The sequence below is a fragment of the Impatiens glandulifera genome, chromosome 1 (assembly GCF_907164915.1).
Source record: "Impatiens glandulifera chromosome 1, dImpGla2.1, whole genome shotgun sequence".
In the NCBI taxonomy this organism is placed as follows: domain Eukaryota; kingdom Viridiplantae; phylum Streptophyta; class Magnoliopsida; order Ericales; family Balsaminaceae; genus Impatiens; species Impatiens glandulifera.
In genome coordinates this window covers 106,140,282-106,212,370 of record NC_061862.1, presented here as the reverse complement: position 1 = coordinate 106,212,370, position 72,089 = coordinate 106,140,282, and the positions used below count along the sequence as shown (strand labels likewise).

At 30.5% G+C, this 72,089-nt stretch overlaps 3 protein-coding genes and 1 long non-coding RNA gene across 7 annotated transcripts; 1 reads left to right on the top strand and 3 right to left on the bottom strand.

Moving 5' to 3' along the window:
- Nucleotides 1-19,811: 19,811 nt before the first annotated feature.
- LOC124919506 (glucan endo-1,3-beta-glucosidase 11-like) lies at nt 19,812-23,206 on the bottom strand. Of its 4 annotated transcripts, none has more exons than XM_047459755.1 (3): nt 21,997-23,206; nt 20,098-20,275; nt 19,812-20,005 (listed from the first exon to the last, which is right to left on the bottom strand). In XM_047459755.1, exons 1-2 carry the CDS (start codon nt 23,116-23,118, stop codon nt 20,201-20,203), a joined length of 1,197 nt encoding a protein of 398 aa, XP_047315711.1. In that variant the 5' UTR covers nt 23,119-23,206; the 3' UTR covers nt 19,812-20,005; nt 20,098-20,200. The 4 variants fall into 4 exon arrangements, with proteins under 4 accessions (XP_047315711.1, XP_047315710.1, XP_047315709.1 ...); XM_047459754.1 differs by having other exon boundaries at nt 19,812-19,981; XM_047459753.1 differs by having other exon boundaries at nt 19,812-20,007; nt 20,101-20,275.
- Nucleotides 23,207-24,905: 1,699 nt separating this feature from the next.
- Nucleotides 24,906-28,857, bottom strand: LOC124919504 (granule-bound starch synthase 1, chloroplastic/amyloplastic). The gene is made up of 14 exons (XM_047459751.1): nt 28,708-28,857; nt 28,240-28,591; nt 28,089-28,169; nt 27,915-28,013; nt 27,750-27,839; nt 27,605-27,668; nt 26,742-26,842; nt 26,556-26,665; nt 26,244-26,487; nt 25,988-26,167; nt 25,721-25,912; nt 25,542-25,631; nt 25,331-25,459; nt 24,906-25,259 (listed from the first exon to the last, which is right to left on the bottom strand). Exons 2-14 carry the CDS (start codon nt 28,573-28,575, stop codon nt 25,143-25,145), a joined length of 1,833 nt encoding a protein of 610 aa, XP_047315707.1. The 5' UTR covers nt 28,576-28,591; nt 28,708-28,857; the 3' UTR covers nt 24,906-25,142.
- Nucleotides 28,858-37,735: 8,878 nt separating this feature from the next.
- LOC124922739 lies at nt 37,736-39,126 on the bottom strand. Its single transcript, XR_007097866.1, has 2 exons — nt 38,819-39,126; nt 37,736-38,080 (listed from the first exon to the last, which is right to left on the bottom strand). It is a non-coding gene; the product is annotated as an uncharacterized LOC124922739 (long non-coding RNA).
- A 6,237-nt stretch (nt 39,127-45,363) lies between these two features.
- On the top strand, nt 45,364-45,846 carry LOC124922738. Its single transcript, XM_047463449.1, has one exon. The coding sequence runs from the start codon at nt 45,404-45,406 to the stop codon at nt 45,668-45,670; it is 267 nt and encodes an 88-aa protein (XP_047319405.1). The 5' UTR covers nt 45,364-45,403; the 3' UTR covers nt 45,671-45,846.
- Nucleotides 45,847-72,089: the final 26,243 nt, after the last annotated feature.

Below are 72,089 nucleotides of genomic sequence, written 5' to 3'. Positions count from 1 at the left end.
AGCTCCTTGCTTGGTTTGTTTTAGTATTCTCAAATTGGTATCAAATTGTTCTGGATAGGTGGATCGAGCACACCTCCAAAACAACAACTTCAAATCTTCACCCATATTTCCCACTCTAGCCCAATTAGTATACCAATGACGACAAAAAAATCTATGCTCCGCATTTGGTAACAATTCTGCAACAGCTCTTATAAGTCCCTAATAAATGAAAAATAAATAAAAGATCAAATACAATTCAAAGTAAAATTCACTGAATTGAATTGGACAAAAATCATACCTTTTGCATGTCTGATATTATGCTAATGTTATCTTTTTCTTGTAAATGAAGTTCCTCAATGAGAAGCTTAAAAAACCATTCCCAACTTGCCCGACTCTCTCCTTCCACCACAGCCCATGCTATCGGAAACATGTGATCATTTTCATCTCGACCAACGGCAGCAAGTAGTTCACATTTGCATGTTGTTTTCAAAAAACAACCATCAACCCCAATTATTGGTCTACAACCGTTAATCCAACCACTTTTACATGTCTCAAAACACACATACATTCTATGAAATCGTGTTTCACCGGTGGTTTCATCTTTGATGGTTTTGAGAATAAATGTATCACTATTCTTTGATTGCAGTTCTTCCAAATAGTTCTATAACTCCCTAAAGTATTTCTTGACGTCGCATTCAATTTCAGCCAAAACTAATTTTTTGGCTTTATTCATCAATGAACAACTGACATCACAATTCAAATCCTCCCTACAAAGTTGTTGTAGTGTTTTTGCAGAAATGTCTCTTTGGGTTAAAATTCTATTACGGAATTTCATTGCAACATACTTTGCAAAGACCAAAGTGTTCCTGTTATCAGAATAACAACGGTGTTCAGGACGATAGTTCTTTACAATCTATTTTTTTCTGAATTATCCATACTTGCAAAAAAAATACCATGAACATCCTTCTTTACTACATTTTACCATAATTCTATAAGAGTCTTGTTTTATCCACTTTAAGCTCACTCTGCTATCACAAGAATAATCTATTATAGCATCCTTTATCATTTGTTTTGATTCAAACACCATGCCTACAACGAACCTTCCTGCACCATCAACAAAAGAGTTGAATTTTAAATGATTAGTTTGTTGTCTCTTTACTTGATGAGATACTACATCATCATCAAGCCCTAATAATCACTTTCTTCACTACCACTCCACAAATACATGCCTGGGTCGCTTTCATCAAAATATTCAGAAACTTCATCTTCATCATCTATATCTTTCTCATCCACCTCAATTACATCATCAGAATCTGACTCAACTTGATTTTCAATTTCCTCTTCTTATTCAAAAGTCATGTCATCTTCTTCATCATCACCTTGATATTCACTTTCAATCTCAAAATTGTCCTTAGAATTACACTAAATTGGGACATCTTCAACACTTGTCTCAATTTCAACATCTTCTTCGAAATACTCTTCTTCATTCTCCACCTCTTCAATCTCTGTCTCTTCAATACATAGTGGTACAAGTGCACAACTAGGTTGAACTTCATCAATTAAAGAATCATCTTTTAATTCAAGATGAATATCTACCTCAAGACACGTCTAAAAAATCTTCAATAAATGTAGCAAATGTTGATCATTGTTAAAAGGCATCAAATGTGCATTTGGTGAACGATACCAGAATTGAAATTGTTCTTTATTTCTATATCCCAAAGATACCACAAAATCCATCACATCCCATAAACAAAATTGATCAACATCCTTAATTGGCATTAGATGTTCTTTTCCATAGTGCAACAGTCGAACAAATCTACAAAATAAAGTAAAATAAAATAATAATGTAAATATTAAGCTAAAAATGTTAAAAGTCATGTAAATGAATTGTATATGTTAAAATGTATTACCGTTTTGGAATTTGTGAAAGTTTATCTGGACCAACAATTGTATTTTTACAAGGGTTGTCTTTAGAGCTTTCACCACTAAAATTCTTCATTTTTCTAATATAAAACAAATTAATTGTATGAGAAAAATACAACAATTTATCAATATCTGAATCAAATCAAATTATAAGGACGAACATAAGAACACAACTCTTATTCTTTATCTCACAAATCAAAGTATAAGCTATGGACTGAGGCATAGATTGTCACCCCTAAAAACCCTAAAAACCCTGCTCCCATAAAACCAAATTCTATTTCAATCCAATTGCTTAAATATCTTAAGAATAAAACCAAAGAAACCACATTCTAATAACAGTTAAAAAGTAGTAAAAACACATGTTTAAGAACAACTATAAAGACATGATTTCAAAACAGCCTAATGATTTCAAAACAGCTTAATGATTTCAAAACATGCTTCAACTTTTCAGATCATAAGTATTCTTGTATAATTTATATGGGAACAGGTTATGGGATAAATTTTCATCAGTTAATGCCCTTTCAGAATAAATAACAAGGAAATGGTTGCATATCCTCAAACAAACAATGAGTTCTTAAGAATTTAATATAAACCTAATCAACAATGAACCAGACCTCTTAAGTTCTTCCTGCTGAAAAGACTCCCTCTCTTAAAATAGTGTTTTAAATAAATATCATCTAAGCTGAAAAGGGCAAAATGATTTTTACTCAAACAATTTGTAAAACCTAAAATACGAATCGATCGTTGTAAATCTTAAAACACGTCTTCAATATTGCCAAATCAAACCCTAAATCGATAGAGGGAGACGCATGAAGAATACTAACATTCGTTGTCGGAATAGTTAGTCGTAATATTTCATGGAAGATTCACACAATTCACTGATTGAACGGATTAGTTAGTGAAGAAGATGAAGAAAGAAAAGCCGGCCAAGAAAGAAATGAAGAACAATAAAAACATAGTAGAGATGAAGAGAGAGAAATACTAATAAGAATGAGATTTTTTCTTTTTGTGTGAGTGTGGGTGCAAGTTACAGCTAGCATATTTTTTTTTATTAAAAATGTCATGTCATATTAAATTAACGGGCATAACCTCTGTTTATTAAAAAGCCACAAATGGGCCAAACTTTGATAGTTCGAGCCTTATATGGCTCAAATCAAAGTTCGAGCCTCATATGGTAAAAATGCTCAAAGATCGAGCCCCAATAGGTAATTGGGCCATTTTTTTTTTTTTGCTAAACCTAACCCTAAATCAAAAACTCTAAACCTTAAAACATAAACCTTAAACCCTAATTAATATCTCTCCTACCTACTTACCTAACGTTAGTCAAATGTTGTGAAAGGATAAAATTCATCATAATAATTTTGTGTTCATTCTTGTAATTTTATTATATCACATTATTTTTTATTCAAAAAATATTATTATAATATTTCAATAAAATATTTTTTTTTAATTTTTGAGTTATATGTAAAAATTTATTTTTAATTTTTAAGTTGATTTTATTGAAAAGAAATATGAGTAATAAAAAAAATACAAAATATAATTTATTAACCAGAGAATAAATTAATTAATATTAAAGAAAAGAAAAAAAAATATAATATGGAAATAGAGAAATTAATTAATAAAAATAAATAAATTAATTAAATAGTGATGAGAGAAATAAATTAATTAATTCGTTAAAAAGAAAAAGATAAAAATTAATAGAGATAAATTAATTAACAAGAGGTAGAGAATATTCTGTGTTTAAAATGAATATTTGGACTTTCGTCCGTCCCGCTTTACCTATCATTAGTCAGATATATATAATTTAAAAATAAATTGTGCAAAAATTATATAATTTAAAAAAATATATATTAAATTTTAATTTATGTATTATATAATAAAAATATATCTATAATTTTTAAAAAATAGAAATTAACCAATAATTTAATTCATATTTTGCTGTGACAATATTTTTTTTAACTGAGAAAATTATTAATTTTATTCAAAATTTTAAATTGTTTCATCCACACTAAACAATATCCTAAACTCTCTCCATGTTATTAGACCTAATTTTCTAATTTCTTAAGATTTCTCTATCTTTATAAATTTCCAAAGAGAAAGACAAAAAAAAATATGAAAGAGATGAAGAAACTGGAACTAGGAGGGATTCGTTTCTTCAAATGGAACCAAATAGTTTACCATGATTTAAACTTCATACCGAGCATTCTGATTTTCCACGTTCATACCTCCATCGGAAATTTCTATCCCATTCATACATGGGAAATCTACATCAAAAACGCCGTTGAATTCTTCACGGACGTAGACTTTGCAAAAGAGTGTCTCATTGTCACCGCCGCAGATTCTGGCTTGTTCAATGATGAAACCCTAACTGACTTGTTCAATTATGAAGCCATAACTGTCTTCATAGAGAAAGTCTTCACTTCTCTCTTTGCTTGCTTCAAGTTTGACCTAAATTCTTTTCCCAACGAGGAAAACCAAGTTCCTGTTATTGTAATAGATTTGTGTTCGAGCGAGGCAAAACAAGACAATCAGGTTCTTTTTATTGACGATGATCCGCCATTTTATGTTGCAAAAATTGTAGATATTTGTTCGGTATTGGCTGATTTTTTAAACAATAATGGGATCATTTCGTCGAAACAGAATAATAAAGAGAATAAATTTGGGCTTACTCATATTCAACCCATGTTAAAGGAAAAGGTATTTAGGGATGTTAATTGTGAGGAAGTTGATATATGTTCCATGTGTTTTGAGATGTATAAAAGTGGAGATATGATCGTTCTTACACCTTGCTCGCATAAATTTCATCGTGATTGTGTTTTCAAATGGATGATAATAGGGGATTGTTGCCCCTTGTGTAGGTTAGATTGCAAGAGAAAAGTTGATTTTTAGATATAGTTTAGAGTAAAAACAATAGAGATTAATTCATATGTATTTAATTCATATGTATATAATTATTATTATTATTATTTCTGTTTTATTTATTATAAATTATTATTTGTGGGAAAATAATTATGTTTGTAGATATGGCACTCATACATATTCACAATCAATTTTAAACATGTGATTTATATGAAAAAAGAACTTTAAAAAAATAAATATTTGCTAATATTTAATAGTATTAATTTTATAATATTATATATTTTTAATTTTTTAAATACAAAATATATTTAAAAATAAAGTAAAATTCATACTCTCAATCAACTAGACAAAATCATTATTCTCATTAAAACTTATAAAAGAATATTCCATTTTTTAAGGTGCTATAAAGAGTCATTGGCTTAAAAAAATGTAAGAATAAAGATAAAATATTTCAGCCAATTAAATTGTGACATATTATTCTTTCTTTTAAATTCTCTTCCCTATTATTTCTCTATTTTTAAATTTGAAAAATAAATATAAAATAATAATTTATTTAAAAAATTAAAGTTATTTTAAGATGTGGTTGGATTATTCAAATAACAAGTTATTTAAAAAATAAAGATGAAAAATAAAGATGAAGGTAATGATTTTTTTAATAAAAAAACTTAAAGGGTAAAATGTATTGATATATACTGATAAAATTAAAAAAATTAAAATAAATGATATTTTAGTATTTCAGGTAATAAATTGTGTAATAGAAAAGAAGAAAAAGATAATGATACTATGTTTTATTGTATTATTGTTATTTAAATATTTCAAAAAAAATAATAATTTGTTTAAAAAATCTATATAGAATATATTTCTATAAATTATGATCTTTTTCTTCATAATTATATATACATATATACGGCTTCTTGCACTATTTCGCTTTATGAGAATTGATTACTGTTAAATAATTAATAGAATTATTTATTTAAAATTAATTATAATTATTTTCAATGTTAATTTCAATTTTTATTTAATATATAAATATTAAATATATTATTCTTATAATCAAAATAACAATTTAGTTTAAATCTGACTTACTAATTCAAACTAAAGATCTTAAATACAGAATAACAAAAATAATATTTATCTATTAAATAAAAATTGACTTTAAAAATAAACAAATATTAACAATTGACTAAAATTAATTAATAAAATATTATATTTGATAAGATAAAATAATATATACATTTTTTATAATAAAATAAGAATAACAAATTTGAAACCTAAAACAATCATTCTTTTTTCATCATTCTTTTTTCAGTAATAACTAAACATACATTCAATTTGTAACAACTAAACATATCATTATTTCTTTTAATAATAAGAAATTGATGCACCAATATGGTGAAAAATGTAATCCATAATAAATAGTTTGATTTTATAGAATTGATAAAATAAACTAGAACTATTTGTTTGATTGAGTTCTTAAAAAAAATTTGAAATAATATTATTGATTGAAAAAGTAATTTTTACAATAATTTATCTATTTATAATAGTATTGAGAAATAACTAAAGAGAAAATATATGAATTAGTTATTATATTTAGCCTAAAGAGAAAATATATGAATTAGTTATTATATTTAGCCTAATTAATATTAGATTAATAAATAATTTTTTATTTATTTAATATTTCACCATTCCTTTCAAGCGAAAATGTGAGGCACAAAAGCTTGCTACATAAAAGAGCAAATCAAATCGATGAGAAGAAAGACCTTTGGTGAAGATTTCATCCACTTGATCTTCATTAGGAATATACTGGATAAGTAGTTGTTTACGAGCAACTTTTTCTCGAACAAAGTAAACATCAATTTCAATATTTTTGTGCGAGCATGAAATATTGGGTTTGCTGATAAGAATGTGGCACCAATATTATCACACCATAGAACCAGGGAAGAAGAAGAAAGTGAAACTCGAAGTTCACTAAGTAGAGATTGAATCCAACAAAGATCAATAGTTGTATATTCAAGAGCACGATATTTAGATTCAGTATTAGAGCGAATTTCTTAGAAATGAGGTTGTCACCTAGAAAAATACAAAATCCAGTTGTTGAACGACGATCATCGAGACATCCTGCTCAGTCAGCATCAGAGTAGGCAACAAGAGTGAATTGTGAATTTGGACGAAGAAAGATCTCATGACGAGAAGTATGACGAAAATATTGAAGAATACGTTTAACCGCTCCTCAATGAGAAGATGTGAGAGTTTGCATGAATTGACAAGCTCGATTGACAGCAAAAGCTAACTCAGGACGAGTTAGTGTAATATATTGTAGAGCCCCTACTATACTACGATAGAGAAACGGATCAGATAAAGGATCACCATCATGTTTAGAAAGGGATGAGCCAGTAGAGACGGGAGTGTGTAATGGCTTTGCTTGAAGCATATCAGCCCGAGTGAGAATATCGTCAATATACTTGGATTGAGAAAGAAATAAGCCATCTTTGGTACGAGTAGCTTCAATTCCAATAAAGTAATGTAATTGACCTAAATCTTTAACAGGGAATAATTTATTTAATTGAAATATAATTTTTATTAGAAACGATTTAGAGTTTCCTATGAGAATAATATCGTCCACATATACTAAAAAGTATGATGTTATTTGAGGTGCATGATACGTGAAGAGAGCCGTGTCAGATTTTGATTATGTGAAATCAAGAGTTAGTAGAGCAGTCCGAAGAGTAGCATACCAGGCACTAGGAGACTATTTAAGATCGTATATTGCTTTATGAAGTTTGCATATATGATTAGGAAAATCTGGATGGACAAAACCGGGTGGTTGTGCCATGTAAATTTCTTCTTTTAGAGACCCATGAAGAAATGCATTGCTAATATAAAGTTGATGAATAAACCATTGATAAGATATTTCCAAAGAAAGAATAACACGAATAGTAGTGGGTTTTTCCACAGGACTGAATGACTCTTCATAATCTGATGAGTTGAAGATTTAGGTGTATTAACTGTTGTGATAATTGGTTGTGTTGAAAAAACAGTAATAGTATTAGAAGAATATGATATAGTGTTTGGTGATGTTGTGGAGGTCGAAGAGGGTGATGATGGAGACGGTGAAGTGATATGATATAATAAAGGAAAAGCGAGTTCGTCAAAAGTGACAAGTCGAGAGATAAATATTCAACCAGACAAAATGTGAAGACACTTATAACCTTTATGAGATGAGCTGTAACCAAGGAAACTACATTCAGTAGTATGAAAATCAAGTTTGTGTTGATTGTACGGCTGTGTGAGTGGATAACAAGAACACCCAAATGTCTTCAAAAAACCATATTCAGGAGAAGAGTTAAATATAGTCTAGAATGGTGAACGTTGATGTAATTTCGGAGTAGGAAGACGATTGATAAGATATGTGGTTGTTTTAAAAGCTTCACTCCAATAATATAGTGGCATAGATGCATGAGACAATAAAGTGAGACCAATTCCATAATATGACAATTTTTTCTTTCAACAATACTGTTTTTCTCACTAGTATGTGGAAAAGACAAACGATGTAAAATATCATGATTATCCGTTAATGATTTTAAATTTCTATATTCTCCTCCCCCAATCAGTTTGCTATTTTAATTTTACGACTAAATAAATTTTCAACAAGTCGAAGAAAGTTGATAAACGTATTCAAAACATCCGACTTTTTCTTTAGCGGACATATCCATGTGAATTTGCTAAAATCATCCACAAAATGTATGAAATAACGAAAACCAGTAGACAAAAATTCAGGAGCAGGTCCCCAAACATTTGAATGAATTAGGTCTAAAGGAGCCATAGATGTAGATTTTGAGGCCGAAAAAGGTAGTTTATGTGCTTTCCCATATTGACATGATCCACAAAAAGAAATAGTATTACTACCTGAAACTGGTAATTTAAAGTGTGATATAACTAAAGATTTAGTAGCGCTAGAAGGATGTCCAAGTCGTGAATGCCAAATTTAAGCCGGAGATCGAATACCAATAAATACTTGTTTATTAGAACATGTTGAAAACGAACTTTCAGTAGGTTCAATGCAATAAAGTCCGTCCTTGAGTAATCCCTTAAGAATCACTATCTTCGTTTCTCGGTCTTTAATAAGACAAACATTTGGGTGGAATTCAAAACATACATTATTATCTAATGAAAATTTTGCGACACTCATCAAATTTTTAGTAATATCCGGGACGTGTAAGATATTACGTAAGTAGAGAAATTTTTGTTGATTTAAAATTTTAGTGGTACCAATATTATAAATATTCAGAGACATATCGTTTCCGACTTTGATAGTTTGAGTACCTGTATAAGGAGCATGTAAGTGTAGATTATTAAGATCGGAAGTAATATGGTGGGTAGCACCTGAATCTGGATACCAAGTGGGATCTACAATAGTAGACAATGTAACTAACATTGTTGTAGAATTTGTAGAAGGATTAAAACGAGGGCACTCGAGAGCACTATGTCCTTGTAAATTACATATTTGACAAGATTGATTATAATAACAACTTTCGGAGTGATGACCAATTTTATGACAAAAATTACATTGCGGACGATTATTATCTTGGTTCTGTCTTTGGTTCTTTCCGCCTCCATGCCTATAAATATAAGCAACATTCGCCGAAATGTTTGAGCGCAAAATATTTTCATAATGGAATTTTCTTTTCTTGAATATGAGTCGCTATTCAGGATTTAGAAAGATGTTTGTCATCTCATTAAACGATAGATCTTGTCCGGAAGTTAGAGCACATATCATCGGCTCGAACTCGTCTCCAAGCCCGTTGAGTAGAGTTAGTTGTAGATCTTGATCAGAAACATATTGTCCGGCAGCGATAAGTGAATCTGACAGGTTTTTGATGTGTTGAATGAAGTTAAGAAGAGAGTCACTACTTTTGTGTGTGTTTAGGAGTTGACTCCGTAACTCAAATAATCGGCTCTTTGATTGAGAAACATAGATTTTCTCTAGGGTTTTCCGAAGTTCTTGTGCCGAAGATGATTTTGAAACTTGTTGACGAATCTCGTCGGTCAATGTTGAAAATAGTCATGCAAGTACCCTTTGATCTTGGATACGCCATTGTTTAAACTTTGAATTCTTGATTTGAATTGTATTATTTTGACCATATGTTTCTTAAAGAAATTTGGGAGGAGTTTCAAGATTTCATTTTACTATATCCATAAAATCATAACCTATCATGATTGGAGTAACTTGTGATTTCCAATAGATATAGTTATGTTTATCAAGCTTTACACTTCCATAAATTATTGGTAGAACTGAGAAGTGGTATTATTCTTCCATTGAAATCGTTTTCGGGAGTTTTCCCTTATAAGCTCTGATACCAAGTTTGATTTCTAGAATTGATAAAATAAATAAGAATTATTTGATTGAGTTCTTAAAAAAAGATTGAAATAATATTATTGATGGAATGAGTAATCTTTACAATAGTTTATCTACTTATAATAATAATAATAATAGAGAAATAATTAAATTGAGAAAGTATATGAATTAATTATTATATTTATCCTAATTAATATGAGATAAATAAATATTTTTTCTTATTTATTTAATACTTTATCATAAATAGATATGCAAATGTATTAATAATGCTACATATTCACTTAATATTCACTTAATGCAACAAATACTACTGTCCCAATAAAAAGAAAAACAGATTAAATGTGATAAATTGAGTTAAAAACAATGGTTCCGAGTCATCTGCAAAACAAAATACAAACCTGCAGCCTGGTCTTTATCAGAATCATTATAAAAATGGTGAGTAGTTTCGAGTCATTTGCAAAACAAAATACAAACCTGCAGCCTGGTCTTTATCAGAATTATTATAAAGATGGTGAGTGACAATTTATATGTTGCATGAAAATTTTGGAAGAAGAAATACCTTTTTTTTCAGGCTTCTTCCTTCCAAATTAGTTTACAAAAAGCCAAATATTAGCTCAGTTGAAAAGAGGAGAAGATTAATATTGCTAATTTAGAAGAAACTTAATGCAATAAATCCGGCTATACTCATCATCATCTCAACTTTTGTCAAGTGTAGATTTCCCTAAAATAACAATCATAGGATTAATAACATATCAAATTCATTTCATGAGATAACCAAAAAAATAAGTTTACATTATTTGAAAGTGACATAACTGTTTTTTTCCATTGAAAGCTAAATAGAATGAAGGAGAAAGTCATGGAACTACCACTTCTCTATTTGTTATTAAGTTTAATGTTAGGTGTTTTTAGATTTTTATTGATTTTTTTTTTAAAAAATATGCAACAATCTTGCATGAAGTTTATTTCACTTATATTTAAAATATAAATAAAAGTTAAGCAAGCACATTTGAGTGTAGGACCAATCCTGAGTAAGCCCAGTAAACCCACGGGTTAAGACAGCACACTCCTGGGGATAGTCCATTTAATAATAATAAAAAATTTAGTTAAGTTTATTAGATTTTTAACATAATAGTGTTTATCCTATTGGTTTGGTTTAAGATGAAGAATAACATTTTACACCACCCTCAAATTCATATAATCATTCTCTAAATCTCTTAAATATGCACCCACATATACCAACATTATTATCATTTTAATTTTTATAACATAAACTCTAAAATTTGTATCAAGTGAGACTTAATCTTATTTTAGTAATTTTTAATTAATTATTTAGAAATTTTGATTAAAATATTTTTAAAATATAATATATATATATATATATATATATATATATATATATATATATATATTATAAAATGGAAAATTTTCAGTTTTAGTATCTACTCTTAACTCACTTAGACATATGTACAATAAAGGGTCATTTAAACATAAATACTATAAACAAAATTAGCTCATTTAGCATCTTTTAATAATTATAGTTAATTTTTATTTTTAAATTTATATATTTATTCATTAATTATTAATATATTTTTTCTATCCTTCTTTTTCATTAATTAAACCATATAATTTATTTTATTTTTATATTAGTTTTTTTTTTTATTTATCTTTTTTTTTTTATCAGTTTTTATTTTTCATAATTTTAAATTCTCATTTTTGAAAAAAAAAACTGAAAAACTTATTTATGAATTTTATGTTTTACTTTAATATTTTTTTAAAAATTTATTTATTATTATTTTAATATAAACAAAAATGAAATTAATAATTTTTTATTTAATTTTTATTTGTAAGAAAATTGTTTTTGTCTAATATTTGATTATTACCCTGTTAGTGCTTGTTGAATGACTTGCTATTATTATTCAAATCTAAATTATTAATTTATTTATTTTTATGTTGTGTTGAAGGATTTCTTTATTGTTGAAATGATAAGTCTTTTTATATTCATTCATTTAGACAAAATAATTTTAAAATAATTAATAATCAATGTTAATATAAAAAAAATATAAAATTAAAATAATTAATGATAAATTCTCATATATATATATATATATATATATATATAATAAAATTAAAATAATCAATAATAAATTTATGAAAAAGATAAAAATGAAAAATTTATTTATTAATGAAAAAAAAAGAAAATATATTAATATTTAATTAATAAATATATAAATTAAAAAAGACTAAATGAATCAATTTTTTATAGTAACATGTTTGAATGACGTTTTATTAGTACATATCTCTATCTCTAACTCTAAGTGAGCTAGTTGTACTGGTACACAGGTCTAAGTGAGCTTTTTTTTTTCTTATAAAATAATTAATACAAATAAAATTATATATATATAATTTATTTTAAAAATTTTAATTTAAAAAAAAATAATAATATATCTTATAAATATGGAGAAAAGTAAAAATATTTTAATTTAAATAAAAATATATTGAATATTAATTTAAAAATATGGAGAGCGAAAAATATTTAATATAATGAGAACAAATAATTAAATTAAATTATTTTATTTTTATTTAAATATATTGTAAATTAATTTTTAAATAGATTTATATATATATATATTTAATTTATATATTATAAAATAGAATTATTAATATATATAATTATTTATTTATTAGAAAAACAAGTATAAAATATAATTAAAAGAAGAATCAGATTCATTTTGAAAGTATTATATTATATTATATTATATTATATTATATTATATTATATTATATTATATTATATTATATTATATATATATATATATATATATTAGATATTATTAATAATAAAAAATATTATTTATTTATAAAATAAAATCATTTATTATTAAAGTTTAATTATGGAATTAAAATTTTTTAAAAACTTATTTATATATGAAATAAAATAATATATAATTAAATGAGTTAATTATGGAGTTAAGATTTTAAAAAATATATTATTTATTTATAAATTTAAACAATCTATAATTAAAATTTTAATTAAAGAAAGGAATTTTTTTAATTCCAATAGTTTGTTCAAGGATTTCCAAACACACCACATGGAATATGATACATTAATATAGTTCAATTCAATTTTTCTTCCATATTTACATTATTATTATGATTATTATTATTATTATTAGAAGTAGATATTACTCAATTTACTAATTTAGTTTTTCTATAATTTAAAAAGGCAGGCCTCACTTTAATTCTTCCTATAGTTATCTGAATGAATTTGTTTTCTTTAATTTATTATTATTAAATACTTTAGTACTATATTATATAACAAATTTAAATATATTTATATTTTTTAAGTTTTGAAATATATATATATATATATATATATATAATTTAAAATAAATTGTGCAAAAATTATATAATTTTAAAAAAAAATTATTAAATTTTAATTTATGTATTATATAATAAAATTATATCTATAATTTTCTAAAAAATAGAAATTAACCAATAATTTAATTCAGATTTTTCTGTGACAATATTTTTTTAAAATTGAGATAATTATTAATTATTCAAAATTTTAATTTATTTTATTTGAACCCTACTTAACAATATCCTAAACTCTCTCCTTGTTATTAGACCTAATTTTCCACCTTAAAATTTCTCTATCTTTATAAATTCCTAAAGAGAAAGAGAAAAAGGAAATATGAATGAGATGAAGAAACTGGAACTGGGAGGGATTCGTTTCTTCAAATGGAACCAAATACTTTACCATGATTTAAACTTCATACCGAGCATTCTGATTTTCCACCTTCATACCTCCAGCGGAAATTTCTATCCCTTTCATACATGGGAAATCTACATCAAAGACACTGTTGAGTTCTTCACGGACCTAGACTTTGCAAAAGAGTTTCTCAATCTCTTGTTCAATGATGAAACCCTAACCGACTTGTTCAATTATGAAACCATTACTGTCTTCATAGATAAAGTCTTAACTTCTATCTTTGCTTGCTTCAAGTTCGACTCAAATTCTTTTCCCAACAAGGACCACCAAGTTCCTGTTATTGTAATTGAACTGTGTTCGAGCGAGGCAAAACCAGATAATCAAGTTCTTTTTATTGACGAAGATCGGCCATTTTATGTTGCAAAAGTTGTAGATATTTGTTCGGTATTGATTGGTTTTTTACGCAATAATGGGATCAGTTCGTCGAAACAGAATAATAAAGAGAATAAATGGTTTACTCATATTAAACCGATGTTAAAGGAAAGGGTATTTAGTGATGTTAATTGTGAGGAGGACGATATATGTTCAATATGTTTTGAGATGTATAAAAGTGGAGATATGATCGTTATTACACCTTGCTCGCACAAATTTCATCGTGATTGCGTTTTCAAGTGGATGGTAATAGGGGATTGTTGCCCCTTGTGTAGATTAGATTGCAAGAGAAAAGTTAATTTTTAGATCTAATCTAGAGTAAAAATAATAGAGATTAATTCATATGTAAAATCATATTATTATTATTTGATTAAAATGCATATTATAATTTCTGTTTTATTTATTATAAATTATTATTTGTGAGGAAAGTAATTATGTTCGTAGATATGGCATATTCAATTACTCATAATCAATTTTAAACATGTGATTATAGATATAAAAAAAAAAAAAAAACTTTAGAAAATAAATATTTACATGGTGAATCTGTGATTAAAAGCTAATCTCTTTTTAATAGTTTATTTAATAATATTATATATTTTTAATTTTAATTTTTTTTTATAAATACAAATATATTTTTAAATAAAGTAAAACTCATACATACTCCCGTTAAACTATTTTTGTATAAAAGAATATGCCATTTTTTAAGGTGTCTATAAATATAATTGGTTATTCCTCATTTCTCTATTTTTAAATTTGAAAAATAAATAAGAAATAATAATTTGTTTAAGAAATTAAATTTATTTTAAGTTATGAGATCGAGTTATTCAATAACCGAGTTATTTAGAAAAAAATTGATAATGATTTGAGGAGTTCAAATTTTTTATCATTATTATTAATAGTTTGAATGCTGATTGGTATGAATTTTTTTTTTTTTTTTAAATCATTCAATTTTATCTAAATGGGGAGGAATGACTCCCATAATGTTCATTCTCTTATGTTTTCTCATAAAATATTAAGGGCTAGTTTGATTCAGCTTATTATGAGATTTTGAGGTATGTTTGATATGATTTCAGCTTATTTAATAGTTAATTTTGAGTATATTTGATTCAGCTTATAGTTTATTTATTTTTTATATTTATAATATTAATAATTAATATTATATATATATATATAATGTTATATATATTTATTAATTTAATTTTAAATATTATTAAATAATTTAAATTAAAAATAGTATATATTTGAAAATAAATTATATTAATATTTATAAAAAAAAATTAATATATAATTTTAAATATTAATAAATGACTTAAATTAAAAATTAATATATTTTAAAATAAATTATATGAATAAAGAAAGTAATTTATTATTATTATATATATTTTTTACCTTTCAATCCTTCCTCTCCTACCTAATATTTCAATTGTCAATTTATTTTTAAGCTCTCTCACCCTATTTGTATTATCTAATTAATTAAGGTTAGGTTGATTTTTGAAACTATAATTATTATAAAAAAAAATCATAGTATATTTATATTTTATATTTTACTTTATTATTTTATATATTAAGATACATATATTATAAATAAAAATATATTAAATGTATATTTATTTATTATAATAATTTTATATAAATATATAAAAATATAATAAATATATGGAGTAGATTAGAGAGAATAAATAAAATAATTAGAAAGAGATTAAATAGATTAGAGAGAAGGAATAAAATAATTAGAAAATAATGAAATATATAAGAGAGAATGAATAAAAAAATATTTTAAAATGATGAGATTATAATCTTAAACTGTTAAGGAGAGATAGAGAAAATTGAGTTTAAACGCAAATCGTGTTTGATTATAATTTTTTGTGTGAGTTTATTACACAAAATTAGTATTAACTCCGAATCAAACTAGGCCTAAGTTTATTTTTTTCTTTTATAATTATAATAGACGGTCTTTTATAATTAAAATAATAATAAATTTTTAATTTTTATTGAAAGAATTTAGTTCAATTAGTTAAATAATATCAAGAAATTATTTTAAATAAAATATAATTAATAAAATAAAATTTTAATAATAATTACACTAACTAATAATAATATAATTATTTTTATATAATTAATTTTAAATATTATATATTAATAATACAATTATAATAAATTAATTAAAATATAAAAATATAAAATTAATATTTAAAAAATATTAGAAAAATTAAATATAAAATATTATTAAAAAATTATAAATGTAATCATGAAAATTTGACATGTCCAAATTTATAATTTTAAAATAATATTTTAATTTTTATATTTAAAATAATATAAAATATCAAAATTAAATTAAGATTAATTATTGTGATAATTAAACTCTAATTAGAAAAATTAATTAAAAATAATTTGAGATTAAAATATTATATTTATTTTACCCAAATTAAATTAAAAAGGGGTTGAAATAATTTAATAATAATTTTAGACATAAATTATGTGTAATTTATAGCTTAAAATAATTAAATAAATACCCCAAAATACCTAAAATAAAATAAATAAACATAATTTTTATTATGTTATCAAAAATATTTCTGTGTATAAATTTGGTGGGAAAAAAATGAAAGAAAGAGTTAAAAATTCAATTTCAAATAACCATTTTATTAGAAATAAAAACTGATGATCTAGTGTGGTTGAAATTAAATAAATCGACTGCAGCATAAATTTCATCCATTAGATCAGTGTTGGATTTTCATCCAACGCCCAAGAACACGCCGCGTAGCTAGTTGTAACTAAAGCAATGCACGCCCGAGTCCACACAGAATCAGCTAACGGGACACTAACCCCATTAACCTAGACGCCTGAACGCTAGACAGACCATTAATGAAACGCAACTGCACGGTTCATATTAAATGAAACGACGTCGTTTTAATTGCCTTTTCCGATAATACGGGGCGAACGCTAGAGAGACGCGCTCGACGCCGGCGATCCTTTCAGAAACCTTATCTCCGCCATTATTCATCCTTATCCCTCTAAAATCCACCCATATTCATGTATTTCCCTCGTCATCATTTCCCTTGAGGATTTAAGTCAAAACTTATCCTAGAACAAGGCATGTGAGGACAAAACAAAAACGAAGAAGAAGTTTAGAAACAAAATTGAATATGAATTCGACTTCGAAACCGACTAGCTTAGGTATAAATACTCCCTATGTATTCTTCTTTTAATACATCAAACGAAATCCAATAATTACAGCCTGCTCCAAGAATTTCATCAAAGTTCCGGCAATTTTTTTTTGAATAAAACTGTTCCGTTGTTCTAAGCTTTGATCCAAATTTTGGAAAAGCTTCATACATATTATAAGAATGTTCTTCATTCTCAAGTAAGCTTATAGACCATCTGTAATTTAAGTTGTGATTCAAAATTGAATTTTTTTAATTTTGATTGGGTTGATCTTGTTTATGGCTCAATTTTGTGCTTTTTATAGTCAAAATCGATCCTTAGATGATTTCCAAATTTTTTGTCGAAAGTGATTTCATCAATTCAACCCCAATTAAAAAAACTCAAATTTGATTTGAAAATCAATAAAATTTGAATTTCGCATTCTTAAGCTTTTGATCTTAAATTTTGATTCAAATAGTTGCCAAACATGTTTGTAAACATGTTAGGATGTGTTTCAAATCATATTACATACATCCCGATCATGTTTGATCGAACTAAAATTTTTAAAAATAAAGATTTAAATTTAAATTTTAAAATTTGTTACAGAGCTTGTTTGATGTTCTTGTTTTGGTCGTGTTCGATTATAAACCTCATTTGGAAGCTGTTGAAACAAGAATTAGGCCATGAGATGGCCTAATTCGAAAGTTCTCAAATTTTGCCATAAAAATCGTTTTGAAAAATCAATGATTTAGGGTTCGATTGATCGATTTTAGGATTAGGGATTATGATCCCTACATTCAGTTGAGTTGATAACAACTTACAAATCACGTTTTCGTGATATGTATCAAAAGTTGCAAACTTGCAACTTTTATACTAAATGAAGAACACTCCACTTTCTTGGACCGAGTCTTGTAGGACCGAGGACCGAGAGATAGGACTGAGAATCATCGGTCTTGACCAAAACCAAGGATCGAGAAAATTGACCTAGGACCGAGACCAACGACCGGTGTTCTTGAGTTGGACTGAGCCCTAGGACTAATGTTCTTGAGATAGGACCGAGAAATACGACCGAGGATTTTCACCTCGGACCGAGAAATCTGACCAGGGACCAAGACTCCCAGGTCTTAGGACCGAGAGGTCCAAACCTAGATCGAGAGCCCTTTACACCTAGATAGGCAATTTTAGCCAAGGTCCGATAGCCCTTGGCACCCTGACCTAAGGACTTCAGTCCTCCGATTGAGTATCTCGAACCCTAATTGAGAGCTTCCTCGGTCTAGCTTGAGTCTCTCTTGTCCTAGACCGACAAAACAAACCCAACCCTTATGATTACGGTCCGCTTGTTTGGTTCCACTTTTTAAAACCTAAAATTATTTTGTAATTTTAGAACCCCAATCCATTTTTAAAATATCTCGAAAGGTCAAAAATTAATTTTAAAATATTTCCGAGATATTTCTCAAACAAATATTTTGATTAAGGCTCATTTTAAATTTAATTTTAAAATTCTAACACCTTTTTTTGATATTTTTCAGGTCCTTTACCCAATCTTTTAAACGTAATTGCAGATACGCACATTTAAATAATTTTGTACAATTATTATTTAATCCAAACTTATCCTTACTTAGGAGCCTCAGACTACTAATTAAATAAAATAAATCTTATAAATAAATCTTTTGCTAGCTAGACTTTTAAAAAATAAAAGTGTTTTCAACGGGTGCAAAGTACATAGCGCGAAAATCTTTTTCTGAGCGTAACTAAATAAGGAACCCTTGATGAAAAACTCTAGTATAACGTACGTTTGTACACGTACATTTTATTGATTTTTCTAAAATGAATTGAAGACTCTGTTTTCAAATAAATATTTTTTCTTAAATTAATTATGTTTAAATAATTTAAACTAAATTTCAAGTACCAATCTTCAAATTATTAAAGTTTGAACCAAATTAATTATTTTTACATAATTAATTTTAAAAATTGTCACGCACTGTCAAACTCTTTTTAAAAATAATGTTTTAATTTTATAAAGATGTTTGACATACAAATCAATGTTGAAACAGTCGAACATCGAGCCACCCCGGGACCCATATTGTCACGCGTCTACGACACATGCTAAGCTAGCTACGTACTAGATATTTTCCGGAGTTACAATACCATGTTATAATATAATATTTATCTATTAAATAAAAATTGACTTTAAAAATAAACAAATATTAACAATTGTCTAAAAATAATTATTAAAATATTATATTTGATAATATATTATAATATATTTTTGAAAAAATAAAATAAGAATAACAAATTTGAAGCCTAAAACAATATTTTTGTTCTCCTTTAATTCCAACAATAAAATAAAAACATACATTCATTTTGTAACAACTGAACATACATTTATGATAAGAAATTGATGCACCAATATGGTGAAAAATGTAAACCATGAATTAATTAATTACTAATAAATAGATCTCCAAATGTATTAATAATACTACATATTCACTTAAATGCAACAAATACTACTGTCCCAATAAAAAGAAAGAAAAACAGATTAAATGGGCTAAATTGAGTTCAAAATAACAGTTCCGAGTCATCTACAAAACAAAATACAAACCAGCCTGATCTTTATCAGAATCGTGAATAAAATGGTGAGTGGCAATTTCTATGTTCGAATGAGATCTCGCAGGAAAAGTTTTGGAAGAAGAAATACCTTTTTTTTTTCAGGCTTCTTCCTTCATGCAATTCCTTCCAAATTAGTTTACAAAAAAGCCAAATATTAGCTCAGATGATGAGAGAAGAACATTATTGCCAATTTAGAAGAAACTTAATGTAATAAATCCGGCTATACTCATCATCATCATCTCAACTTTTGTCAAGTGTAGATTTCCCTGAAATAACAATTATAGGATTAATAACATATCAAATTCATTTCATGAGTTAACCAATAAAATAAAATAAGTTTACATTATTTGAAAGTGACATAACTAATTGTTTTTCATTGAAAGCTAAACAGAATGAAGGAGAAAGTCATGGACCTACCACTTTCTATTTGTTATGGGTTGTTTGATATTTGGAGTTTTTAGATTTTTATTGATTTAATTTTTTTTACACAAGAAAGTATTATATATCTTATCAGCCACTTGTTGCTTTTACTGTGTTTACAGAGAATCCAGTACAAAATCCCACTATTTCAACTGTGTTTATATAAAAAGGACAGGCTATGGCTAGTCACCATAATTATTTAAGAATTGAAAAAAAAAAAAAAACTATTCATGCATAAATATTATTGTGAATTATTTAATTTTCCTACACCTCCACTAAACATCATCATTGAGCTGTCACATGATGCTTACCTGGCCTTCTGTACCGTTCTAAATAAATTCATCAATCAACTAATTTTCCATCTATAAAGTCTAAAATAATAAATTTGATTGAAAGCAACAAGGATTATTAATTTTAAAATTATTGACAAAAATTCAAAATTTCTATATATTTAATACAATTCAATCATTGAGATATGAATTTTATTGTTTTTTATTTAAGAATTTTATTTAAAAATAATAATTCACTTCTTTCTCTTAGTTATTACTATTTTAATTATCAAATTATTTATTTTATCAATTAAAATATTTTATTTATTTTTATAAAATTTAAATAAAAAAAATTAATTAATTAAACTAACCTAATTTATTTCATCAAATTTTGTATGGACAAAATCCAAAAAAACTTTGAATAATCATGAGAGGTTTTAAGAAAATAATTTTTTTAAAACAATTTAATATTTTCATATTTATATTAATAAATTAAATAATTTATTAATAAAAATATTTATTTAATTATTAATTTATTCTCAATTATATTATAAAATAAAATATTAAAATATCTACAATCTAAAAAAACATATATACTTATATCCTTAAGCCTTGTGTGATTCAGGGTTATTTGAAAAAAAAACTAGTTCATTGTTAAAAAATTGTTTGATGTAGTTTATGAAAAACCAATTTATTTAAGCTTGTTTACCCAATTATCTTCTTCAGATTTTAAGTTATAAAAAATTAATATAAAAAAAAAATAATAATTTGAAATGATTGACTTCAATAAAAAGGTGAATGGGATAGTCATTTATTTGAAAAGGAAATCCAAATAAACCAGCCCACATAATTTTATTTTTGTCCAAATAAGATTATTTGAAAATAATAACCAAGCAAATCCTAATGATGTGTATATCATGAAATTATATTCAAATAACTAACAGATTATTGAATCATCAACTAAACTAACCAATTAGTCTAAATTTAAAGTTACTAATTAGGGTTTGTTTGTTTTTCATTTTGAACCTATAAGGATAAAAGCTAGTGGACCGACCTCTAACATTTTTCCCTTTTTAGATTCTCTCTAGAGAAAAACCATATCCAAACAAGGCACTATAATAAATAATTAGGTATGGGTAAGGTATTGGGTAGGCGTCTATATTTTGTATCCGTTACAGCTGCAATCGAGAAAGCAATACACGTGTCAACATCTTAAGCTTTCTCAAAATTGCAAGCCCTAGAATACTAAAAACACTAACATACACTGAATAAAAAGGCGTACGTTAGAGTAAACTTACCGATGTATAGTAATCTGGTATAGGTATACCGCCGGCGCCGGTGTCGACCGGAGGCACGGTACTTATAGGTGATGGAACACCGACAGTAGTATTTCCGGCAGGCTTTGAACTGGATAATCCTAATGAGTACGCCGGCGTACCGTCTGGTTTGAACAGACCGTAATTCCGCTCCGACGTAGGACCATTCTTCAAGTTCTCATTAAACAATGCGAACAAATAGATATTCAGATCACAATTCGGTCTCAACGGCGTCCCTTTCTTCTGAGAAATGAGTTTAATCAGATTACTATTATATTTCTTCGCATTCTCCGGCGATGCTCCGGCTTCATTTTCATCTCCTTTCGACGGCCATCCAGTCTCGGAGATCTGTACCGTTTGATTATTATAACCAATCGATGATAAAGCCCAATGTACAGCGTCAATCTGTGCGTAAAACATGTTATCATAATGTAGATTCGTGACAGGATCTACAATTCCTGAGTTTTGCTGAAACAGGACGTAATCGATTGAGATCTGTTTCGAATTATCCTTGTAAGCGAAGTACGGATACGCATTGATTAAAAAGGGGGAACATGTTTTGGAGAGAAATTCCACGATCTGTGTCATGGATCCGGTTAGATCTCGTCGGAAAACGGCAGATGAAGGTGGATAAGAAGTTTCTAGAACTGCGAGTGAGTGTGCGGTGGTGACGGTTACCTTTTGGTCGAGGTGTAGACAGACTAGAGCTGCGTGAAGACTCTGCATTGTCGGTAGGAGATGAGCGCTTAGAGAGGTGTCATTGAAGGTTAAAACCTCGTTTCCGACAGTTATACATGTGATTTTTGTAGCTGGAAGGTACGCTTGAACATTTGTTTTCACCCAAGCTAGGGCTTGATCTGGATCTCGCATTGTAGATAAGTATTCATTACCAAGTCCGACGATGAATTCAACGCCGGTGTTAGCAAAGGCTTTGAGTACTTGAGGATCGGCGTCATAGAGCTTGACTTTGTTAGCTCCGATGGAGTGGACGAGAGGTACGACATTCTCCGGTGAGGGTAGGTTATCGGCAATCCGGCCGTAATTGATACCGATTGCAACGGTTATTGAAGGAAAGAGAAAAAAGAAGAAGATTCTGGAGTCCATACGGAAGAAAAGAAGTGAGAAATGCTGTAAGTCGGAAATGGAGGAGAGGGAAGAAGAAGAAAAACCAGAGATGAGTAAGTAAGAGTTCAGTGTGTGCGTGTGTGGACTGAAGCAACGGGAGGAAGGAGGATGAGGATGACGTCATCACTCACCTCTTTTATTGAGTTTGTCTGTTTCTGCTTTTTAGTTTTGGACTCGAATCCCCTGTAATTTCAACTTTTGTTTTGAAAAGTCATTTATAAAATTAATTCACTTTTATTAATAATTACTTGTGTTAAAGTAGTATTTATTACTGAAAGAAAAATTATAGGTAATGTCAATAAATCAAAATAGAATCATAATCAATTATTTGAAATTTTATTTTCTAAAAATAGTTTAAGAAATATATATTTATTATTTAAAATATTAGTATAAGATTTAGTTTAATAAAAAAATCAATTTATCAATAATATAATATATTAATTGAAATAATATATATTACATCTATAAAATTAGAAATAGGTGATTTATGTTTTATTTTTATTTGTAGATGATTCATATATATTAAAAAAATAATAAAATTTATTTAAGTAAAAAAACAAATCATGTCATTGAAAAAAAATATAAAAATACATTGTTCAATAAATTATAGAATTAATAGGTTTCTTAATGGTGGGACATCACCTACAAAAGTACATTATATCAAATTTTAATTTAATAATTACATTATTTAACAATTTAATTTAATAATTACATTATTTCACATATGCATACCAAACGCCACTCTACTTCAGTTGCCCACTCTACTTCAGTTGCCCATTCTACTTCAGTTAGAATTTCTTCTCGATGTAAGATTTTTGTCTTGTTAGACTTGATTGAGCTGGTTTATCAAAGAATTTCTTATTTAAAAAAAACATATTGTTAATTTGTTTATGATAAACCATGAGACAACAATATAATTCATGATTTGTTATTTTTTATTTGGATATTTAGTTAAATATTTTTATCTAATTAATAAAAATTAACTCTGATATGACACATTCAACTTCAAAATTACTTACATTCAATTGTTAGACTTTCTCATAATATAGTAGAAGGGTGTACATGTTGGCCCAGAGTTTTGGGCTACCCTAACCTCAAGTAGAAAAAATAGCAATATTTTTTTTTTTTTTTTTGCCTTAAGTATAATTTAAAAAATTAATAAAAATATAACTTTCAAAGAGATTTGAATCCATGACTAACTAATAGATTACATTCTTATCTTCAACCACTATAATATAACGTTTTTTTTTTTGTTTAAAAGTATAACAAATTTAATAAAATATTTTATTATTTTAATAAATTGACTGCCCTAACCTAAGGACTTGCCCTGTTTGTACACCTTAAATTGAATTGGAGATTGTGATTGCACGTCATGTTAGCTTTCAATATAAAAAAAACAAATAAAAGTCTTAGAACAATTTTTATGAAAATAATTTATTTTTTATTGTTACAATGAAGTTATGAAAATTGTCAAATACGTTAATTTAATCATTTGAATGAGTAAGATTAAGAAAGTGATACTTGACTAGATATTGAATTACATTTAAAAAAAAAAATCCATTTACAATCATAACTAACTTAAAATCAAGTTCTTTATGATTAAAATGTAAATAAAGTAATGAATTTAAGTAAGAAAACATAAAAGAAAAAAGAAAAAAATTATGTGGAGGATAAGTAAAATATAATCCATGAAAGAATGAAGTAGAAAGCAAGACAAGAATAAAGAAATACAATAGCTAGTAGTATAGACTACAGATTGTTTAGTCATAACTAATATTAAGAACTTACCTTGAGCAACAAACATTCCATTTCAGATCTTTTCAACACATACAAAGAAAATTAATTTAATTTCCAAAAGTTATTCTAATTCTCTTCTTAAAGAGCACACATTCTAGATCTATTACATAATTCAGTCTTTATATCCAAATCATTTTTATAAAATAAAACTAATACAGATCAACTTTATTAGTTATTATACATGTGGAACTAGTTAATTTACCTAATTATGGTGTAGCCACGTTCTCTTTTGCAAGTGGAGCAATTTCCTCGCCATCCGTATCTTGTTCACTTCCGGCTACTCCAAGGCGGAGTAGCACTTGTTCCCATTTCTTCGCCGGTCCCTGATAATAATAATAATAAATTAATTAATAAAAATCATAAGAAGTCGTAAATTTAATCTTTTAACAATTACCTTCCAAGAAAGATCTTGAGACATGCAATTTCTTATCATTTCGGTTAATGCTGGAGTACCATAGGTTGAAAGAGCTCTCGATACAGATTTCACCACAGCAGCAACATCAACAGGGTCTATTGTCTCGCACTGAATTTGGTTTAATTTATTTTAAATGGATATACTTTTATTTGATTTACACAATTCATTATTTAACCATAAAAGCACATACATCAACATTAAAAGCTTCACCCATTTGGAATCCTGTGAAACCGTCTTTTACAGTGTCCACCAATCCACCAGTTGATGCAACAATTGGCACCTATTTCATAAATAAACCATTTTAATGGTTTAAAAATGTCAAAACAATAACATTGAAATGGATTGTATTGATTTTTAAAAGATTCTTACGGTTCCATATCGCATGGCGTGTAACTGAATGAGACCACACGGCTCGAATCTACTAGGAACCAACATGAAATCAGCTCCAGCTGTAATCATATGAGCCAAAGGAACATTAAACTTGGCAATTCCTCTGGCTTTGTCAGGATACTTGATTTCAAGCTGTTCTAACTGCTTCTCAAAACTCTTTTTTCCAGTACCCTAAAACAGAGGAAATTGGTCATAAACATTACACAAATGGGGTCATTCTTAACGAAAAGTAACGTGTACACATACAAGAATAACAATCTGAACATCATTCTCCACAACTATTTCAGGAATTGCTTCAGCCAAAATATCTGACCCTTTCTGTTCTTCCAATCTACCAATGAAACCAATTAAAGGGATATTTCTGTCTACAGTCAGCCCAACCTCAGCTTGAAGAGCTTCCTTCAAAAGCCCTTTTGCCTCTGTAACCTATAAAAGAAATTTATTGACAGTTTCTCTTCTGGATTTTGAAATCAGCCTATCGAGTATAAGAGAAGAATCATACAGTATCGATATCGTATTTAACAGCAATGTGTTTATCAGTAGATGGATTCCACTCCTGAACGTCCATGCCATTTGCAATACCAATTAATTCAACTAACTGGATCACATTATTCAATTCCACACCTCTATCCTCTCCCGAAATAAGCTCCTTAGCATAATACTCACTCACTGTCACAACAATATCAGACAATAGTATTCCAGCTTTTATCCAGTTAATTTTCCTCCCTTTTACAGGTTTCTCATACCTACAACAACATATAAAGTCCATGAACAGGAAGGAAAAAAACTAACGATTCTTTAATTAAGTATATACCCGTCGATAAAATCAAAATAGACTTTAAATTCGTCTGGTAGATTGAGATAATTGAAGTCTGTGAAAGCAAATCTTCCTTGGTAAGCAATGTTATGAATGCAGAAAGCAACCTGCCATCATTTTTTTTGTTACAAGTGTTAAATTAAACCAATTGATTAATGTATAATAATATATGACATATCTTACCTTAGCATTGATGTAGATCCCTTTAGATTGGTATATGGACTTTAGATAGCATGGAATAAGTGAGGTATGCCAATCATTGGCAACAAAGACAACATCCTCCCCTGAAATAAAACAATTAACATGTGGTAAATACTACTGGTAATTACCGTACTACCCTTATACTACTACTAATTACCATACTACCCTTATACTACTAATGGCCTGTGGACGTCTAGCTAAAAGAAAAAAATGAAAGATGCTACATGGTTTTTGTTAGAGCTTTGTTTAACTGAATGGGTTTGGCCTGGCCCTGCCTCGGGGTGTGACAAAAGAAAACTTGATTTTTGCAGGGTATGGACCTTTATAAATATCTGGTATTTGCTAGTGTTTCTTCTTGTCCTTACTTTTCTCTAATATCCAGTTGTAACTTACTTTTTCGACATATAATGAAAGTCTTCTCCGTCTTCAATTTTCACATAAATCTGTGTGTTTTTTACATGCTTTATTTCTTTTAGTTTGTCATCCATTTATGACAGTTTCTTTCCTTTGGTATACAAAAAGGCAAGAAAATGGGCTATCAATACTCAACCCAATCTTTGAGGACAAAGATTACTTAATGGCATGATTGTACATAATAGTAGAGAATAGATATAAGTAGAGTAGAACCCTTGTATTGGTTGTGACCCTAATTTATTCCGGGAATAGTTAGCATGACCGACTCCCATTAAATCATTCTTAGTGGGAATCGAACTTAAAACTTTTAAATCTTAGTGGGAATTGAACTTGAAACCTTTTTATTTATTAAGTAAGACCCTTGTCATTTGAGCTACTCTGGTGGGTTAACTTACAGCATGATACAAATAATATTTCAGATTGAAACATACCATAAGGACCAGAGAAGTATTTGTTGTTGTTTAGATTCAGAATCCTTGGTGCCTCTAAAGCAGCCTAAATAGAAAAGTACAAACAAAAGTAAATCATAAGCATATCTATTATTGTTGGATAAAGAAAACATCAGCATCAACTTACTTGACATAGCAAACTAAACTTAAGTTGGTTATCAACATAATCAGTCCCAGCATTAGGACCATACAGCTTTGAGCCAGTCTTTCCCAAAACCTTGAACAATCAAAGAAATTAAGCATCAGAAAACATCTTTTAGTTCAATTTTTTTCTCTTAGTTTAAAAGGAAACCTTCTCTAAGAAGATTGGATGGTCCACAAAGACACGATCCACACCACGTTTATAGCAGTGGAAGAAACGAACTGTCTCGACTTTGTCACCAACTTGAATCTACAATATAGGAACCACATTGAAGATATAGTTCAATAGAATTATACTCCAGAACAGAAATTACAAAGAGTATACCTCAAGAAGGACACTTGTATCCCAAGCATCTTTGTACTGATCATATCGTGGAGACACTGTCATAACTCGGTGTCCTAAGGCCTGGGAGGTTAATTAATAATCAATTTCAGATCTCATAACAGCAAAAACAATGAACAAATTCTATTTGTACCGCAAGAGCTGGTGGAAGTCCACCAACCACATCACCAAGTCCTCCAGTTTTACTCCACGGTCCAACCTCAGCTGCCACAAAAACCACACTCATAGGATGTTCACAGACAATTTTCCCAACAGCAGTGTTCTTGTGGCTTCTCCTGATCAGATGCTTGGAATTAGCTTTTAAATTCTTTCTAATTTGTAGAATTTCACACTTATTCAGAGATCTCAATCCGTTGTAAGTCATCATTTGACTCTTCATGCCTATCTGTGTCGAACTGGCTCTGGTTTCAACTCCATTATTGACATATGAGCTTCGTGATACGAAGTGTGAAGCAGTTACAGTAGCCATTTCAGGTATCTTTTGTCTGATCATGATAAAACATATTTCAAAGCGTTCATTAAGAAGGATCATTAAGAAGGATCAAAGTATAATTTCTACTTTTGTGTATCAAGAATCAATGTCATTATATGAAATGCTTACTGAGTGCTGATGAAGATAGAACGATGGAGTTTTCCCCGGCGGTGAAGAGTATGAATGCCGTGAAAGCTGTCACCGGTCGGCAGTCACGGACGAGGCTCCATTGAATTTCAGCTTCAGTGTTATATAGCAGAGTATGAATTACACGTGTTGATTGAATATTGGTTGAGAGATTCATCCCTCCATTCGGTGAGTAAGGGCCTCTAAATTTTTTGACGATCTGTGTTTTTAGCGGGATAAAAAAAAAGTGAAAAAAGAAAAAATATGATCACGCCACGTGGAGGTTAATGGGGACGGGTCGGGTACATAGTACCATGTAAAGAATATGCTAAGCATTTTTCTTTTCTCTTTTTAAAAAAATAAATTTGAATAAAAAGTCATTTACTTTTAAAAAAATAATAGGGTAACGAAGACAGCAATTTCATGTCGCCCCACATCAATATTTAAAAAAATATATAATTTTTTTCACTTTAATAACTCATCCTTTCGTATTTCTCCGCCATGTTATTCTCTTCTCTCCGCACAAGCTAAAAAAAGAAGACGCACAAGTTGAAAGAGAGCGAAAGAACAGGAAAAATAAAGATTATTTCATTTTAGCTTGTGCGAATTCGACATCTTCTTCAATCTCTTCTCCTTCTTTAGCTCTAGATCTGTTTATTGTTTTGATTTGTTTATTGTTTGGATTTACTTATTGTTTAAATATGTTTATTGTTTTAATTTGTTTATCATAGAGATATGTTTATTGTATAAATAATTAGATCTGTTTATTATCTTCTTACTCGCTGCATACTTCGAAGTTCCATTAACATTTATATTTACAGATGCTCACAAAAAGGTTATGGATGAATCTAAAAAAATATATCTACGTGGTCTTTCACGTCGCCCCACATCGGCATTTAAAATAAATAATATAATTTTTTTCCCTTTATTATCCCATCATTTCGTATTTTTCCGTCACGTTCACTCTCTTCTCTTCGCACAAACTGAAAAAAGAAGACGCCAAAGTCGCACAAGATTACTTTGAAGTTCCATTAACAAATATATCTACAAATGCTCACAAAAAGGTTATGGATGCATATTGTGCTTTGGTTTTAAGCCTCTAATATTATAGAATTTCGGGACGTTTTTGTTCCAAAAGTTCCCAAAAGTCTTAAAATACACAATATAAAGTAATTAAAAAACTTAAACTCTTTACAGGTTGTTAAATTATAAAGCATTCCTTAATTGTAAAATGTTCAAATATAAACAAATAATAAAATTAACCATCAAAACACGTCTAATTTGAAAATTTCATCACCCAAACCGCCTCTGACTGTTTAGACGTCGTAGATCTCCGAAAAATACACAATTTCAAAAAATAATTGTTCCAATTCGTCAATCGTATACAAAGTTATGCCTTCCAATCCAAGTATTTCGACATAAATTAAGTTTTTATTTTCGGGATGTTTTCTACCGAAAACTTTTTCGGGACGTTTTCTCTCGGAAATGGAACTTTCGGGACGTTTTTGTCCCAAAAATGAAACTTTCAGGACGTTTTTGTCTCGAAAATGAAACTATTGGGATGTTTTTGTCCTGAAAATGAAACTTTCAGGGCGTTTTTATCCCAAAAGTTTTTATTTTGGGACGTTTTCTCTCGAAAAGGAAACTTTCGGAACATTTTCTTCCGAAATTTTCTAGACGTTTTTGTCCCAAAAGTGAACATTTTCGGGACATTTTTCTTTGAAAATAAACAATTTGGGACAATTTCTCTTGAAAGTTCCCGAAAGTTAACATTTTCAGGACACTTTTTTTTCCCGAATTTTATCTGTTATTTATATAACTAGGAAGATCCTCGTGCGATGCACACGGATAAAAATATATTGTTACAACGTTCCGCGTTCATCAAATTTGGTGTTGAATTTAAAATATAAAATGTTATTAGCCTAGTTGGTTAAAGAGTTGTACTTGTTTTGTTAGGTTGCGAGTTCGAACCATACCTATAGCATTTTTAATTTTATTTTTAACCGTTTTAAGTTTATGGGCGGGTCAACCCACAATCTGACCCAAGTATCCATTTATTCTCACATATATATCCAAATTAACCACAGCTCTCGACCCGGCAATCCGAACACTTTCAAAATTAAGCATCATTATATATATATAGATTGTTTATCTGTTTAGCAACCTTCGTGGTTCATTTATTTGTTTATCCGTAAATAATGAATGTTGTCAATAAATTATAACATTGTAAATGCATTTTAAACAAATACGAGTTTTACTTCATTTTCAGAACAAAACGTCCTAAAAATAAACAATTTCAAGAGAAAATGGATCTAAACAGTAAAATAGACCTAAACAATAAATAGATTTAAACATGTGGGTAAAACGGAATGCAAATAGAATCTCCAAAAGTAGTGTTCTACACAGCAACGTTCTGCACAACATCATTCGACTTGTTATAAGATCTCGACTATGTAGGAAATGAGTCTCCAATTTGTCTACAACAAGTATTGCCTCTCTGAACAATTTGTAAACTCTGTTAAGGTTCTTACAAATATGAAAAAGTGGAAAACAAGATCATTAACATTGAAATAAAATAATTTTTATCTATAACTAGATCTGAAAAACGAAATAGTATGAACTAGAGTTCTGAAAAACGAAATAGTATGAACTAGATTTTTGGATTGGGCAATGATTTTTGCCGAATCCAAAGAAGTTTGGGAGAGAAAAATAATTTGAGAATTATGGCGAGTTTGGGTTTGGGATTGTATTTATATTACTAGATAATATATTTTTTCTTTCTCTTACACATGTATTAGGCAACGTAAGATTCGTGACATTGTTTTCTAAAACTAAATGCCAATATATTTGTGATTGAAGGTTTAAAAGAGGCAGCTGAAAAGAAAATTGATAGGATTGCTAAAAAAATTATCCATAAAAATTTAAAAACAGGAATGTAGCAAAGGTAAAAACCAATTGTTGATAAAAAAAAATTCTAAAGAAAATGCAGTAGGAATACAGGGGAAGAAAGAAGAAATTTAGAAGGTTGGTTATAACGAAAGGGCCAACCTATTTGGTCTTAAAAATCAGATTACCAAACTCTTGATGCATGCTAAGAAGGGAGAAATCACAATCAGTAAAGAGAAATCTCAGCAAATAATAGTAAAACTCAATATTCATTATCTCTAGGATTAAAATTTACTGAAGAAAAGCAGAATATGAGGAGATAGTTAAATGGTCAGTTGAGGCAATGAAGGAGCTGATGAAGGCCCCAAATCCAAGACCTACACTTTAGGAGTAATTCAACATGGAAAGTCAACAAGGTATGGAAGTATAAAGTAGAAAAGAAATTTAAAGATCATGCCTACAAAGGAAAAGTCTACTTGGACAAAGGTAAAGATACTCAACTCTTCTCTTAAATTCAAATTGTCTTCAAAAGTAAATGAGAAATGTATTGAAGACTGGGAGTTTGTAGTGATTAGAAACTTTATAGGGAAAAAACAGAGTATCATTCTCATATATCAAAGAGACTTAAATAAATAGTTGGGAGAAAAGGGCTTGAAAAAGTTTCTACAAACATACATGACCTCTACTTCTATATATAGTTCAAAAAGAGCTCAAATTTGGAAAAAAATTCCTGAAGAAGGGGCATACTTACATAAGATCAAATTGCATAAAACTAGAAAAGTGGTCAGAAAAGATGAATCTATACATAGCAGACCAAAGGGAAACGACCCAAATTTGGTTCAAGCTCTGGAACATTTCATCCCACATGTATAATGCTGAAGCAATTAGTCATTTTGCATCAATTAGGAAATCATTATATATGGACCCAATAACTGAAGGAGGAGATCACTTGTCATTTGCTAAAATTGGCATTGAAGTGCATCTTAAGAGTGTTCAACCAATAAAAATGACAGTTGTTGACAGGAAAGGAAAGCACAATATCATGGAGATCTCTTATGAATGGAAACCAAAGAGGTGTACTTTTTGTAACAATTTCTTGCACAATAAATGTGATAAAGCTAAAGAAGAAGAGCATAAAAACCAGAAAAGCTAGGAAGTAGAGGAGGCTAAACTCAAAGATCAAATAGTTGTAGAAAAAAGTAAGAATGATTCTGGGAAAAATGAAAGTAGTGAAGGAAAGAAAGTAAAAGAAATCAAGGTAAAGAGGATTTTTTTTTTTGTTATAATGCAAAGGACCGGGATGGAAATGGAAGATGAACTTGAAGTTGTTATTGAAGGAACTCAAGAGGAAGATACCCATAATTTCAAAGCTGAAATAGAAAATTCTAAAGTCTATATATAAGATTTCAAAACCAATGTGGAGTCTGGAGGTGAGGGCGAAAATAAGGATGACAATAACACATAAATTCAAATTGAAGATAACAAAGGTAAAAACCCTGAAATTCTCAAAAACAATTCTTTTATTAAATCAAAACGATCTCGTACAAAGAGAAAATTTAAAATGAGAAACAATAATACTCACCATTCTCTTCAATATAATCTCTTTTCATCTCAGAGGAAGGGGAAGAGGAAGAGGAAGGAGAATAAAATTTCTCAATGTAAACGAATGACATGCGGAAATGTCAGGATGAGATGATTAGGTTTGAATGTAGTATTTTCTGTTTGTAATCTTTGTTTTTTAGAATGTATTAATGTTACTAATCATTTTTTGAATTTTTTATTTTATTTTATCAATTATAGTTAAAATTTGTCTATTTTGATTTTTTACCTTCCCACGTTCAGAATTTTAATGTTTTCCCAAAAATTATTAAAATTAATTTTTTATATGTATTTCTCATCATGATTATTTTACTGTTTGTTTTAGTATATATATATATATATATATATATATATATATATATATATATATATATATATATATATATATATATATATATATATATATATATATATATATATATATATATATATGTTACAGCTATATTTTCAGAATAATTTTTATTATTATTAAAATTCTTTTAAAAGTGTTTTTTTTTTTCAACTTCATATTATAATAATTTCAATGAGTTCTCCTCCTAGTCACTCTCAAATGATTATATGATTGTTGAATTTTCTTATTAAGAATTTTATTTATTTAAAATATTCTTACAACTTTGACATTTAGATTTTCAATTATTTATTTGATTTTGTAAATATTATTTGATATTATTTATAATTTAAATGTAATTTTTTATTTAAATAAAAATAATTCTTTATAAAAAAGAGAATAATAATGCAAGAGTACTATTCTCCCTAAAAAAAACTAGAAAATCCATATGATAAAAAAAATAAAAGAGTAAGGATAAATGTCAAGAGAATTTTTGCAAATTATTTATTTATTTGTTAATTAGGGAATGATATGTTTTTTTAATGAGTAGAATAAAAAAACTACAATTCTTTCATCTTTCATATCTTTGTTCAAAATTAAAATTGGGCAAGTTTTTTTTTTTTGTTTTTTTTTATTGAATCCATTGTTATATTTTTTTAATCTATTTTTTATCAATTATTTTTTGAAGTGTTAGTTGACTATTGGTCTAAATTATTAGGTTTTATTGAGGAAAAAAATAATGATTGAGGAAGAAATAATAATAATAATTTTTTTTTAAGTAAGAAGACTTAAAATAATATTGATATATATAAATAAAATAAAATTTATAATTATTTAAAATAAAAAAATATTTTAGTATTTTGATTAATGAATTAAATGACGTGATTATGATATTGGAGTGAAATAATGTTTGATTTTGTTAATAACTCAAATCGCCTTAAGTTATTAATTTAAATTTTGATGTGCCATTTAATTCTAGAACTTTTACATTTTTAGTGGTTTGGGATTTTTAACAAACAAATTAATTGATTCATTATTTTTCTTTAAATATTTTGTCATTTTTGTTTTATCGGACAATAAGTAAATAACATTTTTTTTTTTAATTTCTAGATGGTGGGATGACTTAAGGTTTGGCGTCTTTTCCCACCGCATCAAATTTGCAATGAAAGTAGTCACTTAATAAAATTTAATGTGTTTTATTTTAGGAAATTTATTTGTTTAGGGATGTGGGTCTGATCCAAATTTTAAGATTCATGCACCGAAATTTAGAAGATATTTTTTTTACCGAAAAGATTGTATGGGAAAGCTGAAGTAAAATGGTTTTGGACCAACCAGTTTATATAGAGACAAACACTCAGTTCAATAACGTTGTTCCAAAGTGGTCTGCCACTAGGGCCACCCTCCCCCTCTACAGATTGTTGTAGCCATTATTGTGATTTATGAACTTGTGTGGCTTCTATTACATCTCACCCTAAATAGTACAATTAAAAAAAAACAAAAAATAATTCATGTTCTATCCTTATCAGAGATTGTGGTGTAGTGAAGGTTCACACAAAATTGATTTGAATATCTTATTAGGAAAACATTTTAAAAAAATTATATAAATTGGTAGTGAAAATCAAAATTTAAGAAAAAATAATTAAATATAGTTAAACTTGGACAATAGTTGTTTACAATAATAATATGAATTTATTGAGACTATAACTAGTGAAAAGGGTTAAATTTATATTTAATCAATTAGACTTGATTATTATTATTATTTGTTAATTATAATTTTAAATTATTAAATAAATAAGATTTTGTATATTCTTTAGGGCATCCTGAGACTTATTATAAACTTGGGCTTTTCTTACCAAAAAAAAAAAACAAAAAAAAAAAAACTATAGTTTAAAAATAATTAAATAATATGTAAAAGAATATTAGTTATAAAAACTATTAATCTAAGTTAATCAGAATTTTAAAATCTGAATGACTAAAATAAAGGTTTCAACTCTCACCTCAACATGTGGGTTAAGCTTGACAAAATAAAACGTGTGAAGCCAAAATCTTGAACAATTCTAGTATTCCTTTAAATATAATTAATTCATTTAAAATTAGTACAATAAAATGTGTCTACAAAGTTAATTAACAATTCCTAATATAATAGATTAATAAGCTAAATTTTTAATACTATATATAATTGATGATTAAACAAATATGTTTGCTAAACTTATTTCAAATCAAAATAGCACTGCCCAAATTCATATTCCAAGGACATGTAATTTGTTTTTTCTTTAATATTTGTACAATTTAATTTAACTTTATAGTTCAGGTTGCTATCTAAGATAGTGTTCGGTTTTTTTTAATTAAATGATAACTAGTATAACATCCCACAACCATGATCCCCGTTTAAACTCGAAATGTTTTCAGATGAAATTAAACTCGTGACATTTAGGTTTTTTAAGTCGACTCTTACCACTGAGCTACCTGGGTGGGGTGTGTTTGAGTTTACAAGTTCAGTTGACTGGTTAACGTGTTGAATAAAATTAATATGAAGTTGAGCAGTTTAATAATTTGAGTCAAAATTTATAATATTAACCTTATCCGCTTATTTGTAACTGATCCACACCTGAACCAAATTTGACTCGACATGATTAACCCGATAGATCCAACTTAACTCGAACCCAACCTGATTTAACCCAATGTAATTAATATCACATCTCTTTATTTTAAATTAAAATAACATCAAATCACAAATTTATTTACATAAAATTTCTATAAAAAATAAGTGAGTAAAAAAGAACAAACACACAAGTTTATAAAGAAAATTATAAACGGGTTGGTGTGTCTACTTAGGTCATTTCAGGTTGACCGATTTTGACTTGTTTATTAATTAGGTTAACACCGGTAGCTAATTTCGATCTGAACCTAAGAATATATAACCATAACCTAATTTTTTTTATATTTCATTTCGAATTTTATTTTCGTGTGGGATAAAAAATTGTCAACCCTATTACAAACTTTTAATATCTAATTGCACTCTACTTTTCATCCAACTCAATAAAAATTGAAAATTTATTTAAAATCAATGTTGAATTGAAATTGTATAAATTTATATTTAAAGAATATTAATTATATATTATTTTTTATAAGTATAATTAAATATGAAATTAATTTTAAAAGAATTTATAAAATTGTAGAATTTTAAGTTTATAAATTTAAGATTTTTAGAGTTTAACTTATATTATAATTTAATTAAAATCAATAGTTAAACTCTTTTAGAATTGGAAAATTTTAAATATTATATTGATATTTTAATTAACTTTGTGGCACGGTTACCAATATAATCAACAAAATAATATTTTTTATTCATAAAGAAATTGTTTTAACTAAAATAATTTATAATATACAATGTCTAATAAATTTTATATCAAGTTATAGAAAACATGAAATATAATTCTATATTGTAAATATAAGTTTAAATGTTGTTTGTGTGTGTGATTTTAGTATTAGTACTGGATGCAAGAGATGGTGAAATAAATATAATTCATTTATGATAATTGCATGCCAAATCAAAGAAAAAAATGTCTCAAAAGAGACAAATTTGGACTAGTTTGTTTTAAGACAGAAACTTTTGTTCCAGATATAAAAATTCATCAGAATATGGAGCTAACTTTATTTAGATGCAGTAAAAGTAGGCACTATTGAATTTTATTTTTTTACTTTGTGAAGTCTGAGTCCATCCCAATCTTACACCTTGCCCAGGTTTTCTAACTCACAACTTGAACAGGTTAAATTGACTCATAAATTTGAATAAGTTCACCAGTTTGAAATATTTGATCCAAATTATGATATTATTTCTCCATGCAGATCAACATCCATTGATGTAAGTCATTTTTTATTATCTAGATAACAAATCCTTAATAAATTTCTAAACTTTATATATGATTAATTCAGTTTTCAAAAGTTCTTTAACTATATCCAAATAAATTTTTTGACAATAATATTTTCCAAATTACTCTGATTACCTACAAAACATAACACTTAATCGAAGAACATCCAAACCCTAGATTGCAGAAAATGACATTGGATTCTTGCTTGATCAACTATAAAATCAAGCTGCCATCAATATTGCAAAGATCAATCTAAGAGAAATACTTAATATACCAGAGTTGTGGTTCCCAATTTAGTACTGATTCATTCAAGACCAACTCAAAGTGACAAACATTGAACCAAGAATGAACTAAAAAAACATATTAAAATTACCAAAATTCAAAGAAGACTCGACCCGCCTACAAAAATTAAACCTCAATGCCTCTGATACAATGAGATTTTGTTTCCCTAAACACGCAACACTCATCATATCCAAAACTTCAAATATGTCTCTGGCACACCAACAAACAACAAATGATATTACGCACTAAGTTCATAATAAACCTTGAAAATTTCATGTCAGCTCAATCACCGATGGGCTGTAACTAAAGTTTCAATGAACCTCAAGCCATCAAATTTGGGGGAGAATTTCTTGTCTTCCACAGAAGAAGCTGCACGCGACGCCCTTGCATTACCGCTTAAACTAAACTCCTTTGAGAAAAACGAAAGAAAAAAAAACATTTAATTGAATCAATCTTCCATTTGAGCATCTCTTAAATTTGTCAGAAGTTAATCAATTAGGTAAAGAAAAAAACACTTCTATGTAGAGATGATGAAACAAATTGTGGCATCTTAGGCAAAAAAAGAAAAGTTAAAACTTTTGGCTATCTTTAGTTTGAGATGGATATGTCCAATACATATTCTTCAAAAAGGAAAAGTATAGATTAGACTCATTACAAGAGGTAATAATATTGGTTGATTCCCACTATGAACATTAAAGAGGTTATAAAAGATAAAAAAAAATGACATGGGTAGTCATGAATTCAACAATAACATAAAAGAAAGAAAATATTCAAGACACCCACCATAGTTAAAATGAAATACCTAGTCAAGTTACTCAAATCCAAACAAGAGTTTTGCTACATAGGATTTGAATATATTCAATACCAATTCTAAAAACTTGGAATCTGAAACTGAATTTTAATTCCAATTTCGAAAATCCAAACCTAACATAAAAATAACAAATATATACCAATTAGGTCGTTCTTGAGAAAAAAGAAGAGAAAACAAGAATAAGAGTTTAGATCAATCATTGATTTGTTGAAAGAAACTCTAAGATACGTCCTCTTCCAACTTATCCCTTCAAATTGCATCGATAAGGAAAAATCATCGAAGAACAACTGAATCTACATACAAAGTAAATAGAGAGAAATTGAGGGGAAATCAAACCTTATTTGGTGATATGTATGAAATATCGTGTTTGTTCCCTGAGGGAGATGATGACGAGATAGCCATAGTAGAAGCTGCGATAACCGTCGCAAAGAGAGTACAAGGAGCTTTCATTGTTCAACGAATCTGAGAGAAAAAGCACCGGATCTACTACCAGATGGAGATGAGAATTCAAAACACGTTACAAAAGAAGATGAAAAAAGTCGAAATCCAACCGAAGTTCGACAGATCTCGGCCTTCTTCTCTGTTTACGCGGCTCCACGACTCGTTTCTCCCTTGGTACGGAAAGGGTTTAACCCTTTTTATATTATACCCGTAATGTCTGTTTGGAATTGGAAGTAATTAGGTCTTATTTTGGTAGGTTCAAGATTAAAGTATATTATTTTAATTTTATTAAATATAAATATTACTTCATGATATTATTTTAATTATCAATTTGTAATTTTAAATACTATTATTATATTTATTATTATTAAATTCATTATTTTATTTTATTTTTAAAAGAGTGCATAGTTGATTAGTCCTCAAACTAAGAGACATACACCAACAACCGAACATATACACAAATAAACAGGGGACAAGAACCAACAACAGAACATGTAAAATACAAGCAAACAAACATTTTAAACTTTAACAAACTTGTTAAACATTAAGTCATTACAATATTGAGAAGATCAGTTCAACTATTTCATAAGTACAATCCTGTTGAAATATATATTTATTAGTTAAAATTCATTTTCATTGTTTCCTTAAATTTGATATCTTAAATTTGATATCAATAAAAAAAAATAGATTAGGGTAGTGTGAATCCGGGATGGAATCGAAAATATCGTGTCAGGCACCATGAAAAATAATTGTCTAAACTCTAACCCAAAATATTATAAAAGATTACCAAATTTAGATATATTTTTATTCTGTACATTATCATTGATTTAATTTGTAACTCTACACTCTTTACAAATTAGATTTATATTTTTTAAAAATATAGTTGTAATTCAATATAATTTTCATTTAAAGTGTAAATGAAAAACTAAAAATATTGTAATAAGTATTGTTTGTACCCATAGGTAATTTGATAACGAGGACCACATATCCTATTGGGCTTGGTCTCGATTTTTATAATTGGTTTGGGGATGTATAATATCAGATGAATTTGAAAATTTCAATTATTATATCAATATATAAAATTATAATTTTAAATTATAAATAATTAAAGTTTTACCCTTACAAAATATTCAAATAGAGATGTAAATTTATAAAAGAGAACAATGATTATATATGTGATAATTATTAATTTATATAATATCAATATTTTTGAAATTATTTTTGAAACAACTTAAATAGTTTAATATGATTTTCATTTGTACCTATATTATTTAATAATTTTTTTATTATAATTTTATTATTTGTGAACATATTAATTTCAAATTATTAAAATTGTAATAATTATTACGTTAATTATATATTATTAAAATTAAAACTATACTTAAATTTAAAATACAAAATATTATTTTAATTTAGTATTAAAATTAATCATATAATTATTTATACAATGTAGATACTATATAGATTAATCATATAACAAGACTTATTTCTACAAATAAGTGTTATACGGGAATAAATAACATTTACTTTAATTTAAGACGTTTTAATTGTAAATTATTATTTATTATAATTTAAATAAACATTTAAATTTACTCTATATATTTTTTTATTTAAATTTAATTTATTATTTATTATAAATTTGATCAAATTTAATTAAAAACAAAAATAGTTAAAGATTAATAATTGTATATTCTATTAGATTACAATTATAATATCATGTCATCAATTTTTTATATTGTATCAAATAATGATTCAAGTTATAACCTTAAATTATAATAATGTATTTATTGATTAAAGTACATAAAAGAAAATAGACTAAATTATTCTTATTTTGATGTCTATCAAATATGTAAAGTCTATTATATTATAAACTTTAATAAAATATTATCTAAAAAAACACTTTAGTTGGCCAATTCAAAATCTTCCTTGAAGATTTTATAATTATTATCATTTAGGTTCAAGATTTTATGTTGCCAATTATTTCTTCTTGTCAAGACTAATAAATGATTTGAGCTTTAGAATCAAAATTAGTTTTTCCTTGAGGCAAACCATTGGGAGTAGAGAATCAATTGTCATTTTAATATAATAATTTTGATATCCAATTCTCATAAAAACTAACATGAGTAGTTTTAAAAGATTAGAGAATTTTCCAAAAAAAGAAAAAGAAAAAGAAATAGAGAAACAAAAGAAAGGAGGAAGATAACAAGATAGTGGTGGTGACATGTCATGTTTATCTCTTATTTTGTTAAAGCAACAATTTGTATTGGAGATGAAATTAGGGTAAAGAATTAAAGATCCATTATTGAATCAATTTGAGCCTTGTAGCATATTATGTGGCCCTTGTTGGGAGAGAGGGATAAAGTTTAGGAGACAAATACGGAATCCCATAATACATCCCATGTGAGAGCGACAAACTAACCCAAATCCCACATGGCCTTGGACTTGGAGTTCTTCAAATTAAGGACACACTATTGACTCTCAAACTTTATTAATAATTGTTTGTCCGAGTGATTCGTTTGATATATATATATTTTTTTTAAAGTTGAACCAAACATTTTTTAAGCTAAGATATTATTGTATACGCCTTTCTAACAATTTGTCAAATTTTATGTTTAGTTAAATTATAGAATTATAATTATTGAGTTTTCTTTATAAAATTTAACATGATTCTAAAATAAAAAATTGATCGTATTAACTTTTTTGAGAAAACAAAATTATAATTAAAACAAAAATCTTGATTGTAAGTTTTATTATATATTTAAATGCAAAAAATTAATTCAAAATAGACTAAGCAATTGACTAAATGTTCTACGTAGAAATTGATCAACCAACCCTCGGATGCAATGCTTTAATCACACTTATTAATATTTACAAATTATATACGACCATGTGTATCAAGGTGATAATATCTGATTGTGATGATATTAAAATATCGATTTGGTTCTTTAACTATATTGTAAATTAATAAGATAATTTGTTTGAAATAATTTAAAATAGCATGAACTGACAAATATTGAAAATTCAATTAAAATAGTAAGTTATTTATTTATTTGTGAAGAAAAAACTTGTATAATCCATGAACAAGAATGTTTACAAAAAAAAAAAAACACACATATATATATATATAACAAAACAAATTTTCAATTAAAAAAAAAAGGAAAAACAAAATTATTAATCATACAAAGTATAATTTAAAATTACAGTGATTTGAAATAAAAAAAAATAGAAAATATTATCAAACACAGCTTAAAAATAATTGAAAAAAAATCAATACATAACTCAAAAAAAAAGAGAATTAAATCAACAAGTAAAAAGACAATATATAAATATAATGCACTTGGATTTCAACAAATACATGAATTTGTTTTTCAATTTATTGTTCTATTTACTTAGTGATAAATTTAGTGTTTGATTTTTTATTTATAATTATAATGTTGAGAATCAATCTAAATGGCATGTATCCTTCAGATTACACCACTATTTTACAATACCTACATATATATATATATGAGGATCTAATCTATATTCTATACAAGACCAAACCACATGTTGATGTTGGTACTTGTTGCTTTTATCTAAGCAACAAAACAATGTCATCCAAGTGTCTACTACTATTACATTCATTTATTTGCTAAAGTTTGTATCCATCTAGCATAACATTTTCAATTATTACCTGAAAAACTTTACAAAATATACACAATCACAAAAAAGAGTAATGATAGGGGGAGCGAAAGATTTGTAGCGAAAGTGTAGCGAAATGATGTGGAAGGCTGACTAAGCATGATGACTCAACATTTCAAAATTTTTATTTCTCTCTCCTCTCTGTTCGTTAATAATTTATCTCTCTTCTCTTTATTAATCATTTATTTTTTATCTTTTCTTTTATCTTTATTAATAATTTATTTTTATAATTAATTTGTAAATATATGTTTATATATTTTATTATTTAACTTATTTATAATTTATTAATAAAAAATATATATTATATTTGATAAATTAAGATAATAAAAAATTAAATATAAAAATTCTTAATTTTTTAAAATTAATTATTTCTCCTCTCCCTATATATAATTTATATATTTATTTGATTTTAAAATGAGTTATAATAGGGAAAATAAATAAATTAAATATATAATTTTTAAAATTATATATATATTTTTACTTAAACTCTTTATTAGTTGTTTTTCCTTTTTTCTCTCTTTAATTATTTTTTTATATTTCATTTTCTTGTGAATTGTATTATAACTTAATTAATTAACTCAAAATGTTATATATTCTCTTTTTATATTATCCTATTGAGTTAACTCTTATCAAAAATATTTTTATTTATGATTAATAGTTAGTTTGAGTTATATTTATTTTGAATATTAGTATAATTTGATTCGAGTTAGTTTATCTTGACAAATTTTTTTTCTTCTATTATAACTTAATTTAAAAACTAATAAATAAATTATTAATATATATATATATATATATATATATATATATTAATCGAGAAGAGAAATAATTAATTAAAAAATTAAGAATTTTATATTTAATTTTTTATTCTCTTAAATATATATTTATCAAAATATAATATATATTTGAATATATATATTTTATTATTTTTAAAAAAATTAAGAAATTTTATATTTAATTTTATATTCTCTTAAATATATATTCATCAAATATAATATATACTTGAATATATATATTTTGTTATTTTTTATTTAATTTATTATTGTCTCTATTATTATTTTAAAAACATATATTTATAAATTAACTATAAAAATAAATTATTAATAAAGATAGAAGAAAAGATAAAAAATAAATGATTAATAAAAAGAAGAGAGAGAAATTATTAATGAACGGAGAGAGAAATAAAAAATTTGAAATGTTGAGTCATATTGCCTAGTCAGCCTTCCACATCAGTTCGCTGCACTTTCGCTACAAATCTTTCGCTCCCTCTATCATTACTCCACAAAAAATATCTATTTACAATGAATATTGCAGTTTTTTCTTATTACTTTGCATCAATTTTACATATAGGTGATATATATATAATAATAATAATAAATTAATACGACTCACCTCAATTTTAGGCGTTCTCAAGTAAAAATTAAATAAGTCTTTTTTGTCTCTTAATCATTACTCTTATTATTTAAATTATCTTAATCTAATTTTGATTATATATAAAACTGAAATGTCTTGGGCTTAAAAGAAAAAATACAACTTGTTTGTTTGATCAATTGAAAGTTGAATAGTAACTTATAATTAACACATTAGTGGAGTTAAAGTATAAAAAAAAAATATTATTAAAAGATAAAAAAAATTATATTGAACTAGAATAAAAACCCTCCATAGATATTGTCCGTGTTAGTCTCTTAAAATTTTATTTATATATTTCATTAATAATTTTGGTGCAAAAATTCAAACTCATTTCTATAAATAGTCTTTACTAAATAATTTTGGTGAAAATTCAAACTCATTTCTATTTTATAGTCTTTGCGACTCTTAATTACTAAGAGCATATCCAACCGATACCCAAACTCAAACCCCTTTCAAACGTTTCTATTGTTCATAATATCAAAATTATTTTTTTCTTCTAATTCAATCCTTAAATTTAATTTAGATATATTTTTATACATTAAACTTATTTATATATTTTATTTATTTATATAACCTAAATTTATAATAATATTCAAAAAAAAATTATAATAATATTAATTTTTTTAGTTTATTAATTGTAATTTTTGAATTTTTAATAATTTATAATCAAATTTGAAATAATGGGGTGATATTAAAATATTTTGATGTAATTTATAAAATTTTAAAATATATGAGGTAATATTAAAAATTTATAAAATTTATGTAAGAAAAATATTATAAAGAATATTTTTTTGAGTTTAAAAATAAATTTTTCGATTTAAAAATAATTACGTTTTAATATCACACTTTTGAGTTTATAAATGAGTTTTTTAATTGGATTGACTCGGACATATTTTCTTAAAATAATATATATAAAATTGTAAACAACCTCTTTTACATTAAAGATAAACTAAATCAACTATTCAAATTATAAATAAAATAAATTAAACAAGTTCCGGAACTTTGTTTGACCTTTCTTTCGTTCGAACCGTAGGAAGACTAAAATCCCGGTCTAAGACATTTGACCGGTAATTTGCTGTTTTATATGAGCCGCTGGTCAACACGTTTAATAGAGAGGGCCTTGTTTGGTCATTTAAAATTATTTGTAAAGGGTGTAAAATTGTGTGGTGAGTCTAAAACAAGCCAAAACCAAACAAGGCACAAATAGTGGAAGGACTAGAAGTTACCGAACTAACTCGGAAAAGGGTCTTGAAAGCTCTCGTCTTTATCCTCTTCTTTGATCCCACAGTATATAAATACAGACGCCCCTTCTTTTAATTCATCATAATTCATAAGCAAATTAGAATCAAATTAAATTCATCTTCTTCATCCATTCATCTCGTTTCGTTAATCATGAATTCGATGTTTAGTTCGTTCGACGCCTTATGCGCGGAAGTGATGGGCCACAGTTTCAAGAACTCCTTTCCTTCTTTAAAGAACAACCCTGTTTCCAACGGCGATCAACAACGATCGGAGGAGGCCAACATGAAGGGGAAACCCTCGCCGCCGCCGCCGCCAACTGCCGATGGAACCGGCGGCAGGAAAAAGAAGGTGGTTAGTGCCAGATTTGCGCCGGAGCTTGATGGGTTAAATTGCTTTGAGACGCTCGTGTCTTTCTAATAATGTAATTAGTTATGGAATCACAAGATCATACGCTTATAGATTCTTTGAATTTCATTCCATTGATTTGATTAAACATAATATACGAAATCAAATTCTTTCTTAATTATCTCTCTTTTCTCTTTCTTCTTCTTGTTTGTGCTTAATCAAGCGTACTACAGAGCTTTATGTTAATGAATATTTATATTTTTTTTATTCGATATTAATACTTACAAATTAGAATATGTGATTTTAATTTTATTTAAGAAAAACATCCATATAAGAATCTAAAATAGGATTAAGCTGAGATTTATTATATACAAATTTAAATATTTAAGAAAACATCTCGAATAATAGATTTATATACAATATAAAAATACAATTTATAAATATAAGATCTAATTAATGTATAAATTTGAATAGATCAATAATAATAAAAGAATTTGAAATTATAAGTATTCAAAATAGATTAGGAAAATAAAGTGGTTTATTTTCGGTTTGAGGGACTTAGTGTGAAATCTTATTCAAAATTAGGAATATTTAATAGACAAAAAGTGAGTCTCTATTATTTTCTCTTTACACATTTAAAAAAAAAGTTATCCAACGGGGAAGATGAATGATAGTGAGAAAGGGAAGAGTTTTTAGTGTCGGTCAATATGTGGTTGTCTATGAAGGTGTTGTCCGACGAATTTATCTCTCTTATTCTTTCGCCACTTATGGCCAATAAATTTGTAACTCGGGAAATCACTTGGTCCGTAGCTTAGCACATGCCGACTGACACGTGGCAATATGAGGGATTCGCGGTGGCTCGAGGTTCGATAGTTTCAACATTGGTTTGCGTGTCATTTATATTTTAAAATAAAATATTATTTTTAAAGATTTTGATAAAATAACTGACAACTTTTAAAATTAATTATTAAAAATAATTAATTATATTCAAATTTTAATAATATAGAGATTTGTTATAACCAAATAATAATTTGATTTGAAATCCAGTTTAAATTAACTAAACATAATTAATTAAAAAAAATATTATTTATTTGAAAAAGAGTTGCCAAATAATTTTAGAAAAATCAGTAAAATGTGTGTATAAATGTACGTGTATAAATGTACTTTATAACAAAGTTTTCATAAGAGGTTCGTTATTTGGTTACGCTCAGGAAAAAAATTTCGCGCTATGTCATATACGCCCGTTGAAAAATGTTTTATTTTTTTAAAAGTTTGTATTAAAAGATTTATTTATTTATAACATTTATTTTCTTTAATTAGTAGTCATGAGGTCCTCAAGAAGGATAAATTGTAAATAATTGTACAAAATTATTTAAAAGTGCGTACATACGATTACGGTTATGAAAAATTGAGAACAAAACTTGAAAATATTAAAAAAATATATTAGAATTTACAAATAAATTCTTAACGGGGCCTTAATCAAAATATTTGTTTGGGAAATATCCAGAAAATATTTTGAAATCATTTTATAACCTCCTGTGATTATTTGAAAATAGATTGGGGTTCTAAAATTACAAAAATAATTTTGGGTTTTGAAAAGTGGAACCAAACAGACCTTAGGACCGGAGTACTAAGGGTTGCAATATGTTTTTATCAGTTTGGACCAGAGAAGATCGGTCTAGACCAATGGAGCTTTCGATTGGAGCTCAGGATACTCGGTTAGAGGACTAGAGTGTTTGGTCCTGGGGTTTGGGAGGCTCGGTCCTGAACTCAGAATGTTCAATCCTAGGTCTGGGAGTCTCGGTCCCAAATATAGATTTCTCAATCGTGGGTCTTGGGAGTCTTAGTCTCAGGTCAGACCCCTCGGTCCTAGGTAAAAATCCTCGGGCGAATTTCTCAATCCTTACTTGAGAGCACCGGTCCTGGTTCTCGGTCCTAACTCAAGAACACTAGTCCTAGGGCTCGGTCCTAGGTCAATTTTCTTGGTCTTGTTCTCGGTCGGGAACGAGGATTCTCGGTCCTACCTTTTGGACCTCGATCCTACCTAACTCGGTTCAAGAATACTGAATGTTCTTCATTTGATACGAAAAGTTGTAGGTTTGTATCTTTTGATGCAGAACATGAAAACATTATCTATAAATTTCCATCAACTCTATTGATGTATGAATCATAACACATATCCTAAAATCGATCAATCAAACCCTAAGACGATTGATTTTCAAAATGATTTCTAGGGAAAAATTTGGGATCTCATGATTTAATTCTTGTTTTAACAAATTCGAAATAATGTTTACAATTGAACACAACCTAAACAAAAACATGAATCAAGCTTTGTAACTATAACCTCTAGGAAATTCCTGGTTAGTAGCTTAGCACGTGTCATGGATACGTGGAAATACGGAGGATCGTAGGGTGGCTCGAGGTTCAATGCGTTTTAACTTTGTTTTGCGTTCCAGACATCATTTTAAAAGAAAATATTATTTTAAAAGATTTTGACAGTACCTGAAAGCTTTTTAAAATTAATTATGTAAAAATAATTAATTTTGTTCAAATTCTAATAATTTGGGGATCAAAAGACAGTTTGATTAAAGCCGGTTTAAATTAATCAAATATATTTAATTAAAAAAATTATTTATTTGAATATAGAGTCGCCAAATGATTTTAGAAAAATCAGTAAAATGTACGAGTATAAACATACTTTATACTAGAGTTTTCATAAGGAGTTCGTTTTTTAGTTACGCTTGGGAAATGACTTTCGCGCTCTGTCCTCCACGTCCGTGAAAGGGCGATTTTTTTTAAAGTCTGGCTATCAAAAGATTTATTTCCTTTAATTAGTAGTCCCGAGGTCCTAAGATAAATTTAGATTACGTAAATAATTGTACAAAATTATTTAGAAGGGCGTACATGCGATTGTATTAATATGAGATTGAGTAAAAACCCCTGGAAAATATTGGTAAAGTATTAGAATTTCAAAATAAATTCCAAACGTGGCCTTAGCCAAAATATTTGTTTAAGAAATACCCTAAAAATATTTAAAAATCATTTTATGGCCTTTCGGGATTATTTGAAAATAGATTTGGGTTCCAAATTTGCAAATGTAATTTTGGATTTTGAAAAGTGGAACCAAATAGGCCAACGGAGTCCTAAGGCTTGGGTCCGTTTTTACCGATTTGGGCTCGGACAGGCTCGGTCTAGATTGAGGTGATCTGGATCGGGGCTCGGGACAATTGATCAAGGACCAAGGGGTTTGTCCATGCAGTTCGGAAGACTCGGTCCTAAACTCAGGTTGTTCGGTCCTAGGTCTAAGAGTATCGGTCCCATGTCTAGCTTCCTCGGTCGTGGGACCTGGGTGTCTTAGTCCAATGTCAGTCCTCTCAGTCGTAGCTTTGAATCATCAGTTAGATTCCTCGGTCCTTATTCAAGAACATCGATCCTAAGGCTCAGTCCTTACTTAAGAATACAGGTCATTGGTCTCGGTCCTAGGTCAATTTTCTCACTCCTTGATCTTGGTTAGGACCGAGAGTTCTCGGCCCGTTTTATGGTCCCGGTCATACAGGACTCGGTCGTCGGGGACCGAGTGTTCTTCATTTTGTATGAAGATTTGTATGTCTATATCTTTTGATACAGCTCATGAAAGCATGATCCGTAAGTTACAAACAACTCATATGAATGCAGGGATCATAATCCCTAACCCTAAACATGATCAATCGAACTTTATAACAATTGATTTTTCAAAATGGATTTTAAGGAAAAATTTGGGAACTTTTGATTTAAGCCATCTCATCGCCTGATTATTGTTCCAATTTCTTTGAAATGATGTAAATAGTCGAACACAGCCAAAACCAATCAAGTTGTGTAACAATTTTTGAAACTGAAATTCAAATCCATTTAAAAAAAAATCAGTTGGATCAAACATAATCAGGATGTTGATTTTATGATTTGGAAATCATTCTAACATGTTTACAAACATGTTAGGAATTTAATTGAATCAAAATTCAAGCTTAAACGCTTAAGAACACGAAATTCAAAATTTTCTAATCAAATTTGGGTTTTTTTTCGATTAAGGTTGAATTGATGAAATCTTTTTCGACAGAAAGCTTTGGGAATGATTTAAAACAAATAAAACACAAAATTGAACCATAAATAAGATCAATCTGATCAAACTTGGAAAAATGCAGTTTCAAATCCTAACTTGAATTATAGTAGGTCTGGAAGATTACAATTGATTGGAGAACACTCCAATGGTGTTTAAAAAGCTTTCCCAAGCCCTGGATCGAAGCTTAACTCACCGGAAAAGTTTTAAAAACAACAGTCGCCATAATTTTAGGTAGATCTTCGATCGAGCTGTGATATTGGGATTTTGTTTGATGGCTTGAAAGAAGAAATGGAGAGTATTTATAGTCAACTAGGTCAGTTAATGAAGTCGAATTCGACTTCTTCTGAATTCTTATCTCTTGAATTATGTTTTGTCTTGAGCAGCCTAGCTAGGGTATATGTTTTGACTATTGATCCTAAGGGAATTGAAAGCGTGGAAGAGACTTGCACGTTGGTGAAAGAATGGAAGAATAAGGATGAGTAATGGCGGAGATAGACCTTTTGGAAGATCGCCGACGTTGAGCACGACCTCCGGAGTTCGTGAAGAAGAATAACAAAACAACGTCATTTTGTTTAAACAAAACAAGTCGTTGCGTTCCGTTGGCGGTCAAGTTCTTGGGCTAACGTCCTCGTTAGTTAATTGGGTGTGGACTAGGCACACGCAGCTTGGTTACAACCGGCACGCATGGCTTCTTTCTGGGCGTTGGATGAAAATTCAGTGCTGATTTGATGGTCCTAAATTCTGCTACAAAATTTAAATATAAATTCTACCACACATAATTTTATATTTTTAATAAAAGGGTTATTAAAAATAATTAAATAATTTCAAAATTTTAACTCATAATTAAATAATTTCAACTCCTTTTGGATTTAATTTGGGTAAATAAATACAATATTTTAACCTCAAATTATTTTTGGATGTTTGTTTAATGGTTCTAATTAGGGTTTAATTATCGCAATAATTAACCATAATTTGATTTTTAATCCTTTTTGTTTATTTTGAATTTAAAAATTCAAAATATTATTTAAACATTATTATAAATTGGGATATACTATATTTTCATGCTTATAAAATGCCCTTCTCGAACCAAGTTTGAATAAAATAAACTTTATTTTTGAAAAACGTGGATTTGAGGTTTTAATATTCTAAAACTCATACCCTAACTTATATAGTAGAGAGATAGAACCTAGATGGCAACAGATGCTAGGAATGAATCATGACAATGATTCATAAGTCAGATTGCCACGCGATCATTCGTCGGTTGTGTTGGGTCAAATTATTTTGACTAAGGGTCAAAGTATTCTGACTAATGAAATTTTGATAATGAGTTGGTATAAAACTTAAGCTAAGCCGTCTAATTGTTTTTGGTGCAGGTGTAACAAAAACATGTTATATTAGACTAAGTCTGAATAAGGTTCATTAGACTTATTAGCTATTAGACACATTGAGTTAGACGTGCAGTCTAACAGATACGTAGTTAGACGTGCAGTCTAACAGATACATAGTTAGACGTGCAGTCTAACAGGCGTAGTTAGACGTGCAGTCTAACAGACGTAGTTAGACGTGCAATCTAATAGACACGTAGTTTGCCGTGCAGTCTAACAAATACGTAGTTAGACGTGCAGTCTAACGGATACGTAGTTTGACGTGCAGTCTAACAGGCGTAGTTAGACGTGTAGTCTAACAGATACGTAGTTAGACGTGCAGTCTAACGGATATGTAGTTAGATTTGCAGTCTAACAGGCGTAGTTAGATGTTCAGTCTAACAAATACGTAGTTAGACGTGCAGTCTAATAGATATGTAGTTAGACGTGCAGTCTAACAAATACGTAGTTAAACGTGCAATCTAACAGATACGTAGTTAGACGTGCAGTCTAACGGATACGTAGGTAGATGTGCAGTCTAACATGCGTAGTTAGACGTGCAGTCTAATAGGCGTAGTTAAACGTGCAGTCTAACAAGCGTAGTTAGACATGCAGTCTAACAGGCGTAGTTAGATGTGCAATCTAATAAATGAATGTTAGACGTGCAGTCTAACTCCTTCAGATTAGTCTGAAGGGAAACGTAATTAGACGTGTTGTCTAATCCTATTAGACCAGATAGTCTAATGGATCCTACTATTAGACGGAGACGTCTAACTTCATTAGACTCGTCAGTCTAATTGAAAAACGTTTAATGCCATGCTTAAGAAGTTGCTTGAAGCTAGAATCCGTCTACCCACGATCAACTAGTTAATCGTGGGTAGACGGGTGCTAGCTTCAAGCAACTTCTTAAGCATAGCATTAGACGTATTTCACTTAGACGACCTCGTCTAATGAAATTAGACGCCCTTGTCTAATAGCAGGATCCATTAGACCACTTGGTCTAATGGGATTAGACAACACGTCTAATACCACATCCCTTCAGACTAATCTGAAGGAGTTAGACTGCACGTCTAACTTCCATTAGTTAGACCGCATGTCTAACTATACATCCCTTCAGACTAATCCGAAGGAGTTAGACTGCATGTCTAACTTCCATTAGTTAGACTTCACGTCTAACTATACATCCCTTCAGACTAATCCGAAGGAGTTAGACTACACGTGTAACTCTCATTAGTTAGACTGCACGTCTAACTACGTTAGTTAGACTGCACGTCTAACTACGTTTGTTAGACCGCACGTCTAACTACGTTTGTTAGACTGCACGTCTAACTATATCTGCTAGACTACACGTCTAACTCCGTGTGTTAGACTGCACGTCTAACTCCGTATGTTAGACTGCACCTCTAACTACGTCTAACTCAATGCATCTAATGCCTAATCAGTCAAATGAACCTCATTAAGACTAAGTCTAATATAACATGTTTTCGATACACCTGCACCAAAAACAAAATAATTCCTATCCTCCTCCTTTCTCTCTTTCTTTCTTTTCCCTTTTTAACATCATCAGGAAAGACGAATCTACAACCTAGGAAGTCTCTAAGACTGCGGTTAGAGCGGAGTTGTAGACACCTCTGTCCATTTTCTTTGATTTAAGCCTTTCTACCCTAAGAACATAATCAACAACCTTCTGACTATTCAGGGTTTTAGAGGATGAATGATACCCATAACCAGATTCATCGAGAAGACAGCAAAGAAATGCGCCAAGAGGAGCATCAAAACCGAGATCGTCTTCCTAGCACAAAGCATTCTGACCAGGTTCCCGTAGAGGACCTTCTTCCAGTTGATGGCAACACCCCTTGTGATGGCCACCATTATCTCAAAGACTTTAGAACAATACGTGTAGAAGAAATCTTTTGCAATGAGGGATTTGAAGATGATGTCGCTGAGTAAAGCATACTCAACTTTCAAGAAACTACTCTTCCCGTGATTCTTTACTGGAAGATTCGCGTCTGAGAAGACATTCATAATCTCCGACAGGATTTCAGGAGAGGAGGGAGGAAACTCATGGATTCCTACGGTTGGGAGAAGGAAGAACATGCCAAAAGTATCTTCATCAAAACAAATCATTCTGCCGAAAACAATCCCGCATATATATTTGTCGTTGTAAAACTTGGCTGTTTCAAAGAACTCACGAATAATTTGTTCGTGATAAATGCAATGGGGGCGAAGAAACTTCTTCAACCTAGAGGCTTCTAATGATTCAAACATTTGAACCATTCCACCGATTGGAGTAGAATACAGAGACTAGAAATCTACTTGCAGAGATTTTGGAGAGAAGGAAGTCATTTTGACGATTCGAATTCTAGAAAGAGAGAGATACGGATTTGGGAGTACTCAACCATTTGAGTAATACCCTTTATTAAATATCAAGAACCTAACGTGTAGTTAATATCTAATGATTATACCAACCGTCAAAGAGTCATAAACCTATTCCCTAAGAACACAACTATTAATGTTAATCATAAAAGCATGCAGTTAATATTAGACGCATAAATGGAAATAATATCAGAACTGTCAGTCACTCTTGACAAATTGAGAGACACCTGTCTTCAATTTATTTGAGAAGTGATTGGTTCATTTTAGGCAGGAAAAATTACATGGACAGATTCATATGTAGATGACAACTGTCCAAATAGCCAGAAAATTAAAAATATAAGTACACAAGTAGTTAGACGTTTATTCTACTTTTCACATTTTTCACTTTTCTTGGAAAATCTGTCTATTAGACAACGCGTCTAATTGTGCATAAACAGCACGTGCTTCACGTGTGTCTGGTTAGACATGAGCTTCCATTTGCTCTAGACATAAAAACGTCTAACGTCTATTAGACGTGTATGCCTAACCACGCAGGTTATAAACCAAGACATAATATCCCGAAAGAAGATAAAAATTGCTATAGTAGACGTACATCTAAGTAGTTATGCTTCTTAAGCTTCTAGTTCATTGGACGTATCAAGACCTCTGTCTTCTTATCTGTCCACTTACACTTTGAACAACATGTCCCCCCTCAATTTATGCACATAACAACATCAATCAAGATCAACAAGACCTAAAATGTTTCTAAAATGAGAAAACTTAGCTTCGGGCAGAGGCTTCGTGAAGATATCTGCCGTTTGTTGATCTGTAGGATTATATTCAAGATGAATCTGCTTTTGATTGATATGCTCTCGGATAAAGTGATGCCTGATTTCGATATGCTTTGTCCGAGAATGCAGAACTGGATTATAGGTGATTGCGATAGCACTAGTGTTGTCGTAGAAAATTGGAGATTCTTCAACTTTAATCCCATAGTCCCTGAGCTGTTGTTGAACCCACAAAAGTTGAGAGTAACAACTTCCAACAACGAGTTACTCTACTTCAACTGTAGGTGTGACAACTGACGTCTGCTTCTTGCTAAACCATGAGATAAGACGATCTCAAAGGACCGGCAAGTTCCACTTGTGCTCTTTCTATCAACTTTGCACCCTGCATAATCTGCATCTGAGAAACTGGTCAAGTTAGAACTGGAATCCTTCAGATACTACAGTCCCACATTTTGAGTTCCCTTTAAATATTTAAGAATGCGTTTAGCAGTAGTAAAGTGAGAGAGTTTAGGATTATCCTGAAATCTTCCATAGACACAAACAACAAATTGGATATCTGGTCTACTAGCAGTCACATAGAGCAATGATCCGATTATTCCTCTATAGGCTGTGACATCTACACTTTGGCCGCCTTCATTTTTATCCAATTTACTAGAGGAGCTCATTGGTCTACTAGAAATTCTCCATCCCAAACTTCTTTAGCAGTTCTCTGGTATACTTGGCCTGATTGATGAAGGTCCCTTTCTCCAGCTGACGAACTTGAAGCCCAAGGAAGAAAGTTAATTCTCCCATCATGCTCATTTCAAATATGTCCTACATCAGCTTAGCAAATTTCTCACACAATTTGGGATTAGTTGAGCCAAATATAATATCATCAACATATATTTGAACAAGCAGGATGTGAGAATCTTTAGTGAATCTAAACAAGGTTTTGTCCACAGTTCCAATAACAAAATCATGATTAAACATAAATTCAGTTAAAGTATCATACCAAGATCTAGGGGCTTATTTCAGACCATACAGTGCTTTGTCAAGCTTATAAACATGATTTGGTGACGTATGATCCACAAAACCAGGCGGTTGCTCAACATAGACATCTTCATTTAATTTACCATTTAAAAATGCACTCTTTACATCCATTTGAAAAACTTTAAAGTTCTTAAATGATGCATATGCCAAGAAGATTCTAATTGCCTCAAGTCTTTCTAAAGGTGCAAAAGACTCATCAAAATCGATACCTTCCTGCTGTCAGTATCCTTGAGCAACTAAACGGGCTTTGTTTCTAATAACTAAGACATCTTCACTAAGCTTATTTCTAAATACCCGTGTTGTTCCTATGAATGACTGGTCATTCAGTTTAGGAGTTAGATGCCACACTTTATTTCTCACAAATTGGTTTAACTCCTCCTGCATATCATTTATCCAATCAGGATCAACTACTGCTTCACCAATTTTCTTGGGTACAATCTGAGAAATAAAGGAAGAATTGGTCATTTCGTCCATCAATTGACGTCTTGTCCTTCGAGGAGAAAAAGGGTTTTCGATGATCAATTCAGGTGGATGATTCATGTTCCATATGAAGTTGGATCCAAAGGGATTGGTCATCTGAATGGGTGACTCCGTGACGTTTGAACTCTCAACAGTTTGTTGAACATGAGTTTGTACGTCTAGTTAAACCTCAACCGGATCAGCCATAGGTTAGACAACGAAATCCGTTTATCCAGAACTTCTTCCACACTTATAGACTCAAGACTTGTCGCTTCTATTCTATCAGCAAGGTCAATTGGATCAATGGATTTTCTCTTAACAAGTTCATCAAAGACTACATGGAGGGATTCCTCAACGGTTTGTGTTCAATTGTTGTATACTCTGTAAGCCTTGCTTACTGAGGAATATCCCAACATGAATCCCTCATCTGCTTTAGCATCAAAAGCGGTCAAATAAACCTTTCCATTGTTATGAATAAAACATTTACATCCGAATAATTTAAAGTAAGAAACTGTGGGAATTCTTCCGTAATACAGTTCATAGGGATTTTTATCAAAACGTTTGTTAATTATTGACTGATTCTGTGTGTAACGAGCATTGTTTATGGCTTCTACCCAGAACCTCTGAGGTACGTCTGATTCAGCCAGCACAGATCTCGCTGCTTCCTTCAGGGTTCTCACTCTTCTCTCAGCAATACAATTTTGCTGTGGAGTTCTAGCACTAGACAACTCATGCCTAATCCCGGACTCCTCGAGATAAGATGATAAGTATCTGTTAGTGAACTTAGTTCCATGGTCACTTCTAATGCATGCAATATTCAAAGATTTCTGATTCTGAATTCTTTTAAATATTCTAATCAAATTTTCAGCAGTTTTATCCTTTGATGGCAAAAATGCTACCCATATAAATCGAGAAAAATCATCAATAACAATTAGGGCAAATCTCATTCCTCCTAGGCTCTTTACAGGAATTGGACCAAACAGATCCTTATGTAAAAATTTCTAAGCAACGACTGAATTGAGATTTCCCTTTACTTTTGAACGATGATCTGCCCTGTTTGCCTAACTGGCAAGCAGAACATACCTTGTCCTTTGAAAACTGAAGTTTAGCTAAACCAATAACTAAATTGTTTGAACAAATGTTGTTCATGGTTTTGAAGTTTAAATGGTTCAACCTTTTATGCCATAACCATTTATGGTCGTTCTTGGCAATCATGCACATATGATCATAAGATTCTTTTTTCCAATTCATTTTATATGAATTTCCTACTCTACTACCAGTTAGTAAAGTGTTACCATGTTGATCCTTAACTAAGCATGCATGAGTTTGAAAATCAACTGACAAGCCATTATCACATAGTTGACTAATACTGATCAAGTTATAGCACATGTTGTCTACAAGTAACACATCATTAATAGTTAGATTACCATTGATAATCTTACCCTTACCCATGGTCTTACCCTTCTTGTTATCACCAAAAGTGATCTTAGGTCTAGAACAATCTGCTATATCGGTGAGAAGCCGTCTGTTTCCTGTCATTTGCCTGGAACAGCCGCTATCTAGATACCACACAGATTCCTCGAGACCATCATTCACTTGTACCTACACAAAACAATATTTACAATCATTTGGTACCCACATTCAATTGGGTCCTCGGTCAATCAGTCCCTTAAGAATCCATATTTAGGTTATTTTAATGGATTTCCCGTTTTGTTTAGTAATTAGTGCGTATTATTTTAACATAGCAGACGCCTTCCTGCTAGTCACTGATCCCTTAGATTTTGAAGAGGATTTTCTTTTAAAACTCCTTGACTTTGAGTCAGGTTTTAGGTTGCCAGACCTGCTAGTTGCTTCTAACTTATTTTTCAGCCAGCTGACAGTCGGTGGAACATAAGTATTTCATTTTTAAAATCTATTTCTTCATGAATGGGACCAGATTCAATATCAGTTAAACCCCCTTTAACAAATCTTATTGGCTTAAGCTTGTTATTCGATGAGTTTAACTTTTTGCAAGACTGGTTTGGGTCATCGCCATCAAATCCTAGACCAGATCTAGATCCAACAAGTTTTAACACGCTGATATGATATTTGATAGCTTCTCCAGACCTTGTCCATGCACTAACTACATAGTTTAGCCTTTTGTTTTCAGTAGAAAGAGTTTGAATCTGTTCTTTGAGCATCTCATTCTCAGATGAAATCTCTACTTCTTTCTTTTCAAAAACGTTTGTTTCAGAAGTTTTATGAGAGGAAGAAATGTTGGCTTCATATTTCACTTTCATCTCATAAAACGAGTCTGATAACTTCTTGTACTCAATGACCATTTCGTTTAGTGCAGTAGTTAACTCTTCATTGGTAAATTCTGGTGTAGAAACATCGTTTACCTTGGATTGATCGTCTGCCATCAAACATGTTACAACTTCAGTCTCTTTTTCAGCAGGAGACTCCTCTGAATCGTTGTCGGCCCATTTGGATTTGTTTTCAACGCACATGAAAACTTTCTGGTCTTTCTGATTCTTCTTTGCTTGAGCGTTTCTACCATAAATCTGAGTCAGCTTCTCCCATATTTCTTTAGTAGAGGAACAAGACTTGATTTCATAGAATATGTTCATGTTGATCGATTGATACCGAATATTTCTGGCCACATTATCCATATTTTTGGTCATATTATCTTCAGTAGTCCACTCACATCTTGGCTTTGAAATCTTTATGGAGCTATCAGTAATGACGCTCCACATATCGCAATCAAGAGCAGCCAAGTGAGCTTGCATTCTCATCATCCAATAGTCACAGTTGTCTCTTGACAGAATAGGAATCTCGTTGATGATAGACATGATTCAGATTCTTTAAGCTTGAGTATAAGAAACATAGCTCTAATACCAATTGATAGGATTAACGTAATCAATAGAGACGAGGGTCTGGCGATTGATGACGGATTATGACAAATGATTTGATAGAAATCTTGTTAAGGATTTAGATCACTTTCTATTCTGCACAAACTCTTGAAACTCTTGAACGATTCAAGTGCGGAAATGTTTGCTTGGGTTTGAAGCTAAGAATCAAGAATGAAAAGATGACAGAATGAAAAAACACAGCAGTTTGTTTATGGATGTTCGGAGCTAACTCTCTTACATCACCCCTTCTTCCAACCACCGAAAGGATTCACTATACTTTAGAATCAAATATAGTTGCACGAATAGCTCACTATTGAACAGAACAGACTCTGTTCAACTTACGATATGAAGAATATTACTCTGCTAAAACAATGCTTTGATTCTAACTCTCTCTTGATTGAAAACTTAGTAGAAAACTAGAAAGTTGATCGCTCAATATGACAGTTTGTATGCTTAAACTGAATACTCTGTAACTACAGCAGTGTTCAACAAATTCTCTTGTTCCGACAGTTCTTCCGTTATCCTTCAGAATTTTTAAATAAGAAGCAGGTACTAACGGTCGTATCTTTCATAATGACACGTGGAAAGCTTCCATTGGAACGCCTCCATAGTACACAACAGACTCTGAGCACTAAGATCGTGGCCATACCAATCTGGTAGTGCGCAAAATATTCTTCAAGGATATTCCTACAAAAACGAGTAGTGGGAAGAATATTTGCTTACGTGACATTAATTAATTGGTTGCAACTTGCTGTCGTACTGTTCTTCACTGGAAAGTGGAGCAGGAGTAGCGTACAGTTAGTTGATCGTGGGTAGACGGGTGCTAGCTTCAAGTAACTGCTTAAGCATAGCATTATACGTATTTCACTTAGACGACCTCGTCTAATGAAATTAGACGCCCCCGTCTAATAGCAGGATCCATTAGACCAACTGGTCTAATAGGATTAGACAACACGTCTAATACCACATCCCTTCAAACTAATCTGAAGGAGTTAGACTGCACGTCTAACTTCCATTAGTTAGACCGCACGTCTAACTATACATCCCTTCAAACTAATCCGAAGGAGTTAGACTGCACGTCTAACTTCCATTAGTTAGACCGCACGTCTAACTATACATCCCTTCAGACTAATCCGAAGGAGTTAGACTGCATGTCTAACTCTCATTAGTTAGACTACACGTCTAACTACGTGTGTTAGACTGCACGTCTAACTACGTCTGTTAGACTACACGTCTAACTACGTCTGTTAGACTGCACGTCTAACTACGTCCGTTAGATTGCACGTCTAACTACGTCTAACTCAATGCATCTAATGCCAAATCAGTATAATGAATATCATTAAGACTAAGTCTAATATAACCTGTTCTCTATACACCTGCACCAAAACCAATTAGACGACGTAGATTGAGTTTTATATACATTCATCATCAAAATTCCAATAGTCAAACTACTTTGACACTTAGTCAAAATAATTTGACCCAACACATATTCTTCCCACTACTTGTTTCTTGCAGAACAATTCTAGAAGAATATTCGGCGCACTACCAGATTGGTACGGCTACGATCCTAGTGCTTAGAGTCTGCTGTACCTGTGTACTATGGAGGCTTTCCAATAGAAATTCGCCACGTGTCATTGTAGAAGATTCGACCGTTGGTATCTACTCTCTATTTAAAGATCTTCAAGGACAACGGATGATCTATCGATCAATTAGAACATACGCAAACATACAAGCTGATACACGAATAATCTCATGAATTGCTTTTCTTGTCTTACTGTGTGTATATCAAGAGAGAGATAGAATCAAAGTATTATCTAGCTGAGTGATATTCTTTAATATACTTTAAGTTGAACAGAGTTTGTTCTGTTCAATAGTGAGCTAGTCGTGCAACTGTATTTGATTTTAAGAAACGCATAGTGAATCTTTCCGGTGGTTGGAAGAAGGGGTGACGTATGAGAGTTTTTCTCTGAACATCCATAAACAACTCTTTGTGTCATTTACATTCTGTTATCTTCTCTTTCTTTGGTTCTTAGCTTCAAACCTGAGCAAACGTTTCCGCACTTAAATCGTTCAAGAGTTTGCAAGGGTTTGTGAAGAATAGAAAGTGATTTAAATTCCTAACAGGATTTCTATCAAATCATTTATCTGAAGCCATCATCAATAGCCAGACCCCTGTCTCTATCGATTATGCCGATCCTATCAATTAGTATTAGTGCCATGTTTCTATTCGCAAACTTTCACTAAGAATGTCAACCATAACCAAAGATGCCAGTGCAACCGTGATCCCCACATTCTCAAAAGAAAACTATATCGTGTGGAAGAAGAGAGTTCGTGCTCATCTTTATTCTCTTCATGACGACATGTGGAGTGTTATCACAGATGGTCCCATCAAGATCGATAAGGAGAAATTCGAATGGACTAGTGAAGACAAAAGGAAGAACAATCTCAACAACATGACTTTAGATGTTTTGTACAAATCTCTTGATGACAGTATGTTCAACTACATCATTGAGTGTGATACAGCCAAGGAGATCTGGGATAGACTTACCCAACTGCGTGAGGGAAATGAGCAAACAAAGGAGAACAAGATTATGGTTGCCATTCAACAGTTCGACAGTTTCAAAATGCGTCCTAGAGAAACGATGAACGAGTTTGACACAAGGTTCAGCCAAGTTATCTCCACCCTATATATTCTCGGCAAAACATATAGCAACAGGGAGATTACTATCAAGGTCATGCGTGCTCTTCCAAGGGAATGGGACATAAAGACAATAGTTATGAGGGAATCCAAAGACCTCAACAAGATATCGCTCTTTGATCTGTTTGCTGATCTCAAGGCCTATGAGTTCGAATTGAACTCAAGGATTGAAGAAAATCAATCCACATCCATTATCATTGCCAAAGCATTGGTGACTGCTGAAGAGCCTCCTGCCACTCCTGATGTGCAGACAACAGCTCAGCAGCTTAGTAGCGATGTTTTGTCTCTCTTCGTGAAGAAGTTTGGCGACTTCATGAATAAGAGGAACTCTAACTCAAGCTCTTCAAATTCTAATGATAATAAGAAAGCCAAAGTTAATGTTAAGTGTTATAACTGTGGCATTTTAGGTCATTACCAGTCGGAATGTCGAAGTCGAAGCGTGATGAGAAGAAAAATGAAAATGAAAAGGAGCTGAAGGCTCTTATGGCAGGGGATGGGAAGAACAGACGAAACTATTGTGACTCTTACTTCTCATCCAACGATAGTGATGAAGACGAGGTGGCTTGCTTCATGGCAAGAGAAGAAGAAGATACCAAGGAAATTGAGGTATTTGACTTCTCCTCTGAAAACTTTTCAAGGGAACAATTGGTAGCTGCACTAGATGACATGGTCATAGAGTACAGAAAGCTAGAAGAATCCCTAAATGAAACAAAATCTTCATCTAAGGTGTCTCAACCGATTTTATCTCAAACTCAAGAATCAATTGTTTTTGAAAAGAAAGTAGTAGATATCCCATCCGAGAATGAGATTCTCAAGGAACAGATTCAAACTCTTTCTTCTGAAAACAAAAGGTTAAACTTTGTTGTTAGTGCTTGGATGAGGTTTGGAGAAGCTGTCAAATATCAGATTAGTCTGTTGAAACCTGCTAGATCTAGATCCGGTTTAAGATTTGATGGCAATGACCCAAACCAGTCCTACAAAAAGTCAAAATCAGCAACTGACAAGCTTAAGCCAATAAGTTTTGTCAAAGGGAGTGTGACTGATATTGAATCTGATCCAATTCATGAAGAGGTAGCTTTGAAGAATGAAATAACTTATGTTCTGCCGACTGTTAGCTGACTGAAAAATAAGTTAGATGCAGCCAGCAAGTCTGAGAATCTAAAACCTTACTCAAAGTCAATGAGTTTTAAAAGAAAATCATCTTCAAGAGCTAAAGGATTAGTTGCTAGCAGGAAGGCGTCTGCTAAGTCAAAATTATACGCATTAATCACAACACAAAATGGGAAATCCATCAGAATAAATCAAATATGGATTCTTAAGGGACTGATTGATCGAGGTCTCAATTGAATGTGGGTACCAAAGTTTGTAAATATTTTCACGTGTATCTAATACATGAGAGCTGCAGGAAGAAAGCATGAAAAATACTCTTCTGAGTATACATTTTAGAAGATCAACAATGACCTTTGCCATTACAAAATACTAAGTCTTTTATGTTTTAAAAAACAAATTTTGGTCTTAAGGACCTCAAAACATCTTTTTATTCATTTTGTACATGCACAAAATGAGAGGGAAAATTTATTGTGAAAATAAAGATACACGCAGACAAAATGCTTTAATCGGTCTGTTAGACAAGGTCGTCTAGAAGAAAAAGCATGTACTTAGATGTATTTTTACTTACACTCTATGCATCTAAGTCTATGTGCCTTGGTTAATAACCTGCGCGGTTAGACGTATACGTCTAATAGACGTTAGACCTTTTTATGACAAGAGCAATTGGATGCTCACGTCTAACCAAACACACGTCTACTACATGTTGTTCATCCGTAATTCGACGTTGACGTCTAATAGACGTTTATAAGACACGTGATTAGACGCTTGCGTCTAATAGACCCATGCGTCTAATAGACGTTTAGATCTCATAGGTGTAGAAGTAAGAAAAACGTCTAACTACGTGTGTATTAGACTGATCAAAGATAGCTGTCCCATGTGCTGTGATGTCTAATTTTCCCGCTCAAACATAAACATAGCCATCTCCGAATAACATGAAGACACGTGTCTTTCAAGTTAAGAGAGAATGACTAATATACCCTCAGAATAATGATGACTGCTTGGAAAGGACGTCTAATTTTAATGAATGGGTCCTACCCCTAGGAAAATATGATGGTTATCTCATGCGACTCTTGGGAGTCTAAATAAGGACATTCTGCATGAGATTGAAAAAGTTTTTTCTCTCAAATTTCTTAAGAATCCTAGATTTGTTCGATTTCCTCTCTAAGAAACCCTTGTTCATCTTGTGTCTGTTCGTATTCTTTTAAAACGGGCAACAAGAGAATCACACTCGGTCATTGCACTTTGCAGGTGGACTTTCCGTCCATCTATACGTTCGATCAGCAAGATGTGGTGTATATGTTTAGATCTCTTGAATATTCCGGTCTCGGGAAATACCTCGGAGGGCCGTTCATCTTCCACGAAAAGGAAGTAAGGGAGTTTTTCAAATCGGAGATTCCATTACTGCAACGGTGAATGATACTGAAATCTCTTTCAACGAAGCATTCTATGCGGAGTTCTTCGAACTTCCATCTGAGGAGCACACGTTCAACCTTTCTTTGCCATCTGAAGTCACGACAACAATGAAGACGGTTTTCTCAGCCGATGGCTCAGAAATCCGATTAAACGGGACTAAGAAGGCTCTCAAACCCCACTTTATGTTGCTGAATGATGTGGTTGCGAAAGCACTTCAAGGGAAGGAGGGCTCTTTCCATCTCTATAGTCAAGACCGTTTTGACTATATGACGACTATTTTTAAAGGGATTCAAGTCAACTGGTCCTCAACCTTGTTCATAAACCTGTGCGCAACAATTAATCAAGAGAACAAAGAGAGTGTGAGTTTTGCTGCTCAACTTAGCCGTCTACTACAACATTTAGGGGTCCCATGGGGGATTCTGAGGTGATCAACTCTACCCGGGTATATAATGTGTTCACTGTTGCCAACACCCTTGTTCGAATGAAGAACAACAAGGAATCGCTATCTAGAGCATCAAACCAACAGACAGGAGGAAGGTCTGTTACTCGATTCAAGCAACCAACGACCTCTATCTTGTCGACAGGAGCTAAGAGAACGAGAACCATCAATGAATCAGAGGCTAGTTCCACTAGTCTGAAAAGCTCTTCAAAGAAGGACTTTGGAATAGTCGATTCCCGAGTTAAGCAAGGTCTAGTCGAACTTGCTGCTATTCCAATGTCTCCTCTGTCTCCAGCCGCGAGTCAGTTAAGAAAACCTGCTAAGTCCTTCGCTTCAAGAGGAGATAAATCAAAGGCGCCCAGGGCGTCTAAGTCTGTGAAAGCATCATCCTAGGTAACCCCATCTCAATCTCAGGCCAAAGTACCTAAGTTTAATGTTCCTATATTGGAACAAGATAAATCTATTTCTGTTCCTGTTGAGGAACCTGCTGTCGGGCCAACTGTTGAGCCAGTTGGTTCAAATATTGAAAATCTTGACAAGACTCCATCTCTTGTCAGTGAACCTGATTTTGTAGCTTCTGAAGCTACAGTGTCTCTTGAACTAGAGCAAGGTGCAATTCTTACCTTTGCTGCTGGTGATGCATCTGAAAAGGCTCTTTCTGTGCCAGTCGAAGAGCCCCATGTTTCCAATCCTATTGATGCAAAGTCTATAGTGACTGGAAAGCTTGTTAAGTCAGAACCCACGCCAGGACTCTTTGCTAAACAAACCCCTTTCTGCTCATGAGTTAAAGCGTTCCACTAAAAAAGCTGCTAGAATAACGTTTGGGGAACCAAGGCCTACTCCAAAACCTGTTGAGGTTATTGGAAAATGGAAGAATATTACAACCGATTCAAATGAGGAGATTTCTGAAGCAACCTGCATTGTCAACCTTATGATGGACTAGGACAATATAAATGTTGCCGAAAAGATCAAGATCTTTGATACTTGGGTTTTGAACAGAATGTCTGTTAGGTATGATGAGGTCATCAAAGGTAAAGGCATAAGCATTCAATGGTTAAAGCTAGTCAGCGTAGAAAAGAGAGCCTTAAATGGGCTAAGACATCGGAAGTTTATGAAGCTCTTAAGAGAAAGGAGTTGGTTGAAGCAAATTTGAGAGGAGGAGCTCTCTTTCCGATCCTTCAAGCTAGAAGAGCCAATTTCAATCCTCTTGAGAGGCATGCTAAGGCAGAGGAGAAGGCTCTGAAACAACTAGACGAGATCATGCTAGACTACATTTCTACCGTTGTCAAATACGTTCATGGAGCAAATTGCTCAGGAGTTAGTCCTTTTGAAAGCTCCTCCGATGAAGATAAACTTATGGATCTGTCCGATGATCGTGATGTTGCTGAAGATGAGCAAACTGTTGCTCTTCTTATAGAATTGGGAAGTTTTTCAGCTGAAGAAAAACGTCTAATGGCTCAACCCAGAATTGAGAAAATTGTGGAACCCGTTCAAACCAATCTCATTATCGAAGAAGAAGAAGAAGTTGTTAAGGAACCTGTTCAAGCTCTTGTTACCTAGGAAAAGGAAGTGTTGGAGTCCCCTATTCTCGAAGTAGAGGCATCTCCAAAAAAGGAGGCTGAAGTTAGTCAGCCTGATGAAGCTAGATCTGAGGGGGAACCCTCAAATGACAAGGAATCAGAGAAGAGTTCTTCATCTGAGGGGGAACAAGATAAAAATGTTGAATCATTAGAAGGGCTTTCGTTGTCTCAATGTTTCATTTTAGAATCACCCAAGCCTCGACCGTTTCCTTATATCAATGCTGCGAATATTCATGATGATGTTGTCAACCTTCCACATCATTCAGACGGGTCGCCCGGTCAGGTTCACAAGGTACGTGAAGATTTTGTTGATGATGAAGAAGAAGAAAAGTCTGAAAGTGATTTAGAGAAGGATGGACCAGAGCAGTCCATGCAGGTTCACACCCATATCAGTCCAATTCAGACCGCTCCAAAATATTCTCAAGAGATTTCATCTAATGAAGGATCATCTACTGGTGGTACGAAACTTATGAAGTTTATGACAGCATTGATGGGCACTCTTCAGAAGAATATGGCTGAAATTCAATCAAATATGGTGAAGATAATGAAGACTCAGAAAGAAATCAAGAAGGAATTTGCCGATCTTCTTAAAACCCATAATGAGATGGAGCAAACCTTGAAGAGGAACACGTACAAGATTAATACTCTCAACATGAAATACACAAAATTTGAGAAGAACTTCTTCAGACGTCAGAGAGATTTAATCGAGTGAGAAAGGGAAAATGCCGTTGAACTCCATAATGAAGTTATGGATGGAATAAACTTGCTTCGAAATCAGATGGTTGAGATTCAAGTTAATATGAGCAGAGTTGATGCTGAGTGGTTGGAACAGACTGATTCATTTGCAAGGAAGATTCAGGCTGAAGAAGATGCTAAAGCTACTACCGATAAAGAGAAGAATCTCATTACCTAGGGCGACGACAATAACGGTAGAAGAGGTGGTGGTGTTTCAACCGGAACCAGATCAAAGCGAAAGCAAACCGGTGATGATAGCGATAGGCCAATCAAAAGAGGTAGAGGTTACAACGGTGATCGTGGTGGAGGTGATCGTGGTGGAAGAAGTGGTGGAAGTGGTCGTGGTGGTCGCTCTCTTCCTCCTTTTCACAACCTTCTGAATGGTGAAGAATTCAGCTGTCAAGGATTTCTCTACCCAATCGACCCAACCGTGAAAAGGGAAGATCAATAATCTTTTTTCTCCTAAAAAATCTTTTGTTAGTTTGTGAACTTGGTTCTTTAAACTTGGTTTCTGAATATTGGTTCTTGGAACTTATTTCTGTAAGTTGGTGAAAAAGTTTGACTCTTTCTTCTAATGGATGGATGTTTATCTCTTAAATTGTGCAAAGTTTTAACATCATCATCAAAAAGGGGGAAATTATTGGGTCAAATTATTTTGACTAAGGGTCAAAGTATTCTGACTAATAGAATTTTGATAATGAGTTGGTATAAAACTTAAGCTAAGCCGTCTAATTGTTTTTGGTGCAAGTGTAACAAAAACATGTTATATTAGCCTAAGTCTGAATGAGGATCATTGGACTTATTGGCCATTAGAAGCATTGAGTTAGACGTGCAGTCTAACAGACGTAGTTAGACGTGCAGTCTAACAGATACGTAGTTAGACATGTAGTCTAACAGATACGTAGTTCGACATGCAATTTAATAGATATGTAGTTAGACGTGCAGTCTAACAAATATATAGTTAAACGTGTAGTCTAACAGGCGTAGTTAGACGTGTAGTCTAACAGGCGTAGTTAGAGGTGCAGTCTAACAGGCGTAGTTAGACGTGTAGTCTAACATATACGTAGTTAGACGTGCAGTCTAACGGATACATAGTTAGATGTGCAGTCTAACGGATACGTAGTTAGACGTGTAGTCTAACAGATACTTAGTTAGACGTGCAGTCTAACAGGCGTAGTTAGACGTGCAGTCTAACAGATACGTAGTTAGACATGTAGTCTAACGGATACGTAGTTAGACGTGCAGTCTAATATGCGTAGTTAGACGTGCAATCTAACAGATACGTAGTTAGACGTGCAATCTAACAAATACGTAGTTAGACGTGCAGTTTAACGAACACGTAATTAGACGTGCAGTATAACAGATACGTAGTTGGACGTGCAGTTTAACGGATACATAGTTAGACGTGCAGTCTAACAGATACGTAGTTAGACGTGCAGTCTAACAGGCGTAGTAAGACGTGCAGTCTAACAGGCGTAGTTAGATGTGCAGTATAACATATGAAAGTTAGACATGCAGTCTAACTCCTTCAGATTAGTTTGAAGGGAAACGTAATTAGACGTGTTGTCTAATCCCATTAGATCAGGTGGTCTAATGGATCTTGCTATTAAACAGAGGCGTCTAACTTCATTAGACTCATTAGTCTAATTGAAAAACGTCTAATGCCATGCTTAATCAGTTTCTTGAAGCTAGCATCCATCTACCCACGATCAACTAGCTGTATGCTACTCTTGATCCACTATTCCGTGCAGATCAGTACGACATCCAGTTGCAACCAATTAACTAGTGCCACGTAAACAAATATTCTTCCCACTACTTGTTTCTTGCAGGACAATCCTAGAAGAATATTCGGCGCACTACCAGATTGGTTGACCACGATCCTAGTGCTCAAAGTCTGTTGTACCTGTGTACTATGGAGGCTTTCCAATGGAAGTTCGCCACGTGTCATTGTAGAAGATTCGAACGTTTGTACCTGCTTTCTATTTAAATATTTTCAAGGACAACAGATGATCTATCGATCAATCAGAACATACGCAAACATACAAGTTGATACACGAACAATCTCACGAATTGCTTTTTTTGCCTTACTGTGTGTATATCAAGAGAGATATAAAATCAAAGTATTGTCTAGCTGAGTGATATTCTTTAATATACTGTAAGTTGAACATAGTCTTTTCTGTTCAACAGTGAGCTAGCCGTGCAACTGTATTTGATTCTAAGAAACGTATAGTGAATCCTTTTGGTGGTTGGAAAAGGGGTGACGTAGGAGAGTTTTGTTCCGAACATCTATAAACAACTTTTTATGTCATTTACATTCTATCATCTTCTCATTCTTTGGTTCTTAGCTTCTAACCTGAGCAAACGTTTCCGCACTTGAATCGTTTAAGAGTTTTCAAGGGTTTGTGAATAATAAAAAGTGATTTAAATCCCTAACAGAATTTCTATCAAATCGTTCATCCGAAGCCGTCATCAATAGCTAGACCCCTGTCTCTATCGATTACACCGATCCTATCAGGTTGAATCTTGTTTGATGATAGACTATCACAATAGTCCTACGCATTCTGGGAGTAAATAGGAATCTGGTTAGAAATGAATTATTACAATAACCCTACCATAACAATGATTGATAATGTCTATCAATATATAGGGCTTGACATGGGAGTAGTATTATGAAAGTAAGACTTTTCCTTGGATTCTTATCAATAGATAGGATCCTCTTGGGGAATAGATAGAACTCTCATGGGGAATAGAGCGATAATAATCACGCTATGTTCGTCAAGAGATGGAATTTGCCGTTGGAGGTTGGTTATGATAATGACTTCCATTGATGCCTATTATGAGATAAAGCTCATTCTTTGGGGAATAGTGACAACAATCACTCTAAGGAGATAGGTTATGACAATGACCTACACAGATGCCTATTAAAATAAGGCTTTAAGAATCATAATAATGATATATTGTGCCTATCAACATATAGGGCTTTAGAGAAGGTCTTATACAAAGTGACATTCACAGGTGGTTGAAAAATCATAATTCAGATGGGGATTGTTTACAAGAGAAGTTATTCTGATTGACACTAATCTCTTCTGGTTTTGACAAAGTGTCTTTCGCAATTAGGTGATCAATCGGTTATATTGAGGGGTGCTTTGACTTTAACGTGATAAAATGTCCTTCACGGGTGGATTAATATTGTCGACTTCCAATAAACTTCTATCACTTAGGGAATATTTCAACCAAACCTTTATCCCTTTTATTTTATGAAATGACCTTCACAACTGGGTGAAACATCAACTGTTGTTTTGTCATTTTCCATCACAAAGAAGGGGTGCATGTTACTTTGTCGTTCTTTATGGTGCCTTATTTATCTGTGGCGTAAAAAAAAGCTACCTGGGGGTTATTTCTAATTGTATCTCAAATATGCTTGAAAACATATGAATCCTTGATTCTTATCCAAGAATCATGGAAACATGGATTTGAAATGTGTTTAGGTTAAATTTTGAGCATTCTGCAATTGGTAGATATTATCTCACTTAAAGAGCCCGAATTCCTTTTTGTATTATGTTAAGATATAGATAATAAATTTAATTTCGTGCAGACGATTATCTAGACTCTCAACTTGCAAGGAAGGTGATCGGGATGTGAGGTCTCATTCACCTATATTTTTGGTTGCTTTTACCATGAGCTGCAACTTCGAAATTCTGTTATTCATTATATAGTCACATATAGAGTTTCAACTTTCTGGCTTCGGGAAATTTTCATCTTCTTTTATTTTTTATTTTATTTTTAGCTTTCGAGGTGTATTTAAGGGAATCAATACGTTTTACTCTTACGATAGTCATTGGGACTACCGTCCGAGTGAGCATAAATGGTTATTTGAACACCTCAACTTACTCGGGACTGTTATATATTTTTTGGTTCCTGGGGTATATCTAGGGGAATCGATATGTTTCGCTCTTGTGATAGTCATCGGGACAACTGTCTGAGTGAGCATAAACGATGATTTCACCTCAACCTACAAGAGCATATATTATACATATTATACATACATGTATAAATTTTTTTGAAACCTTGAGTCTAGTTCTCCATGTTCTCTTGTACAAAGGGGAACGAGACGTCCTTTCTCAAATTGCAGCTTTGGCTTGGCTTTTGTGGTTTATTCCAGTTCTTTTTTCAAAAGCCTTCCATATAGGTTTAATTTTCTGAATAATCGCGTAGCACAAAAAAGAGATTATTAAGGATATCCATCGATTAAAGTTTTCTGGTAACTCGGGGTTATATTAATTAATTAAACTCTTTCTTAATATATATATATTAAGAAAGAGTTTAATTAATTAATATAACCCCGAGTTACCAGAAAATTTAATCGATGGATATCCTTAATAATCTCTTTTTTGTGCTACGCGATTATTCAGAAAATTAAATATATATATATATATATATATATATATATATAAATAAAAGAAGCACACTTTAGTTAATGAAACGTAAAGTTAGTTTCACTTCATTTTCAATGTAAATAAAAGTGAAACAAGCGTACTTGAGTGAAGTTTGTTTCACTTATATTTACAATATAAATAAAAGTAAAGTGTACGTGAATATTGCTTCACTTCCATTTACATTGTAAATCAAAGTGAAGTAAGCGTACTTGAGTGAAACTTGCTTCACTTTATTTAGAATGTGTGAAGCAAGTGCACTTGAGTGAAGTCTTTTCACTTCTATTTACCATGTAAATAAAAGTGAAGCAAGCACACTTGAATGAAGCTTGCTTCACTTTTATTTACAATATAAATAAAAGTGAAGTAAGCGTAAGTTTTCTTCACTTCTATATACAATGTAAATAAAAGTGAATGATGTTTCACTCAAATGCGAATCCTCAAGTTTTACTCGGAAGGAAATTGTGATATTTTTGGGTTCCAAATTTTTTTTAACCCGAACAAAATTTAATAATATAATATTAGCGTTACATTCTGATTGATCTAAAACAGAAAATAAAAAATTCGATAACAGAGAAACTGAAATATGTTGTTGCACTATTTCTGGATAATGATTGATTACTATTAAATAATAATAGAAGTATTTATTTAAAATTAATTATAATTATTTTCAATGATAATTTCAATTTTTATATAATATATAAATATTAAATATATTTTTCTTCAATCAAAATAACAATTTAGCTTAAATATGACTTACTAATTCATATTTAAGATATTAATTAGAATAACAAATATAATATTTATCTATTAAATAAAAATGACTTTAAAACTAAACAAATATTAACAATTGTCTAAAAATAATTACACGATTTTATTGATAAAAGTTAAAAATGTCAAATTTTAAAATTGGTAAATATTTATTGTACCTCATTTTAGAATTTTAGATGTGCTTATCATTTTCTCGTCAAATCTCTTAATTATTCTTTTCAAATTATCCTACATATTTGTCAAAATAATATTAAAATAGACATATTAAAAGATAAAATTTATTCTACATATCTTATCCTTTAAGGATTTTCATTATTAAGGCATTCTAAC

What these genes read in the sequence shown, in the direction of transcription:
- LOC124919504 (XM_047459751.1), bottom strand. Translation starts at nt 28,575, where the DNA reads ATGGCTACTGTAACTGCTTCACACTTCGTATCACGAAGCTCATATGTC. An exon ending in ATACAAGTGTCCTTCTTGAG is followed by an intron (nt 28,014 to 28,088) that starts GTATACTCTTTG and finishes CCTATATTGTAG; the next exon opens with ATTCAAGTTGGTGACAAAGT. An exon ending in ATACTTCTCTGGTCCTTATG is followed by an intron (nt 26,843 to 27,604) that starts GTATGTTTCAAT and finishes GTTTTATTTCAG; the next exon opens with GGGAGGATGTTGTCTTTGTT.
- LOC124919506 (XM_047459755.1), bottom strand. Translation starts at nt 23,118, where the DNA reads ATGGACTCCAGAATCTTCTTCTTTTTTCTCTTTCCTTCAATAACCGTT. An exon ending in TACCAGATTACTATACATCG is followed by an intron (nt 20,276 to 21,996) that starts GTAAGTTTACTC and finishes TTGTTATTTCAG; the next exon opens with GGAAATCTACACTTGACAAA.
- LOC124922738 (XM_047463449.1), top strand. Translation starts at nt 45,404, where the DNA reads ATGAATTCGATGTTTAGTTCGTTCGACGCCTTATGCGCGGAAGTGATG.